Here is a 70,088-nt window from a genome sequence, read left to right as displayed (position 1 = left end):
GTGTGAGTGAGAGAGAGAGAGAGAAAGAGAAAGCAGCATGTAAACAATAATAAATGTGTGTGTGTGCGTGTGTGTGTGTGTGTGTTTGCGTGTGTGTGTGTGTGTGTGTGTGTGTGTGTGTGTGTGTGTGTGTGTGTGTGTGTGTGTAGGGGGGGGGGGGGCATTAACATAGATCACACTAACACAATGGACACTATTTTACAGTGTCCTGTCATTCATCAAAATAAAAATAAAAATGGATCAGTGATTTTTGGAAATTGCTCCTGAACAGTAGTTCCAGTTATATTACTGCATCAGACCATCAGGAGCTTCCAGGTGAGTAGAGCTAAAACAAAGACAATACTCATCTGACTGTAAAGTACAGTAGTCATGAGTGTGCCGCAGTGGAACCAGTGTTACTAGTGAGGGCTTTCCCTCGATCATCAGGTGGGGATCCATATTCAGCCCCGACCGCCTACAGGAGAGTTTACTCTGGGATTTAATCACTTAGCTGCTCACTCATGCTGATCAAAACAACAGTCAGCTGATCAGATCCGCAGTTTGCAAAGCAAGAAAATGTTAATGGAATGTTTGTGGTTCCTACAAAGGAGAAGTGCACGATTATGTCAAGAGAGACCTCTAGAGATGTATGCTTGGACTATGACATCACTGTGCTGCTGATCTAACCTAAACAGGCCAAAGCAGACACTTTGACTATATATATATATATATATATATATATATATATATATATATATATATATATATATATATATATATATATATATATAAACATAGGTTTATATGGGCATTCATAAAAACATCATATCAGTGCTGTAATGTACATTTTTCTGTGTCTGTGGACTGCATTTAAATGTGAAAAAAAGCATTGTAACTTGAGGGTTGAGAAATAAAAGAGGGTGTCACAGTAATTGCATTTATGTAGTTTTCAGGAACCAGTCATGCAAAGCTGCTGTAAAGCGGGAACTTATTGAGAAACATGCTGAGGTTGCATTATTCACGGCTGTGGTTTAATCGAACTCTTTTGAAATTCCAAAAGACCTATTATTAGTTTTTAAAGGGGAACACCACCTACATGATGAATTCCAATATGTTATTTTCGTGGCCTAGGAAAGATGAATCGAAATCTGGGAACATTAGCTCCTCTCTCTCAAAGCCAGAAAGCAGAGAAATAGTGCTGCAATCAATTGCAAGTCGGAAGTTGGTACTTCCAAGTCTGCATTCCTGACTTCCAACCTAAACGCATCCGAGTGCATTTGCTTGGGACATTATGGACCCGTAGGAAACTGATTCTCGTATGGCAAGTCTCTGAGCTTCACAAAGATCTTCAGAGGACCTACACCAGGAAGCACAGCGCCATTAGCGAAGAGATTATAGTATAAAATATATCTGAGACATCTCAAGGATCCGTGGGAACGGCAGAGGAGACGGGAGGAGTAGTGCAAAGAAGCACAAATAAACTGAGTGTAACTTAAAATGGTGGCTTCAACAGTGTTAGAGCAAAAGTAAAGTTGGTGTGATTATATTGAGAAACTCAAGTCTACTTCAATGTTTTATTGCACTTTACTGTGTCTGTTTTTGAATTTGTATTTCCGGGTACAATGAATTGCAGCGTAAGCCTCAAACTTGTGATGTTGTCAAGTATGAAGTGTGGAGCTGCTACATAGACAATGAATGAAAGATGGATCACGTGGATACATATAATGGGTTTTTATTAATCACACTATTACTTGTATTCTGTTGTAAGATTCTCATTTAGTTTCAATATGGCCCTAAATTCATGCAGGAAAATATTGTCCCTCTAAATAAGTCAATAAGATATATTATATAGTTTTGTCTGTACATTTTTCATATGACTCCTAAAGTCAATGTCATTGTGTTATTTTTTTATTCGTTTCCAGTTATTATTGCAATGACTGACAACCATCCATAAAATAATAAATATATTAATGAATGAATGTATGAAGTAATAATGTGTCATACTGTCAATCGCATATATTTATATATACAGTATTATTTTATTATATAACATGTTTTATGACTATATTCGTTTTGTTCTTGCAGGTTTACAATGCCAAGTTCATCATTATATTCATTTTGTCAATCAATGTAAAGAGATGAATTGAGTAGACTCATGCAGTTCAGTACTTGGAGTATACTGCAGCTGATATTGTACAATATTAAAAGAATATTTTCCATTAGCCTGATCTAAATCTGCACCTGCCCTGACTCTCCGTAAAACTCCTCCATTTATTAAAGATTCCATGTTCATCGTCTGTGTGAACTTTCTGTTCATGTCTCTAACTTTCCACTTACAGCTGAGAACGGCAGAATCACTCTTTAAGTTTCCTTTTCTGCGGTACGATTTATCTGCTTAACCCTCCATTTTATTTTGATGAGTTTGCTGTCATCTCCTCACAGAGCTTGGATTGGCTCTGGAAGCTTTGACGCGGCAGGTCGGCCCACCGAGACGTTGTTTGTTATAATGATATACACATACATTTGACTTCCTCCATCGCGCTTAGTTTTTGTAAAACGTGATGTATAACCTTATGATGTGCACACTGCTCCAGTGGTTACAAGACCGTGAGGACTGACAAGAGAGAAAAGACAGTGGGAAAACATGTGGGGTATATCTTTCTGTGGGGGAGTGACAGAGCGATATGGAGAAGTCAGCCTGAAACAGACAACATGAGAATGCTAGCACTGAGCATTACAAACATGACGTAAAGCGAGCAGAAGGTCAGATGCTCCTCCAGGGCAAAAACCCATGTCTTCTGTTCCCTAACGAAACTAACCACACGTGGTCAAACACAAGCACACACCAGGCACAACCACACGCACACACACACACACACACACACACACACACACATGTAAGCCCTCAAATGTTTCCAGATTTGCTTAACAAAGCTAAATCTCGCCCGAAACCAGCAGCAGTTGTTTGTCACGACATACTTTCGTGTTATATTGCTAAATATAATGCTGGGGGTCTGTGTTTGTGAGTGTATTTCACCCGTTTTGTTGGGTAATAAATCTGCTGATGAAGATATAGGGAGTCCTCTCTGCTTTTCCACCTGTCATAAGAGGAAGTGAGTCAACCTGCTCTGATTCCCAAGGTGTAGCTTGGTGAGTGTGTGTGTGTACACAACGCAACCGCTCGCGGTGTTACGGGAAGAGTGCCTGTCATAGATTAAAGAGCAAGAGAACCACACAGGGCTATTAAAGAGCAAGAGAACCACACAGGGCTATTAAAGAGCAAGAGAACCACACAGGGCTATTAAAGAGCAAGAGAACCACACAGGCCTATTAAAGAGCAAGAGAACCACACAGGGCTATTAAAGAGCAAGAGAACCACACAGGGCTATTAAAGAGCAAGAGAACCACACAGGGCTATTAAAAGAGCAAGAGAACCACACAGGGCTATTAAAGAGCAAGACTAGCACACAGGTCTGGTAGCAGAAGAGGTAGATGCGTCAAATAAAGCAAGATTTTTGTTCAGAAGGCCGATGTTTGTTCCACTTGCAAAACTAAAAATAACCTCAACTATGATTTATGGACTGTTGTTTTGATGCATGGAGTTTGACACGTTGGGCATCGCCATCTTTTTTCTTTGCAACCAGCGAAAGAAAGGGACCATATTAGGACTAAGGAGGAGTGAGTAGAGGCGGCGTATATGGCTCTGGTAGTGTTATCAACCTGTCAATCACATGGTACCCGCCCTAAAGCATACCATGTTTCTGTTCTATTTTACTCTAAATGGGACCATAATTTACAAAATGAACATCAACAAGACTTAAAATTAGACCATGAATTCATAACCTAAAGCAACCAATTGCTATGATTAGAAATCAATACATTTATGCACACACATGCATGAATACACAGTTTTCATACTGATAGTTAGGATACTATGAGGTCAGGATTACGTATGGACCTTTCAGTCAAAACAAAAAAAACACCATCATCATCCCCTGGACTTTTTTCTAAAGGAAGTCACTGTCACTGTTTTCACTTCTTCACAATTAGAAAAGTACGACTACTCTCTCACACTCCCACTCACTCCCACACACACACACACACACACACACTCTCTCTCTCTCTCTCTCTCTCTCTCTCTCTCTCTCTCTCTCTCTCTCTCTCTCTCTCTCTCTCTCTGGCAATTGCTTTTGCTGCCCCCTACCGCAAATAGTTAAAATATAAAAGATTCCCATTCACTTCTTTTTTTGTTGTGCACTGCTCGAGTAAATATAGGAACTTGCAGTTATGCAATTATAAAACTATTATGTCTCGTGTTTCTACGGAAGCGCATTGCATTGCATTCACTGGATAAAAAAAAAGACCCCTTTTCTCGTAATTACGACATCCTGATCTCGTAAATACGAGAAAAGATAAAGAAAAAGGAAGCGTCTGTAAAGCCTCTCTCAGTGGCGATGATGGCGCTATCGCAGTTAATCTGCTATTATTCCCTTCTCGGTTTGAGACACGAGAAAATACTGAAGTTTCTGAAAAATGAGGATGGTATTACATCTAGTATGTCAACACTGCGCTGGCGTCTCATTGGGCTTATCCAGGCGGAAAGCCCAGTCTGACGTGCTGGATGTCGCTCTGCTTCTGCAGGAGCGGTTGAACCAACACGGGATGCTTCATGGATACACATTCATGCTTTTGAGATGCATCCAATCTGGTTTGGTAGTGACTCAAAGAACTGTGCGGCACCTTAACAAGCTCAGATCCTCAAGGAGTACAATGTGTATCAATGTGTTTTGACGCTTCGGCAATATTGTTGTTGCAACGTTCATGCCAATAAAGCTAATTGAATTGAAATTGAGTACAACTGAGGCAGCGGGACCGTCGAAGAAGACGCCTGTCTTGTCGCATCCGGTCAATGTTTTCCTCTGCAACGCCTCGCTTTCGAAGAAAATCCCGTAAACCATTGTCATGCGACGTCTGCTCGGCCATTTCCTAGGTATAACTCCCCTCCAGGAAATACACGAGGCCTTAGTTCTTTGCTACTGATGGATTTATTCTTCTCTTGTAGAGCCAACATCCTCAATCCACCTTCCATCATCCACCTTCCATCATCCACCTTCCATCATCCACCGTCGAACTCGCTGGCTGCACACAACCAGAGGGAAATTAAGTCCAAATTGGCAAACAAAAATACTTAAAAAATACTTGCATTCTTTAGCATAGTACTGAAAACCGTTTACCGCTCGCTACATGTCTTCAGGAGCGTGTAACAAAGAAATGCGTCCCAGCACAACATAAACAGAAAAGATAGTTCCTACGTGTAAACAAAATCAATATTCAAGTAACAGGTAGAAAAACAAAAAATAAGATTATAAAATAACATAAATAATATTTATGGCAGTTAAACTCCCACCAAATCACATATTTTGGGATTTCATCTTCCAAAAATAACTATTACATTTATTCTGCTTCAAGCAGTAAAACTGTCTTGTGTACAGGCCTGTCAAGATAAACTGGCTTTGAGGTGCGTTTTCCCTGTTTATCTAAGGTCGAGTCACTAATTAACAGTTTTAACTTTCTGACTCTTCCATCAGTGCTAGGGTACACCTGTGTTACTCTTGCTAATCTCCATTGGTTTCGTGGAGAACCATCCTCTTGTAGGATGACAATGTCATTAATCTTAGCATTTCTCCTATCCTTTTGCCATCTCTGTCTTTGCTGAAGATTAAGAAGGTACTCCTTCTTCCACCGTGTCCAGAATTCATTCGCCAAAAACTGTACCTGGCGCCATCTCTTGCGTAGGTAGAGATCCTGACTAACAAACTGACCAGGAGGGGGAGTCATTATCTTGGACTTCATCATGAGGATATGGTTGGGCGTGAGAGGTTCAAGACTTGTTGGATCATTTAAGTGCTCTGTTGTCAGAGGTCTGCTATTTACAATAACCATCACTTCATACAGAAAGGTCCTAAGTGATGAACTGTCAAGTCTTTTAGCAGATTGGTCAAGGATTGCTGTTAGAACGCTTCTGATGGTCCTAATTTGTCTCTCCCATACACCTCCCATGTGACTTGATGATGGAAAGTTCATGACAAACTCACATCCAAGTTCCTTTACCTGTTCATGATCCAGGTCCTTCATTGCATTCATGAACTCTCCTTTTGCTCCAACAAAGTTGGTACCTTGATCACATCTCAACTGTCTTACATTGCCACGTATTGCGATGAATGCACGCAGTGCATTGATGAAAGCGTCTGTAGTGAGATCATCAAGCATTTCAATGTGTATGGCTCTCGAACACATACAAGTGAAAAGAAGACCATATCTTTTCAGTTCCTTTCTTGCTTCCTTCACATAAAATGGTCCAAAGCAGTCTATACCACAATATGCGAATGGAGGAGTCATTTCCAGTCTTTCTTCTGGCAAGTCTGCCATCTTTGGTTCCTGTGTGTTCCTTCTATATTTTCTGCATGTTGTGCATTTGTAAATGTGCGAGGCAACTGCGCTACTGCATCCTGTAATCCATATTCCATTGGATCGCAATTCATTAACAGTTATTCCTCTGCCTTGATGATGCACCTTCTCATGGTAGTGCTTTATGAGTAATGAAGACACATGACTTGCCTTAGGTACAATGGCTGGATGCTTGACATGTGAATGAAGGGCAGATCTTGTCAAACGTCCTCCCACCCTGAGCACATTGTACTCATCGACAAAGGGACTTAGTTTGTGTAGCTTGTTTGTTTTGTCTTTGGGTTTTAATTCCTTGCATTGCTTTATACTTTTGATTTCACTGCTGAATGCTTCCGTTTGAACCAATTTGATGATGAAAAGCTCTGCTTCCTGCCTTTCCTCAACACTTGTGGCTTCACTTGTTTTAGGTTTGAGACCCTTGATTTGCTTAGCATGGCGCTTAAGACAAGCAATAGCTTTGACAGCTCTTTTCCAGTCAGAAAAACTTGTCAAGCGGTCTAACAATGTTCTTTCCTCTTTCGCTTTGGTGTTGAGCACCTGGGCCTTCCGAAGTTCTGGATCATTCTCAATGACCTCACTCACTTCGACATCTTCTACAGGCAGCTCTCTTTTCCACAGAAATTCTGGCCCATTAAACCAAGTTGAAGCTACAACCTGATCGGCCTTTAGTCCTCTCGAAGCATGATCCGCAGGATTATCTTCAGAACGTACAAATCGCCATTGCTTTGGATCTGTAATGGACTTGATTCTTTGGATTCTGTTAGCCACAAAGATGTGGAACCGTCTTGCGTCATTGTTTATGTATCCAAGGACAACTTTCGAGTCTGTCCAGAAGTATTCTTGAAGACCATATATTTCGAGTTCATTTCTGAGCACAACACTTGTCCTTGCTGCTACCACTGCTGCTGCTAACTCAAGCCGTGGTATTGTGGTCACTTTGGTGGGGGCAACACGTGCCTTCCCCATGACTAACGAACAATGGACATCTCCATTAGTGTTGATTGTTCTGAGATAACTACACTCCCCATAGCCTGTGACACTGGCGTCTGAGAAGTGGTGAAGCTCATACTGTTTGACATCCATGAAGTTTGCTGGAATATAGCACCTTCTGATTCTTACATTAGACAAGTTCTGTAGATCTTGTAGCCACGATTCCCACTGTGTCTTGAGCTCCTCTGAGAGTGGCTCATCCCAACCGGCCTTGTCACGACACAGTTGTTGCAATATCTGCTTTCCCCGGAGAATGAAAGGGGCTACGAACCCCAGTGGGTCGTAGATGGAAGCTACTGTTGATAGCACTCCTCTTCTGGTCAATGGGTGTTCCTTGACTGTAACTCTGAACTGAAAGTCATCAGAGGACACGCACCATTGAACTCCGAGAGCTCTTTCCATGAGCGGCTCTCCCAAAGCCATATCAAGGTCTTTGACACTTTCAGCACACTCTTCTATTGGTATTGATTTCAATACATGCTTGCTGTTGGAGATGAACTTATGTAGTCTTAGTTTGCCTGTGCTGCAGAGATCTCTTGCTTCCTTGACAAGTTGAATTGCCTCAGCATCAGATGTTACACTCACTAGTCCATCGTCAACATAAAAATTCCTTTGGATGAATTTAACAGCGTTTTGGTTAAATTGATCCTGACCTTTAACGGCTAGATGTTTAAGACCAAAATTGGCACAGCCAGGTGAGGAGGCTGCCCCAAACAGATGGACTTTCATCCGGAAAGTTGATGGCGGAGACATCAGGTCACCATTCTCCCACCATAGGAACCTTAGGTAATCTTGGTCTTCTGGCTTTACGTGAAACTGATGGAACATTCGCTCCACATCACACATAATAGCAATCGGGCCCTTGCGAAACCTACAGAGAACACCCACCAAGGTATTTGTGAGCTCTGGCCCAGTAAGAAGGTGGTCGTTCAATGACGTGTCTTGAAATCTTGCTGAGCAATCAAAGACGACGCGTATCTTCCCAGGCTTTTGAGGGTGGTATACCCCGTGGTGGGGAATATACCAGGCTGGTTGATTGTTGAGTTCTTCTTCGGGAACCTTCTCTGCATCACCACGGTCAATGATATCTTTCATGAAGTTCATGTAGTCTGAGCAGTATTTTTGGTCTCTCTTGAGCTTTCGTTCCAAGCCGCTTAGACGCTGAACAGCACATGACTTGTTACTGGGTAGATTTGGTCTGTCTTTTTTGAAAGGTAAGGGCATTTCATAATGACCATCTTGTTTGTGTTTGATTTCATCTCTTAGCTTAGTCAAGAAATGGAGATCTTCCTGAGAGATGGTTGTATCTTCTTCAACTCTTTCAGTGAAATCAGATTCTAGCACCTTGATTATGTCACCTGGATTCATCATTTCCGTAATCTGAGTCTTGCAAACATAGTGAACTTCACCCTTAAGCTTGATAGTTGGTTTTGTTTCAGGTGTCACTTTCCTTACAATAATGCGGTGACTTACTCCAATTGCATCACTGTAGTGCTCTTGTGGGTTACCATAACTTACTATACTCCAACCTAGATCTGTTTTCTGAGCAAAGGGTTGGTTTTCTTCTCCACATACAACTTCTCTGGGCATTAGCGCTTGTGGGCAATTGTACCCGATTAGCAAGCCAATTTCACATTCCTTTAGCGGCGCAATGTCTTTCGCAAGATGCTCCAAATGAGGCCATGCTTTAGCAGTCTCTGAAGTTGGAATATGTGTCCGATTTGCGGGAATAAATTCACGAGTGTACATTGTTGGCACTGTGACATTCTTAGAGGAGAATATCCCTCTTATTTGTAGGTCTTTGAGTCTCCTACAAGGTACAATTGTCCTCTTTGACGACATTGTAGATAGTTTCAGCTTTACTTGTTCCGTTTTTGTATCTAGAATGTTTGCCACTTCCTCAAGAATGAATGAGGAATCACTTTGTGAATCTAGCAGAGCATAGACAAGAACTTCCCTACTTGAATCACTTTGTGTTGACACATAGACAGGTACTATCATTGAAGTCTGTGTAGTATTGCCATCTTGCACAACTCTGTTAGATGTGGTTTCCTTAATAACGTCTTGTGTTGACTGTAGCTTTCTTTCCTTGCCATAACGTAGGTCTTTAGATGGTTCTCTTTTTGGTTCTTGTTCTTGGTTTGAGCGATCTTCGTGTAGGCATGTGGGATGACGTTTTGAGCAGGTGTCACAGACCATCCGGCTACTGCAGCTCTTGGATTGATGACCAGGACTTAAACATCCGAAGCACAGCCTCTCACTCTGAATAAACTTGACTCGATCAGCGACTGTCCTTTCAATGAATTTGAAGCACTTGTGTAAACCGTGTCCTAATTTCTTACATAACACACATGTGACTGTGTTTCTTTCACTGGTGTTAGTTGTAAAGATCTTGGCACCTACAGTTTGGTTCTTGTATGCCACCGTGGTTTGGATCTTTAGCTTTGCTTTATCGGGTTCACTTTGCCGTAATGCATTGTAGGATGTTATTGGGTTGCACGCAATACTAGCTTCCATTGATAGGAATGTCACGAAATAGTTAAAGCTTGGGAACCTTCTGTGTTCGAGTTGATATTGTGTGGCCCTTCGGTTCCATCTGGTACTTAACCAGTCTGGTAGTTTGGCAGCTAGTTTTTGATTCTCAATATCATCATTAAGAACCTTTAGACTCTCATTGTGAGCAATAGCGCATTCACAACTACGTAAAAAGTCCACAAATTTTCTTAAGTCTGCACTCTCCTTAGGAGCTAATTTTGGCCAGGCATGTAATTTGTCTCGGAAGGCTTTGGCAATCACAAAAGGCTCACCATAACGTTCCTGTAGGAGATCCCATGCTGCATGATAAGAATCTTCTGAATCGATCAGAAAATAACCTTCTACTGCTTCTTTAGCTGCTCCTCCCACATATTTCTGAAGGAAGAAGATTTTCTCTGCAGTTGGAATATTTTTTCTCTCAATCAGTGTTTGAAAGGAAGTCTTCCAATTGTTAAACTTCAGTGGATCCCCACTAAAGATTGTAGGCTCTGGGATGGGAAGCCTATTTGCTGATATAGCCTCAGCCAGGACTTTCACAAGCTCTCCTGTGTCGTTTTGAAGCACACTTCTTGAAGTCACATCTCTTAGTGGTTGTGGGTGCTGATACACAGGGTTCACTTGATCAATTGCTTGCTCGAGCAGAGGCTGCTCAGACTCACGTGGAATAAGCCTTTGGTCTGGATAAAACTCATTTTCATCATAGACCTGAAGCCTTGCTTTGGCTGCATTCAGTCTTTTTATCTCTTCTAAACGTTCAAGCTCTCTTTTCAAGTCTTCTACAGACTTCTTTCTTGCAGCATTCTCTTCTTGCTGTTTCTTTAAGAGCAAAGCTTCTTGTCTCTCCTTTTCTATCCTACGTTCAGTCTCTTCTCTTTCACCTTGAAGACGGCGAGTTAATGCAGCTACTACTTGGTCTGCAACTATCTGCTTGTCTTCAACTTCAAGTCTTTGCAATTTCTTTTGGTGGCACTCTTGTTCAGCCATAATTTTCAAAACAGCTTTGGTCGCTGCATACTCGGCAGCGGCGTCTTGTCTTTTAACGGAGGATAGATTAGAGCGAATGGAAGTAGTCTTAGAACACTTAGAGTCCGGAGATGAAACACTGGAAATCGTAGATGCGAATACAGAGCTTGCATCCGGCCAAATCAGTTCTTCGTTTGTTCCTTGAATTTGAGACTGCGCGTTGTCTACGACAATCTTTGTGACTGATGTACATTTGTCCAGCTTGCGGCGCATCTCGTGAGCTGGGCTGTCAATCCTTCGATATTCTTCATAAACATTATGCAGTTCAGATAACTCTCTTTGAATAGTGCTGATGTGTTCTTCTAGGATATTACTGGGATCTTGTTTTGTGACGGATTTCTTAGCCACCTTAATTAGCGCTTTCCAGCGTTCATAAATGCTGTCAAAACGGAGTACTAGCTCCTTTGTTTTTTCCTTCTGAAATTCTTTTCCTTTTTCCGTTAAAGTACGGACTCTTTCACTTCGTCGAGGCGGTTCAGACTGTACTGCTTCTTGTACAACGTTAGACTTATCTGTCTGCTGTGTGTCTGCTACTTGTTCTACTAGTGCTCCTTCAAACTGACTGTCTTTACTTGTTTGAGACATCTTAAATTATTTGAAAGTAACCTGTACACAATCCAGTTGTCTTAAATAAACTCTGCAGTTTACAACAAACATTTTACAAGAAATACTCAAGAGAATAGGTTATGCCAAGTTAGATTACTGTCTTTTAAATGAACCCTTCAGAATAAAGATAGGTATCATAAAGATTTCGAAATGTTGCAGAACTACTCCAAGTAGCAGCTTTCTTAAATGCATACAAACAAAACAAACTATTAACTTCAATATATAAATTACCTCTTTTCAATGAATAATCAATATCACAAAAAAATCACATTAATGACTCTTAATATCTTGTTAAATACTGTTATGTTACTTGGCTACACACAGCCCTTTATATTTTTTCAGTCCTTGTGTCACCTTTCAGAACACAAACTTAAGTGTCTGACTTACGGACGTCTTCATGAAAAAATGGTTGGATGTGTGTGAGTCCTTCAACGTTGAACAGTGGCTTATCTGTGAGTCCGTCTTGACGAGCTGTCTTGCAAAGCACATCAGGAAACGGTCACGCAGGTCCGAGTTCGACTATAACTCCCCTCCAGGAAATACACGAGGCCTTAGTTCTTTGCTACTGATGGATTTATTCTTCTCTTGTAGAGCCAACATCCTCAATCCACCTTCCATCATCCACCTTCCATCATCCACCTTCCATCATCCACCGTCGAACTCGCTGGCTGCACACAACCAGAGGGAAATTAAGTCCAAATTGGCAAACAAAAATACTTAAAAAATACTTGCATTCTTTAGCATAGTACTGAAAACCGTTTACCGCTCGCTACATGTCTTCAGGAGCGTGTAACAAAGAAATGCGTCCCAGCACAACATAAACAGAAAAGATAGTTCCTACGTGTAAACAAAATCAATATTCAAGTAACAGGTAGAAAAACAAAAAATAAGATTATAAAATAACATAAATAATATTTATGGCAGTTAAACTAGGTTTCGATTACAACAACTCCATCATGCATGTCAGTCATGTCAGCTTTTCTGTCGCCACAGTCAAGAGATCACATGGCAAAAAGTAACAAAGCCACACTCGTAAATAAACATTAAGGACTCGTAATTACGAGAAAAGGGGTCTATTTTTTTATCCAGTGAATGCAATGCGCTTCCACACGTTTCTCACGTTGTTAGTGGAAACTTGTGGGCCTCACTGTGACTCCCAAACAACCACTCCTCTACCCAAAGAAAAGAAAAGAACTATTTTTGGGACAGGGTCATAGGACAAAGTGAGTTTTCTGACTTAATTCTCTTCGTCCCATGTAGGACATTGTCCAGTGTTGACAACATGTAGACCCTCACCCAAAGTTCATCTCATAAGTCAGACGGCAACACCACACACACAGACACACAGACACAGACACACACACACACACACACACACACACACACACACACACACATACACACACACACACACAGAATATCTGCTGTTTCTTGTCCTTTGCTTTTTATTAAGCATTTATTAATGAATTGCCCATTTGAGCGATGACCAAATAGAAAGCAGAAATTCCTTGTTGGATATGTGCCATGATGCTTAAATATCAAGGAAGGAAATGAAAATAGTCACTACGATTTACAGATATGAGGAAAAATAAGCAGCTATATAAATAACACCCTGGCTATACTGTCTAATCCTTGCATTACTGTTGAATTGTTTAGTTTTACTGTAGTTTTCCAGGTGAAAGGTAGATCATGAAGAAATATATCCCATATTAAAGCATGTGGGTAAACCTTCGTCACCGTGACTGATGCGTTTGATGCACTTCCTCTCAAGGTAATGGAAACGATTGCCTCATCCTCAATTAAGTACCTTATGGGCGCAAAGAAGAGGAAGAGAGAGAGAGCGAGAGAGAGAGAGAGAGAGAGAGAGAGAGAGAGAGAGAGAGAGAGAGAGAGAGAGAGAGAGAGAGAGAGAGAGAAGAGAGAGAGAGAGAGAGAGAGAGAGAGAGAGCGTCTGTCTGTTGCACAACCAGTTTGGAGTTTTTTCCGCTCCACCGTGGGACATATCTTCAAGGTGACGGGTGCCCTGCAACGAGTCAGGGCGAGCCCTGCAGACTCTGTGATGAAATTCAAAATGCGTAAAAAAGACACTTTACTTTGACTTCGGGGCGGCGCGTGGCGTGGAGGGGCACTTCAGATACTTTGTCAACTTGTGGACTTACACCTATACTTCCAGTCGCTCCGCAGCTCTGCACATGAGTAGTTCAAGGGCGCTCCCAAGTTTCTGATGCCAACAAGTTCTTCACTCCGAGCTTCCGTCCGCAGCCACTCGTCATGTTGGATACATTTGCGATGCAGAGCGCCGGCGTGTGCGTGTCCAGCGCGGAGCTCCAGCTCAAACTGACGGACAACAAGAGCAGCCTGTCCGCGGCAGGGATGGGGATGGAGAGCGACACGGAGAAGAAACTCATAGAGATAACGGGTCCGGCTCTATCCAAAAGAAAACTTCTGGTCGGCTTAGACCTCCTCTGCCTTTGCCTGGGTAAATATCAGAATGTACATCAGCATACTGTTTCACTTGGGACCTACTTTGTTCAAGTGGACCAAGAGGGAACTCAATGTGACCAAAGCACCTGTACAGTTGAATTCATCCCAACTTACCAGTAAGTTAACAGTTGTTTGGTGTGAGGTGCTGATAGACTCTGTGGTCAATGAGGCTGGTGTTGGTATTGGATTGCAATTTTTCTGTTATTTTTTTCCACTCATACGTCAATTGAGAATAGTAAGTTAACAGTCGGTATGATTTAAAGTGTCTTTTACCCATGTATGCATTTTTAAAGATGAAACAAATAGCTTTTAGATCATTTTTTTAAGCAAAAGGGCTGAGTATTCATTGCACCAGCTTCTCAATGGCAAGGATTTGCTTCTCCATTGTCTCTTGTACGGTGAATATCACTAGACTCGTGTTGTGTTGCTCAGACAAAACAAACATCTGATGTGATCCTCATGGGCGTTTTCACCATTTGCGTACATTTTATTCTTCAACTCTAAAGTAATCATTGGCTGCATATTTGTTCACACAGCCATTTCATTTCACTTTGAAACTACAAGTGAACTCCCTTGAACATTTGCATTAATTCCTATAGAGTCTCTGCGTGAACTGTTGCTCGTTGAGTTCTGTTCCGCTTTGTTTCCGTCCCTTTTTATTTAGTCAACAAAGACGGCGACCACAGTCAGGTGTGACGACCAGGCGCGTGGTCGAGCCGCAGATTAACACCGAGTTTATGCGTAGAAAGAAGGAAAGAAAGTTTCTCGAGTTGTGTCTCCATCTACCCCTGCTCTCTTGTTTCCACTCATGCGCGCTCACTGCCAGCTGCTCTGTGCATTGCCCAGGGAATTCTGCAGTTTCCATGACAACCTCCAGTTCTCAGGGTAGAGCCAGGCCAGGGGGAATTGTGTTTGGTATAAATAAATACATGCACGATCCACTGCGTGTGCGCGTGCGTGCGTGTGCGTGCGTGTGTGTGTGTGTGTGCGTGTGTGTGTGTGTGTGTGTGTGTGTGTGTGTAATTGTTGCTCCCTACCGTGGTCCCTATATATGACTAGAGGAGGTTATATAATGTTGGCTAATTGGAAAAAGCTGGACGGAGAGATAGTCTGTATTAACAACAGATTTGACATATGAAGTCTCTCTCTCTCTCTCTCTCTCTCTCTCTCTCTCTCTCTCTCTCTCTCTCTCTCTCTCTCTCTCTCTCTTTCTCTTTCTGTCTCTCTCTCTCTCTCTCTCTCTCTCTCTCTCTCTCTCTACTGTATGTGTGCAGGCATGCAGTACAGAGATACAGAGAGAGAGAGAGAGAGAGAGAGAGAGAGAGAGAGAAGGGGGGGGGTAAACACTCAAGAGACAAACAGACAGTGTGAGGCTGGTTCTGGCTCTGGTCTGCTGCGGCATTTGCTCTTTGTTTTGTAGGGAAGAGAACTGTCACAAACAACCCCCTTTCTCTTCTCATCAATAGAAATACACACACATGCACGCACGCAGGCACGCACGCACGCACGCACGCACACACACACGCACAATTCAAAGCATTGTTTCCAGAAAATAAGTCAAGGTTCCCACCCTTATTTTTCTGTAAAACTATTCCTCTTTGGACCTTCCCTCAGTCTCCTCATCTCATGTTCCCAGTTTTATTATAGCAATGAATTTGAGTTACCTCCTTCTTTTGAGGGCGTCATGTGTGCACCGGTGCTTGGCATCCAACTTTAATGCTTTTGTCGTCTCAAAAACACATTTTTTCTTTATTTAATCAGATTATTTAAATGTTTTTTGTTGGTTTGAGGCTATATTTTACTTCTGCGAAGTCCTGGCCTTGCTGCTTTTTATATTATTAACATTGCAAATTGAATAAGTTTGGCTTCATTTGTTCAGAGTTTACAGCCAAGTTATCAGCCATGTGAGGCTCTACTTTGGCAGAGTACCGCTTTGAACTAAATGCTAACAATGCTGATAATAACAGCGTTAACATTAATGTCAGCTATTGTCACATCTTAGTTTAGCATGTTAGAATGCTCACATGTCCGAGTTAGCATTAGATACAACATGAAGTTGAGGTTGATTGATTAGTTTAAAAGGCTCTTTTGGGGGAAATTAAAGCGTTAACCTCTACAGGCAATTTAAAACGACACCCAGCCCTTCTCTGCACGCATATATAGATGACACAGAATTTCACATGGCTAAGAGCTGGAAAGACATGCATGCATGTTTGGTTCTTCTGAACTAAAATTGCATTTTTTTTCATCCTCTAGTTTTGCTCCTCTTTTCTCCTCCCACGCATCATCTCCACTTTCCCATCACAAAGAGAAATGTCTACACTCCCACTGGTGATCCTTGGGCTATCAAATTATCTCCCTTCTCTTCCCGTGCAGCTTCCATCCCCTTCTTTGCATGTGAGCTGAAGGCAGTGAGTCCCTACAGGAGGGGCTTTATATGCGGGGACCCCAGCATCACCTATCCTTATCTGCATCGAGAGGCCATACCGGATGAATTACTCATCGCCGGCGGCATCATCATCACCGGCCTCACTGTGAGTACTCATCATAATGATCGTCCCTGTCGTGCCGGTCGAGTCCGTTGTTCATTTTCCGCGACGTTAGGATGTAATATGACAGTTCTGACTGTGCTTCCACCTCCAGATCGCCCTCGGGGAGTGTTACCGAGTTCATTTCAGAGGCGTCAGCTCCAAGGCCTTCGTGAGGAACTTGTATGTGTCCTCTCTGTACAAGGAGCTGGGCTGCTTCCTGTTCGGCTGTTGTGTCGGCCAATCACTGACCAACATGGCCAAGCTGAGTGTCGGGCGGCTGCGACCGCACTTCCTGTCTGTGTGCGGTGTCACCTATGCATCGCTTAACTGCACACCTGGAACCTACGTCGCAACAGTGACATGCCGCCAGCGCGACCACCGGTTGGAAGAGGAGGCCAGGTGTGTGTGTGTGTGTGTGTTAATGTACAAAGTGTAGTATGCTTTTGTTCTGTATTATTCTAAATACTTCTCCATTTGTTTAGGAAGTCCTTCTTCTCTGGTCACGCTTCCTTTGCGATGTACACGTTGCTCTATTTAGCAGTGAGTATTATTTTCTTAATCTGTCACATTTTTTTCCTACACACAAACACACACACACTGGCAAACACAAATCAACATCTTAAGTTTCCAATTACCATCTCTCTATAAAATGCAGGAAGAGAATAAATGAAACAGGGAGCCATCATCCGCCCTGTTAGCAGCTGAAAGCGAGGGAATGAAAGAGGAGAGCGAGAAAGAGAGAGAAGTAAAAGAGGAGGGAGAGAAAGAGAGGGACTAATAGGAGAAATGGGACAAACAGAGACAGCTTTGTTCTGCTGTGGGAGGAGTGTGACCTTGCCTCACCGCCTCACTGCTCTCCTCCATTGTGTGTGTGTGTGTGTGAGAGTGTGTGTGTGTGTCTGTGTGCAAGCTCCTTTATTTATATGTGTTTATGGTAGTGTGTCCCTGGGCAAGTGCCTGATGTACATGTGTGCATTCAGCATAATAATGTGTGTGCCATCTTGGGTATGTGTGTGTGGGGGCAGTCTTGGCTTGCTTGTTAAAAAGGGTAAGAAGGGAAAACAAGGCACATCCAAGACCATGATCACCATAACTTTAAATCTTGGAAGCACTGAATTGTGTTCAGTATTGGACACATTGCGTCTTCTCAATCTGGAGGGAAATTAGCCAGTATTTAAATAATGACCGGACCAACTGTAATACATTTGTGTTTGACAGTGTTTATCTAAGACTCAATGACAAGGATCACCAGCCTCATGTTCACTGTGTGGCAACTTGGCAAGTACGTTGGTGGCAGTTTAAATAAGTGCACATTGTCTCGTAATAGTTTAAGCTTGACTAAAACAACACTAAACCCAAATAATAAAGGCTTTCAGGACCAAATAACATTTTCTTAAATGTACGCGACCTGATCATTAATAGTCAGTTCAAATGAATGACGAGAACTTACCGAAATCTATCGCACTAATTTGCTTCCAGGCCTCCGTAGGTCCAGCAAAGGTCATCACAATGAGAGAGAAAAAAAGCTTCAACTCAAGGCGCTAAGGGCGCTCCTGCAAAAACGTGAGACATTGAGTCAGGAATGTATAAATAGCTGCCTCAGGCTGCTTAAACGTGCCCCATCTGATCAGAGGTATCACCTACATTACCCGTCTCGGGCTCTGTCTTGGAGAGGGGCCTTAACCTAAAATCAAAGTATTAGGCTTCGTATTCAATCAAGTTCCCACAAATTGCATCCATCCTATACTTACTAATGAACACATTCAAAGAGCACAGAGAAGGGAGTAAGGCACCCGGCTGTACTGATTAAAATAATCCAACCGAGGCAAACATGTTGAATTAATATTGGCACAGAGCGCATCAACTGACACATTTGAAGCAGGCAGATGGACCCAAATGCAGGACACACAAACTAAACAATAAACTGTTTATTTTCCAACAAGGAAACAAAGTAGAAACACTGGAAAACCAGCTGGAGTGGGTATGTAGCAGGAATAAGGAGGGAAACACGATGATTGGGTAACAAGATGACGAGGACTGGCAACACAAAGGCAGAGCTGATGAGGCTCGACTCTAAACAAGGGAAGACATGCTGAGCAGCACAGGAAACTCAAAATAGAATTTAAAAAGTGCACAACATATCAACTCTGGTAAAATATACATATTTGTACTTAATACAATAATTAGGAATACAGTAAAAGGCCAATCTCTAATATGAGAGTGTTTGAGGTAAATGCCAGTATAGTAATAAAGTATGACATTAGGATTTCAGCTTTTTCATAAATGTTAAATAACCCACTCATGAATAACGTAAACTGCAGAACCGTAGTCATTATTTACAGTAACAGACGTTGACCGTATTGTTCCGTACACTAACATTGATTTTTGCCATGTAGTTTTACCTTCAGGCGCGGTTGACATGGCGTGGTGCTCGGCTGCTCAGGCCGGCTCTGCAGTTCTTCCTGGTTCTGCTGGCGGTCTACACGGGTCTGACCCGCATCTCAGACCACAGGCACCACTCGTCCGACGTGCTAACCGGCTACATACAGGGAGCCCTCACTGCTTACTGGGTGGTCAGTATAACCGTGCGTGCTTGAGTTTATGCATGTCCAGATGTCATCGTCTGTTAAAATCTTAAGGTGTGGCTTGTGTGTTTGTGTTGTGTGTTCCTCAGGCCTTTCACATCTCATCCATGTTTAAAAGTTCGAGTTCAGATCTGTCCCCAACCGAAACCCTGGACAGCACCTTGTCGCCGCACCACACTGTCTGCTAAACCTCTCCTCCGCCAACGCCTTTGTGTCTCAACGTCCACCTGCTGCCTGCAGACAACCTTGGATAGACAAGAAATATGAAGAATGTGAGACAATTTCCTGTGAAGTCAAACCACATACCTCACATGGATAGTGTGAGGGAGAGAGAGTAGAGAGAGTGAACTACTGTATGTGGCTCAAAGGAGAGGGGAGGGTGCTGAAACCGATACTGGCCGCTCGGCTGGAGCCTGTTCTGTTGTCCACGTGAGCGACCTTAGCTTCACATGCGAGACGGCACCACAACCACTCTATACGTTACCTGTAAATATATATATATACAGATTTGTACATTTCAAATGATACTGTAAAAGCACTTTTTATTTTAGCATTATTAACACTTTGTAATAATTCACGACATAGGATGTAATATATTTTATACAAACATATAATATAAGTTGTAATGTAGCAGTTTTGTGTGTGTGTTTTTTTTACATAAACCCAGTGAATGTAATGATAAAGCACAAATAGCGGGAAAGCAATTCAATTTCCTAATGTGTTGTATCATTTAGATGTGGTAGCATGTGTCTGTCCTTCTGTTTGCATTCAGTGTGTTGTATCATTATTGAACGATACACACGTATTGTTCAATAATGAGAGGAATGACTAGGAAGATATCTACACAATATATATAATCATGTTTAGTTAGCTCTCAGACTTTTCTATAATGCTAGACTACGTTGCAAGACTACTTACCACTCCAAGAGCACACATATCATTCAATAAAAAATCTGATTTTTTTTAATAATCATCGTCTCTTTGAAGCTACTACAATGAATTCATATTTTGTGTTGATGTTGGACAAACTGTTTCTGAGCACCAGAGTCCATTTAGAAATGTTCCATTGAGTCATTTTTCCTGGATCTCGTGCTCCTGTGCCTCGCTTCCCTTCAGCAGGAGCGGCGATACGGGTCTCCAGCAGTACGGTGTGTTGGCTCCCAGGACTGGCGGAGCAGTGAGGCGATGCTCTGCTCCTGGGCGGAGGAGGAGACTCTGTTGCTAGGCGCTAAGCTGTCCTCCTCTGACACCCGGATGTAGACTGTGGGTGTAAGACAGCCAATGACTGCCTATTTCATCTCCTCCCTTTCTATTAGCGCTATCATGCAATATCTATTCGGCCGTGGTACCGACCGCCGCTGCTTCCTGGCGTCTTCCAACACAATGATGATAATAGTGAATGGATTAAAGACATGTTTTTAAAAGCCAGAGCGGTAGCATTATCATACTAGTGTAGGAGTTCAGCCAGACCTTTGTTCTTAGTTCTGACTATGCAAGACGAATCATTGCATAATGATTTAAAAGATGATTACTCCATCATACAGTTCATTTAGTTGCGTAATTGAGCATTTTTTAGGCAAAGCAAGACACTTATTTGACCTATTTGTGAATAGACCGCATTTATTCTGTTGAGTGTTTCTGGCCATCTGACGAATATATTATTTGATTCCCTTCATGCTCTGCTTTTTGTCTCCACCATCCAAGATGTTTGTTGTTAAGAAAAGTAGAGTCCAGAAAACTGCAAATCCACTCCGTATAATGTAGTACATGTATGTATTGGGATTCATGCTCTACGGAGTTGAGGCGGATAACAGTCGTTATACAGTAGCGTCAACTCATCCGAAATAAAATACCCCTTTTCTCCGTCAGCATTGGTGGAAGAAGAACTCAGATCAAACACCGCCATTTAAATATATTATGTCTTGCATTTGAAATTGTGCTTAAAAATGTAAGCCTGAGTATCAAAAGTAAAAGTAGACCCCCGTCAGAGTTTCATTATTATAGACAGTAGTATTGGTTTATTAGTACTGAGGCATGAGAACCATCTTAATTGTAGCCAGGTGAGTCATAGACAATTTAACACTTTATATACTGATGGGTTGTTTTAATCTGTAACAATGCTTCATATTGAAATCATCATATTTTTAGTATATAGAGTCTCGATCTACAAAGTAACTAACTGTAGCTTTCAGTGTGAAGAGTAGAATATATCATGGAAGTATACAAGTAACGTACAAGTACTTATAGTACTGAGTAGATTTACTTCGTTACATAAACCACAGCTTGTAAAAGCAATTATTTTCATCCGTCTGACCCAGACTGTCTCTTCATTTTATCCATCAACAATGACTGCAGATCTGCATTCCTCCCTCGAGTGAAACACCATTCTCTCTGTACATCCACACAAAGAGAGAGACGGTAACATTTATTTCACATGTTTACTTGAACTTCAATAGCAATACAAGACAATCAGAACACTGGAGGTCGATATTTACAAGGATCTCAGCGGGTTGCAGAAAAGTTCTGAGGTTTCATCTGATCTCTGGCTCTGGAGTCAATAGTTCTGTTGCTATGACAGGCTCCATGGCAACGAGTTCCATCACCAACAGTTTGTGGCAGGTGGAGGGAGGGGTGGTGGTGTTTGGGCGGAGGATTCAGGGGGGTCTTGATGTGAAATGGGATTGGTCAAGAGTTCAAAATCAGTAGGAGGGGATGTGTGTAAGAGCCCCCCCCCCCAGTTGATATTGATAAAATGCTTCACTGTGATACATTAATTATACAAGAGTGATGTATATACACACATTCACACTCATCCTTACACACACGCATGCTCATCAAGCTATTCACACACACACTCACGCTCACACACACGCGCACACGCACACACACACACACTTCAGCACTTTCCTCCTACAGTATGTAGCCTGGTAAAGCCACTATAAAGTCATGCACATGTTCTTTGAAAGGATTTTTTGGCAACACACAAGTGCTTCTTTGACACACTGTTTGCTTGCTACAGGGAAGGGCAACACCCAGCCGACAAACTAATAAAAAACTTAAGACGATGGGCCAATAAGGTTGAGCACCAATGAGACGGGAAGACACAGAAGGGTTTCAGGAAGGAGAGAGCAAAGAGAGGAAGTGGAGGAGGAAGAATTATAAATGGATCACAGTCATAGAAAAGTAACAAAACATGAAAAGGGGGAAGTCTCGTGGTGATCGGGAGATAGAAGCAGGGAGGAGCCATCAGTGTCATCATCATTACCTTCATTAACCCTCATCATTATCCTCTTTGCCATCATAATCATCATCTTTTCCATCAGATTGGTCTTCGTTATTTGTTTCCACCACCGTCTTCCTCCTCGTCCCTGGTTTCTATGCCCCGATCACCACCGCCCTAGTCACAGGCTCGTCACCCGCTGCATCTGTCCGTCGTCTCCCTCCGAGGTGGGCTCTGCTGTGTACACTGCCTCTCCATTGGACGCCAGCGGCGGCGGCGGCGGCTGGTAGAAGGTCTGCAGATGATTGGGCCGCGGGCCGAGCGGGGGTCGCCCCAGGCTGTATGGCAGTTCCAGGGCGGGCCGCTGGGTCTGGCCCATGGGGCTGTTGACCTCTTCTGGACCTTCGGGGCTGCTGTCCGGGTAAGAGAGGGTCGGAGGCGAGGTGCGGGTATAGAAGCGAGGAGGGGAGCTGCTTCGGCTGTACACCTGGGGGGAGTGGCGCGAGTAGAGATTGTTTGGAGGCGAGTTACTATCTCGAGGAGCGAAGATGTTCGTCGGGGGTGAGCTTCGGGGGAAGATGCCGAGCGGAGGCGAGCGGCGGTCTCCGGGGTAGAGCGGGGAGGGGTTTGAATCCCGGGCGTAGATAGGTGAGGAGTCAGGGTCCAGGTCAAGATCAGGGGTCAATGGCAGCGCGAAGCTGTCAGAATCCTCTCGTTCGCCGTGATACCGAAGAGACCCTCTATCTTTCCCTCTTTTCCTCCCGTCGAGGCCGCCATCTTTGCTCTCGAACAGGAAAGCCTCGTCCCTGTCTATATCCATCCCTCCTCGCCACACATCCAGCGCTCTATCCTTCTGCTTCTCATTTTCTCGCTCGATCCCTGCCCTCCATCCATCTCTGTCCTTTAAAAACAAGGATTCATCTTTCTCTCTGTCCATCCCACCTCTCCATCCGTCAATCTCAAAATCTTTCTTCTGCGTTATAAAAGTCTCTTCCTGGTCCGCCTCCCCCCGCCACACCTCCATCCTTCCACTTCGCTTCTCCAGCAGATGAGATTCCTCCCTCCCTCTCTCCATTCCAGCTCTCCATTCGTCCATCTCTTCATCTCTCGTCTGAGAGGTAAAGGACTCGTCCCTCCCTCTCTCGTTTCCTCCCCTCCATTCGTCCATCATCTCATCTCTTTTTAAGAGAAACGTCTCGTCCTTGTCTCTGTCTTGGACACTTCTCCATGCCTCCACACCTGCATCCCTCTGTTTCATCAGCAGGGGCTCTTCCAGAGCCTTGTACAGGGAGTCCGACTCCTGTGGGGGAGGAGGAGGAGGAGGCGGGAGGGGCCTGTCCCGGTAACGCTCCCTGTCTCTCTCCCTGTCCCTCTCTCGGTCTCTGTCGGTCCCTAGGCTGGGCTCCACTGTGCCGCGGTGGCGTGACAGGGTGCCCGGTGTGCGGCTGAGGGTGGAGTAGGGCCGTGCCTGAACGTCAGGGGGGCGCGCCTGCTGCCTGTCCTGGAGCCCGCGGCGGCTCAGAGTGCTTTGCAAGGACCTGTCCCCGTCTTTCAGCAGCTCACGGGACTCAGAGTCTCCAGAAACCCGCGAGTGTGACCAGCCGTCATGCAAGCGCGGCGCCGTGGCGTGATCTTGTCCACGTGTTGTGGAATGTGCCTCAGCGTCCTGTGTGTGGTGCCGCGTGTGCGCCCAGGCCTCTTGTGCGGTGTGGTGTGCGTTTGGCTGCATGGTGGCAGCCCAGCCCTCTTGGGGTGGCTGCGCGTGTCGAGTCAAAGTGGCAGTGTGTGTGAGGGCGGCCCTGTCGTGGTGCTGAGGCCGCGCCAGGCTTCCGTAGCGCTCAGGAGGAACCGGCATGGCAACTGAGGGCCTCAGGTTGCTCTGCACCAGCTCGGAGATGATCATCTTCTCCAGCGCCGCCGCATCGGACAGGTTACGACGCATTCCAGCACCGCTGCCCAGATCTGTGGCCCCGTGGGGGGTGAGGAGGGCCGGGGAGATGTCATCACCTCCTATACCGACTCCTCCCTCCCGCAGGAGGTCAGTGCTGCCCACCACTCCAGCTCGGGACCCGGGTGTGGTTCCCAGACCGTGCAGGGTGAAGGTGTTGGGGGTGTAGCCTCCATTGAGACACACACTGTCCAACCCACAGGACTCCTGGCTCTGGGACACGCCCCCTTCTGTTGGAAGAAACAGGAAGGTGAAAATTAGCGAACAGGGAAACCATAAAAGGTTCACATGAAGAGATTCAGGTGAATGAATGGATACATGGATGAGAGAGTTCAGGGTTCATGTGCGTAGTGAGGAAGTGGCTTTCCCAGGAAAATGTTAATATTGAAAACATTCTTTGATGAAATGTTCAGTTATGCCGCCACATGAGAGAGATGCATGTTATGTCCTTATGGTCAATAATTACTGTGTGCAAATGCTGCACAGGTGGTCTATGAACTGAACAAGGAAGTGGCGCTCAATGATTCGAGTGAGCACAATAAAGGAGAGCTCATACTCTTTCTGAAGGTTCCTACTGGTCCACGTTTAGACAGAGAGACAGAGAGGGGAAGAAAACATTTAAAAGACAAACAACTCAAGGTCAAAAACTAGAAACAGAACACCACATGGGTATAAACCAAAAGCTTTTCATTCAAAACATTCAGAATGTACAGGAAGAGAAAAATGTTCAACTGAAGAGAGGGAAATTCAGGAAGTAGAAGCAATATTATCTCATCACAGATATAAATGTATGCTAACAAATAATTCAGGTAAAGAAATGTGACAAATAATGTTTACGCTAATTTAGAAACAGTATTATCACTGTTTGTTTGTAAGTGAGCAATTGCAAGTTGCAAATTGCAAGAAAAAATGTCAAAATTGCCAAAACTTGAAGGAGTGGCCGTAGCTGGGCAATCATGCGTTTTGCGAGGTACTGGGAGGTACACATAAGTAAAAGGACAGTGAAAGATACCAACATAAAGAGGGAGAGTTGAAAACATAAGCTCGTCCCAGAACGTTGTGATGAAATGTACCTGTGGAGGTGAAGGGCTGGTTGTAGCCCTGAGCCAGCATTGTGTCGTAAGGAGAGGCTCCAGCGTGAGTCTGCAACACTGGATTAGTCAGGAAGTGATTCCCCAAAGCAGCTGAGGAGAGATGGAGATACATAAATAAAACTGCACAACAGAAGAGGCAGCACTGACATTTAATAGAGTAAAAATCTTTACCTCGGTTCAGAGTAGGCGTGTTGTTCACGTCTGCAGCGATGAAAGAAGATTCAGTCTGTCTGCGAACGGTGTCATTCCACATCCTCCTGATACGACTCTGGAATATCAATATTTCACACAAGGTCAAACTGACTCAGACACAGTGAGAGAAAGAGAGACAAAGAGCCAGAGACTTAGAGGAGTGTATTGTAATGTACCTGTCTGTTCGCGGTGGCTCTCCGACTCTGGCTGCTGGTGTAGCGGCTGTTGGACCGCAGGGCGGCACCCTTCACCGAGTCCGGAGAGCTGGAAGAGGAAGTTACGCAGCACTGGGAGAGGCGCAGGCATCGGCCGTAGTCCTTCTGACCCTACATGCAACATTTCGACATGCAACATATCTGGTTAGTCACAAATGACGAGGTCCTACTGTTACTTAAAGACAGATGGACACAGAGACAGACCTTCCTGGCGAGGGTGCAGTGCAGTATGGTGATGAGGAGGCCCTGGGCGGTGTTGAGGGAGGAGAAGAGGTACGCCAGGAGGAGAGACGGAGCGCACAGGAACATCAGGCCCGAGGACCAGGTGACGCTCTGCAGGAAGAGCAGCGTCAGGGAGCCCACCGCCCACGCCCTGGAAATCACATGTGAATTTTCACTCTGACAAGAACAAGACTTCACTCACCTAAATCTGTTGGTAAGTTGATTTTTCCAGTTGCCGAGTTGGAAAGCTACAGTTGCAAACTTTAATACAAATTACTTTCTGTCATATTTACTCAAACTGTCACTTTAACCTGCAGTAATACAGATAATCTGTGGAAAAAATCTGGTTCCTCCTCGCAGGGCCCCTAATGGCATTCGCACCTCGCCCGAAGAAAAGCAATCAATCAGAGCCGGGGAGTCAGTAATGCAGCAGTCGATCACTGCTCGTGAACTGCGTTCAAACTGTCAAACCAGGCAGTGAGAAAGTATGAGAGCTAATAGTCTGGAAACACAAATATTATCTCTTTTTACATACTTATCCAGACCAGCAAATGACTTAAATCAAACTCCATACTGCTGTCAACACCGCTGGAGTGCATTTCCTTTCTGATCTTGGAAAAGCTGTGAATGTTTGACTCAACATGCGAGAGCTTTAATAAAACACAACTGTTTTATTTTCTTTACATTGGTTCCCTTTCTCAGATGAAAATGTTATAGATCCTTCAAACATAACAGACTGAGTCCAGCTCAAGAAACATTCATTTCCATTTAAAATACAATGCTGTACTTCTAGTTTAATCAGGTTAAATAATTAATAATCTACTAATGATATGAATAATAATATTACAAATAAACATGCAACAGGACGGGAAGAAATGTGCATTCAACTTTACTGTTACGATGTAATGTTATTATGATTGTTGTTATTTTGATTCACTTAATTGTTTTTCATAATGTGATTGGAGCCACTGAAACACAACATCTTCACGTAACACAACAGATCCGCACGAGACACTGCGCTTACCTCAGGTTGTCATGGCGACTGGAGTCTGGCTTCAGAGCAGCAGTGCTGTGCATCTTATGTAAAGTCATCACCAGCACAACCAGGTTCAACTGAGAGCAAAGACGGCGTAATATGTAGTTATTATTAATGACTCAACATGATGTTATCACACGCTGATGATTAAAAATATATAAAAATGTTTGTGTCCGATTGAGAGTATGAAATATCTGTTCTCACCGTAATGACGACACCGACCGGTCCAAGGAAACTCCAGATGAAGTAATTGTCTGTTCGCAGCCAACATCTACAGACACACACACACACACAGACACACACAAATATATCACAGTCAATAATAATCTCCTAAATAGCAAGGTCAGTTAAGGATACAAAAATATACTCCTCCCACCCCCTTCTCCAATACACACACACACACACACACACACACACACACACACACACACACACACACACACACACACACGCACACACACTAGTCAACATACGCAGTTTTGGAGCCGTAGCCTCTGAAGTCTATGGCTGCAGAGACGGCCACCACCAGCCCAGGAATGGAGTAGCCACACAGGTAGAAATACTTCCTCCTGGAGTTACGGCCCTCGAACACTTCCCGCTGCAGCAGGTACAGCTCGACCGCCTCCAGACACAACCAGCAAAACACTGAGAGCAGCGAGAAGTGTAGCAGGCCAGCAATGATGGAGCACACGACCTGCAAATTCAGATAGGAAAGATGGAATATTTCACAAAATGCGACCCTCGACCACCTGCGTTGAAATACATCAGTCATGAATGAGCACTCACCGTATATTGCGTCTTGTTGGCACCAACAAGGAAGAGCAGCTCTGTGATGAGCAGGTTGGCCCACAGGTTGCAGTGGATGGTGCTGTGGTCCGTGTGCCAGGGCGCCCCCTGGCAGCACAGGGTGGTAAGGCAGGTGGCCAAACACACCAGCGCGACAGAGATGCCAACCCAGGAAACCACGTAGACAAGAAGCTCCTCTACACCGACCCCAAACTGAAGCAGAAAGGGAAGAAAGCGCCGGTGATGAGTACAGGAACAGGTGCAGATGCGGGATTGTGAGCGGATATGGATGTATTTAGTGTTGCGTCCTTGTGTGCCTCTGGTTGTGTGTCCCAGTGTGTTACATAACATCTATTCAAATGAATAAAATCACACCCAACAAAGAGGACATCTTGCAGAGAAGCACTTAATTCAATTTCATGGCAGGACAAAATAGCCTGCGGCATTTATCACTCTCTCTCTTCCTCTTTTACAGCTACAACCCACAATTAGCATCCCCCTCTGCGCTTGACTTTAAAACAACATTTTGAACAGCAGAGTGGGGGTGTAGTCCAACTGTGCTTCAGCGAATGGGTGGACAAAAGTGGAGTCAGGAAGCTTTTGTCGGGCGAGGACGGAGCTGGATGCATGAAGTTACAAGTTCTGCACCTGGCAAACTTAAATGAGGCAGTAGCGGCAGTAATATTGCGTAACACGGTTCACTCATACATCTAAACAAATGCTACATGCTACATTTTGCGCCAGTGACATTGTGCCTCTGTTCTGTGCGAGAAAAGCGCTTCAGGAGAAACACACACACTCAAATAATGCAGCAGGTTTGTGCTGCATGCTACTTACAGCCGGTTGCTGATATGTCATGAGCACGGCATAGCTGGACAGGTGGTTGCAGGCGCAGGTAGTGTGTGTGTTGTTAGTGTGTAACAGACGGCAGCCCTGCGTGGACCACCGGCCGCTCCCAGAAACCCCTGTTCCGTTCCAGAAAGAGCAGTTGGGGCCAAAGTGGTTGTCCAGCTGTGGAGTCAAACGCACACTAAGTCATATTCAGGAGCATACAGCACACATGATACTTAGTGACCATGAGGGGATTTGCTCGTTCTAACGATAGAGGTCAAGAGGTTTTCAAACAGACCTGCAGGTGTCTGAGAGTGAAGATCACCGGCTCGGAGAGATACACTCTGTTGGATCCTCTGTGCACGGAGGCAGAGATGACATGGGAGTTGACCACCAGACTCCTGCGTCTGGCCTCCGATCCCTGGCCCAGCCCCAATCCGAGTCGCAGCGTGGAGTTCTGGGTAGTCAGGAAGGAGCCGAGGTTCTTATAGAGCGAGAGGACCAGCTTCACCTGGCCTGCAGAGGAAAGGTGGACATAGTGAAGAGAACATTTGAGACAATTTTGATCTGTGAACAAAAACTATATTACTTCCACAAGCCAATACTTGTCCCATGGTTTACCAACCCAGGCGGCCTACTTTATAATACCCAGCTGTACCCAACATGTTGATTAGTGTTGGTGTGTGTCACAAACCATTGTTGCTGTACTGTTGCAGAGCCAGTGCTGATATCTGCAAGATGCTGTCGCTGTCGTAGGAGTGAGGGAACGTCAGATCCTGTATGTCTGCCTCTGTATTTAGCACATACACCTCCAGATCTGTGACCACAGGAACAGACATACACACAGGCTCAGATGAACTGGTAATTTCCACACGTGTCGAGCAAAAGAAAGAAAAGAGAGGGACCACATACCAACATTTGGTGCCCTGTCACTGAAGCGGCCTTCATACAGATTGTTTGCCAATAGAAATGCTCCTTTCTCCACTGCGTCTAATAGCAGCGATGCCGAGCGGGACTGATCAACACTGCTCATGTCCGCCCAGGACACCAGAGCCTCAGGACCCAGCAGGTTGTCCACTGTCTGAACGACCGCCTGACAGAGAAAAAGAGAAAGAAGTGTTTTATTCTTACTCTTTTTATTATCTACCTGTCTGCTTGTCTGTCTCTCTTACCTGAACATAAGCTCTGCATGTGCGTTCCCTCTTCTGCAGCTAAAAAAAAAAGAATTTCCAAAAATCTGTTAAAATCATCATCGCTGACATTTCTGCTCTCATTTCCAGAAAAGGTCAAGATCACCTCCGGACTGACAACAGGAACAATGTACCTTGTTGTAATTGCGCGCTGCTGACTCTTTATTGGCTGGTCTCAAGGCCTGGAGCTGGGAGTCCAGGATGTCCAATAGCTGTTCAATTAACTTGACCGACATGCTGACATCACCAGCGTAGATTCGTCCCCGGGTCAAGTTGACCAACTCCCCAGCGATGTTGGCCGCGTTCTCTCCGCTCTTAATCTGGAGAGAGGCGGGAGTGTTTGTAATGTCAAATATTTTGACATTTAAGAGAGAGCTGCTTGTTGACTGGCTTCAGGGGATTTGCACAGTGTGTGTTTGTGTGTGGGAGTGTGTGTATGTGTGTGTGTGTGTGTGTGTTTGTGTGGCTAACCTTCTGTGCAATTTGGCTGACCCAGGGAGAGGTGCAGTTGGAAAGGTCAGGCCCTCTGGAGCTCCAACCCACCGGAGACTGGATGCACTGATAGGAAGCGATACCTGCAGAGGCAGACGGGGCGACACACACTGTCAGAAAGAGAAAGGACGGCTTGTGTTTTAAAGGACTTGAGGTGGTTCGACACTTGCAAATGTTTTCCCATGAATCTTCTACCTTTGCATGCAGCTCAAAAACGCTTGCATTTGTTTTCATTTTTACATTTTTCTCGAAGCAGATAATGCAGTGCAGCAAAAATACAAAACAATATGGATTTGATCAATAATTAATGAAAGACCACACAGTCAATAAAACCTGAGTATATGTTTGTGAAATAAACAATAAATCAGGAGGAACTATTCCTAAAAATGTGGACTGTAAATGCGTATTATCTGTTGAAGTCAAGAATTGGATACTAATGTTTTTGTTTCATGCAGAATGACTTCATAATTAAGACAACATATACGAACCATTAAGGTGTCATTTTTGTGACAGATGCGTGGAACCAAAAACTAAAAAAAGCATGGGATCTTTTTGCTTTCTAAGTAAATTTTTAGAAAGTTCCAGCAAGAAACAACACAAGCGTTCATTTGGAGTTGTGTTTTAAGTCTAGTTGATGCATTTAGGTTAATTATTTACTCTCCTTCTGTCTCTATTGGGTTAACTTCTGTCAAAAACACACGGGTTGTTGGCTAATTAGCTGTAGGTTGTTTGACTGTCACCAGTGAATTGCTTTGAAACTGAACTTAATGTACTGTAAATTTTTTATTATGAGCTAAAAGAGACTAAAAGCTCAGTAAAGCATAAAAAATTAATAAAGCACAGAACTAGAGTCTCTTACACCAAGTTCAGTTGCAAACATTTCGTATCAGATCATTCCCCGGTGAATCCATCACCTCTGTGCTAAAACCAATGTCCAAACCATCCAACGTGATTAGAATGAGGCAGAAGCCCCACCGGCTTATCTACATAATCTGAATAACAGCTTTGGCTCAGAGGGAGCGCTGCGTGCATGAAGACAGCTGCACACGGAGAGAGGAAGAGTTGACGAATCCAGCTTCTCTTGACAATATGAACTCTTTCTTCTTCTCCCTCTAATATGAGGGCAAGTTCAAAGAGGGGACATCCGACTACATTTCAAAGGGAAACAAGATACAGACACACACATGCAGCTCCCCCCCCCCCCCCCCCACACACACACACACAGAGCAGCATGCGGATTGGCATGCTCACATCTGTACACACACACACACACACACACACACACACACACACGCCACACCTACCCAGTGACCCTTTCGGGCAGGGTCTCTCCACTGTCTCTCCCTTCAGCGTGGGCGGCCACTGCACCCCTCGCGCCACTCGGCCCTCACATCCGCCCACCTGACCGGGGCCCCCAGGAGCCAAGGGGACACGCAGAGGAGGACGTGGGGTCAAAGGGACCATGGCTGTGATCGGCCGCTGGTCAAAGGGTCCTCGGTTTATGACGCCAATCGGGTGAGAGGCCGACGGCCGCACTGGGGTCAACGAGACAGTGGCCGTGTAGGAACGGACGGTCGTCATCAGAGACGAGAGAGGACCTGGCGGGATGGAAACACAGCTGTTTCTCTGGTTTCAACGCGCAGCAGAATGCCCAGATGCATAAGTGCACTTGTTCCACAGACCTTTAGTGGGCGGTGGCGGTGTAAACTGTAGCGGGTATCTCAGCACATAGTAGTTGTTCCACACATACAGCTGGTTGTCTCTGGGGTTGTAGTCTATGGAGGAGATATACTGGTATGGGTTGGGGAATGGTATTTGAACGGGCAGCTCCTGTCCACGGCTGGTGTCGTAGGCATAAACCACCATGTCGCTGCCGACTCGACCCTCGGCCTGCCCCTCATCGTCCTGGAAGACGGAGCGCACGGCGTAGAGCACCCCGCAGGCCATGAAGGCATTGCTTGCCCCGCGCTTGTCGAAGCCGGTGGCCCACGTACCTTCAAAGCGCAGGGTGTACGGGTTCACCTGCAAATGGGAAAAAAAAGACATGGGAAGATGATATAACTCAGTCATAAAACCCTTTATACTTTTCTCTTTTCGGTCATCGATCTGTTTTCCTTCTTCCTGCTGTACCTGGCTGACGACGATGCGTCCATTATTGGCTTCAGTCGAGTAGATCACCCAGAGGCCGTTCTCGTCCACCGCCAGATCAATGTCTGACTTCCCTCCCCAGCGGTAAGGCGAGGTGTCGTGGTAGTTGGCATTGACCACCACCGCCTCGCCGCTCTTGATGCGTGTCCGCAGGTCATATTTGACCAGATTGCGTGTTCGCTCCTTGTTGTAAAACACAGCGCCGTCATACACCACAAAGCCTGTGCCGTCCACGCGGCTCGGCAACCTAGGAGAGAATGATGGAAATATGAAATGTACATGGAAGTTATTTAGAAAAGAGAGTTTATTTCATCCTACAGGTTCTACACGAGCACATTTAAGGCCAGAGTGAGAATGGCAGACTCCACCCTTATTTTTGTAGTGTTAACACATTTAATAGCAGAATAAATACCAAACACAAAAAGAATAAAACATTGGGTTCGATGATATAAATCTAAGGGTTGTAACTTGAACTCAGCTTGTTTTTTTATTTAGCTATTCATACGTTCAGTTAATATGTTCAGTTACTAGATGTTTAACATTTGAAAACAAGGTTTTAGGGACTTTAAACTCTCATTTAGAGAGTCAGTGTTGCATTGTGATGTTCCATTTTTAACTGATTGAACTTAAAGTCCATCCATCCAATGCATCCATCTAGTGTACATCGATACATTACTCACTTATATGTGGTGGTGACCCTGTTCTGGCGGTAATCGTCCCAGGAGGCGTACTCATACAGCACTTCAGTCCTATATGGCGTCCACGGCATAACGTACAGCCTGTCACCGGCCTGCAGCGGGTCCTTACACCACGCCCCCGACTGATGCTCCGCTTCCAGAAGAGAGGAGGCCGGCTGGATGCTGAGCAGTGAGCCCGGGCACACGAAAACTGGAAGACGGAAGTGAGGAGGGGGAGATAGCAGGATGTCAGAAAGAAGAGGAAGAAGAAGAAGAGCGGGGAAGGAAGTGAGGAGCAGAAAAGTGTGGAAAGATAGTGGAGATGGGAAGAAAATGGATTGACGCATGAAAAATGGATCGAATTAGATGCAGTTGATGCAGCAAGAAGAAAAAAGAATGAAGAGAAAAAGAGAGAAGGATTTAAAACACCTGTGCTGATCTTAAGAGGCAAGCAACAGAAGAGACGTAAATGTGTTGAAATTCACACACTGTTAGCCTGTGTGTGTATGTGTGTTTGTGGTGAGTAAAACAACAGGGACACTGCAATGAAAGGTGTGTGTGAGTGTGTTTATGTGCTTTGTGTGTGTGTGTGTGTGTGTGTGTGCGTGTGTGTGTGTGCGTAAGTGTGGGTGTGGGTTAGTGCAAAAAGAGTGAAAAAGGGTGTGAGGTAGAATCAGGGACGCAGAAGGCGGAGCTAAATTTTGCCTTGAAGTGAATGAGAGGGCAGGTTAGTTTACGCCGAGCACAACGATTGGTCCACCCACATGTCAATAACTGTATGAACACACATATGTACACTGTACAGTCTCACACTGGCATGCAAATAGGCATGCACACACACTCACACACGGAAGCAGTGCTTGGTAAGCACACATCCATAAGGATATACAATCACACACATTTGGTCTTATTTTTCCTATGAAGATAAATAAGGGGCTCTTCCTATAAGGGAAGAAAAGGGAAAATAAGCATGAAGAGGATGATCAGACAAGTAGGAAGGAATGATTGCAAGAAAGAAAGAAAGAAAGAAAGGTGCTTGTTTGTGAAAAGGAAATAGCAAGAAAGAGAGAAAAGGTAAGAAGATTATGTTTATGTTTGTTTGAGCAGTTGTGTTTATGTTTGTGTGTGCACAGAGAGACTGAGGGAGAGAAATAAGAGACAGAGAGATCGACCAGGAGCAAGAGAGGAAGAAGAGGGGGAGAAACTGGAGAGAGAAAGAGAGAGAGAAAAGTGGAGGGACTATGTGCAGAACCTGGATAAAATTGGATAAAAGGACGGGTTTCAACCACAATAGATGAGTAAAATGAGGGTGACAAAATAACCAAGTAGGAAATGAAAAAAGGGGGGCAACATCCAGCATGACTACGAAACAACGTCCTAGGGTAGGAGGAAGAGAGAGATGGCAGGAGAGAGGAAGAGGAGGAGAGAAAAGAGTGGGGGTTGGGGGTAAGAGATCAAGATGCTACAATGTTTTGTTTTTACCTTTTTGGTCCACTTCTACTCAAGCATAGGAAAAAAAGAGGGAGAGAAAGAAAGAGAAGTCAGAGGGTGAAAGAAGGGAAGTAAAGTAAAGAAAGAAAGAAAGCAAGAGAGAAAGAAAGAAAGAAAAAAAAAAGATAAAGAAAGAAAGAATTGCACAGATAAAGACTTTGGAAGTCATTCTCACTACAAACTTTATAGTTCACGTAAAAGAAAGAAGAAGCACAAAAGAGACCCTGCATACCCCTCCCTCCTCCTTTACGCCCCCTTCCTCCCCCTCTCCCTCCCCCCACCTCCCCCGATCTCTCCTTCCCTCAATCAGGCTCCTGTGGAGAAAAGAGAGCAACTCCCGTGGCGTGAATCTGAAAAAGAAAACACACACGCATGCACGCGTAACTGCATACATGCACTCTCACGTACACACACACACACACACACACACACCCACAGGCACACACACATACAGAAGACATACAGTATGCAAATGTCCTACAGTTTCCCTCTCTGTACTTTCTCCATCCACCTTTCATTATGTATTTCACACACACAAACACTCACACACTCACTCACTCCCTGAGAAAAAAAAAAACTTCTATCCATCAATGTCTCAGGGATACAGTTGACATCAGAGGTTATAAGAACAAAAAAAACATAAGCCTACAATATAGCCAGACCCATATAGATTTACATCTCTGTGTTTCGCGTGCACATGCACATATTTGCGTGTAACCATGTTTGTGTGTGTGTACGTGTGTGTTTATGTACGTGTTTATAAATATGGATACTTACTGTAAGGGACGCACTCATACTGGATCTCCAGGTACTTGTATGTTCCAGGACAGGGGTCAGGGAACACGTCGACCCCTGCGACCACCACACACTGAGTCCTGTTGTTACACCTGGAGGACAGCAGATGGATGGATGGATAAGTGAAAAAGGGATGATAGGAAGAGAAAACAATGAAAGGACGGAGAGTGATTAACAGACAGGAAAGGGGAAGCAAAGGACACTCCATTTGTCTACTCTCCCTCTCCCTCTGACTGAATATTGATCAGTTCTTCTAGGAAAACACTGCTGAGTACACAGCTAATGGTGCAGTCAGGCACTCAGACTCAGCTGGAGAGATTACTGCACTTGCACGTACACATGACTCCCAACAGAAGTATTGGCTTCGTCTAACGTTTCCTCTGACATGAATCCACAGGTCTATTGCATGGCAGTGCACACTACGGTATGTAAGAAACAGTAGATGCTCTCATTGATTGGTTTAACTGCTTCCAAAATGTTTGCACATACTCAAACATAAAACAACAAGTATGTCATGACAATGTGCGCCCTCGCTGAATGGTTTAAGCTCTTCCACAAACACAGACAGCGTGGTGCGCAACTCAGCACATACACACCTCTGGGCCATGATCTTAAGTGCATCCGGGAGGTAACACTGTGTGTTCTCCATCTGGAAGGGGTCTGCGTCACAAATCTTGTCATCGGTGCGTCCATAGTTGGCTGTCTCCACCATCACCACGTCGCTTCCTGGGCAGCGGAGCTCTATGGGGTAGCCCTCGCATGCCAGCTCCCGGCGCAGCAGCCCGAACGGCATGGCGGCCCGGGACATGGCTGTTCAGGAGGGGTGGAGGTGGAGGAGACGGGGGGGATAGGATGAGGCAGAGGGTAAAAGGTGGAGGTAGTAAGAAAAGCAGAGAAATCCTTTTCATTCATCAATAACGTTTTAAGAACAATTAGCATTTAATCTGTCTTCCAATTCAGTAATGATTGGAGAATCCAGTGAAGGGAAATCATCTTAACAGACTTTTTATATTGTGCTATGAATAGATTATAAACGATGAACGTAGTGACATCACCCACAGGTTTCTGAGATCAAAGTGGGTGGCCCGGGCGTCGCCATATTGATTTCTTTTTAAGTAGAAGTGACAATATTTGGAAAAGAGGATAGTGCTGAGGAAGAGCTGGAGTTTCACACCAGAGAGATCACAGATTAAACACGTTTTGTCTCTGATTTGTTTTCTGATTCATTATTTAATGTAACTGTATTCTTAGGTGAATTGTATTTTCATGATCTGTTATTTCTCTCAATCATTTTCATGATGGATTATGGATTATGAAGGATTCTGTCAAAAACACTTTTTACACAATGTATCAATGTTTCCATTCAGTCACGTGAGGCTGATCATTCCTCATCAAAACGTCTGTTTCATGAGGAATGCCATTTCAATTTCCCCCGAAACATTGAGCCTAATAAATAATTCCAGCGTTCAAGAGAAACCATAATCTTATTATGAGTTATTTTATAAAAATGATCACATCCTAACTTGTCGTCCCTTGTGTTGGTCTGTTATAATTGTGTGGTTTAATAGGCTGGGTTGAGATAACCCTGATAACATGCTCTCAGTTACTTTCTCTTGCAAAGATAAGAGATAAACCTTTTCACAGGCTGAGTGCTGTATTGACATCTATAGATGAGTTCCCTTAAAATACAGTTCCAGGGATTTAATCAGCCATGAGCAGGTATGATGATACACCCTCACTAATTACCCAATTACAACAAATGTAATTTAAACACCCTGATTATCTCGATCCAAACATGCTAATACCTGTACAAAATGGAAGCAATCCATAACATTATTATATTTCTGCGCTGTTAACGTGTCTGATATAATTTAATCTTTAAAAAGCAGACATGTGTGAGAGCTTACACTCCCAGATGCAAGCGGAGCGCGATTATTGAAATAGATCCCACTGCAGCGCCGCTGTGACACCTGCTTGTGATGTGATGAGGGAACTACATCACAATGTCGTGTGTTTCAAGTCAATGGGGCGGATAAAGTCACGACTATAAGATGCTAGGTATAAAAAAAAGAATTGAAGAGAAAAAGATTGTAATATTTAATTGTATTCTCCTTGAAGACTGGATCTTACTTTGTCACACTCTCTGTGTGTAAACTCACCTGACTGACATATTAATCTGTGTAAAGCAGGGTTATTGGGGAAAGTCACATTACCATATCCTTAATCCGGTTGTTCACATCATCTCGAGTATCATGTTATGCACATAAAGGTGTTTTCTGCGTCAGGATTAAACCCACAGTTAAATCAGTGTGCTGCCGGTGGACTGTAACTGTCCATGGTGCTGAATGACTGATCGCATATTAAGGAGCAGGCGGCTCCTGAAGCAACAGGCTGCACACTTCAGACGTTTTGACAAGCTTTTGTTTGGGCATGTCACAAAAGGACTTTGCCTTGCTTTAGCGGCAGTGAGTTCCAATTTCCTTAACGACTTTCCTCAATTTGCAAAACAATGACTTATGAAGGAGTCATGCAAATCTACGTAGAAATGGTATCATCCATTGCTTTCTGTTCATTTTTTCCCCCTGATTAATCCTGCTGATTGCTGTGTCACAATCAACACCTCAACATGATACTACCTCAGAGCTGTAATGCTTACCTTGGCCGGAGGGCGCGACGTAAGCCAGAGTGAGAACACACACCCCCAAAAACCACAGTGACACAGCCATGCTGGGCAGGAAGAGTTAGGACGTCACACCACCAGCCGCGTTAGGAGAGCCTGGGGAGGGAGAAGTGTAAGAGTGAAGAAGTACACCCTCTCCTTGTGTGTGTGTGTGTGTGTGTGTGTGTGTGTGTTGGAATGACCTATAACAGACACTGAGAGTGAAAGAGTGCATGTGAGAAAACACAGCGGGATGGCAAGTGGACAGACAGTCAGAGAGGAGAGAGAGGAATAGATAACAATTGTGCATTTGGTGCAGCGAAAAGTCCCTCAATCTGTTGTTACCATGGTGATAGCACAGTGCAGTCTGAGAGAGAGAGAGAGAGAGAAAGAGAGAGAGAGAGAGAAAGAGAGAGAGAGAGGGATGTGCTGGATGTGTAACTGCGTGTTTGTGAGTGAAAGCACACGCGTGTGTACGTGTTTTAAATCTGTAATTAGCTAGGCGCAACAGTGGCCACTGACCCATAAAAGAGTCTTAATCTTTCCATCCTCACACACACACACACACACACACACACACACACACACACACACACACACACACACACACACACAGGCAGAGGGCTGGGCTCAGCTTAGGCTACTTTTCAGTAATCCTAAATAAATGATGTCGTGGAGACGATCTCCTCCCCAGCAAGAGTAACGAGGTAAACAGCTGACTGAGGGCGCAGGTGATCCGAGGGTGATGCTGCGCTGTGGAGTTTAACAAGGGAACATACGGGACGCAGGAGGACGAGACACAAGAGAACAACAGTAATGTGACTCCCTAATATAGTCTGAACTCTTGGCCCTGGACAGAAGGGAGGATGGAGGCTGAACGTCGTCTTGCACGGCATTACTTTTTTCCCCCACTGCTTAGCTTTCCAATCTGCTCCTGCAATGTGTGCATAGTATCCAGCATGATGGTCTCCTGTGTGTGTGTGTGTGTGTGTGTATGTGTGTGTGTGTGTGTGCTCGGGTGCAAGAGCGTATGTGTGTATAAAGATACATATGTGTGCTTGCGAGGGTTTGTTTGTTACTTGCTTTTCTCTCCGTCTTCTTGTTAGGTAATGATGGCAGACAGATTTAGGTCACTCCTCAACAAATGTCCAACATGCATTCAGAGACGTGTGCTTGTACAGGGCACACACACGCACGCACAGACACGCACGCGCGCGCACACACACACACACACACACACACACACACAAACAGACTCTCTCTCACACACACACACACACTTATAAGAAAGAGAAAAGAGACCTCTGCCTTCTTTAAGTCCACTGAACCAACTAGACTGTAATAAAGGCCTTGGGACCACTGTGATACACACATATACACAAACACACACACACACACTAAACACAGTACATAAAAGACACACCAGAATGAGAACCTTTACGTTTTTTCATCACACACTCACACTGATACACGCACACACACACACACATGCACACACACACACACACACACACACACACACACACACACGCATACCAACGCACACACAACACAGCTCATCTCATCCAAAACCCTTATGGCAGCATGTTCTTTTGCTCACATAGCCCCATAGCCCCTCTCTCTCTCTCTCTCTCTCTCTCTCTCTCTCTCTCTCTCTCTGTCTCTCTCTCTCTCTCTCTCTCTCTCTCTCTCTCTCTCTCTCTCTCTCTCTCTCTCTCTCTCTCTCTCGCACACACGCACACACACGCACACACTCTTAAGTGTTGATGCAGAGTAAGTGGAGCACAGACACTGATGGGCCTTGACAAAGCCACACACCCAGTCCCCTGTTCGTAGCACCATGCTTCCCGCCTGCAACCAAAATCCAGCCCCGGGCCACCGACCGGCCTACTTGGAGGAGCAGCCTTCTCTAAGTGAGAGTGAGTGTGAGTAGTACACACACACCCAACCATGTGCACATACAGTAGACACAGAGAAACTGCATTTATCTGCATATATCTAACAGTGTTAATAGTAAATTAGTAGCAGCAGAAAATGAATTTTAATGATCAAATTAACCCCTTCACTAACAGTGGTTTTACCCTTACAATTGTTAAAACCACCATTCAGCTTTTTCCAACTCTCTGTGAAGTGAAACATTCATTTATTGTTATGGCTGCTCCATTAAATCAAATGGGAATATGATTGTGTTCATTATTTTACACAAATTCACCCAAAGTTCAGCCAAAAATATTTGGTATTTTTGGAAATTCTGGGAGTTGTGATCAAATTTAAAATTAGGTCAAGTGGGTTTCAACAGTGTTTGGCTTTATGGGTTTAAGTCATTGGAGAGGAAAACATTACAAATATTTACAGGTTACAGCTCCTGAAATGTGAGCAATCTGCGTTTGGGAATATGTAGTAGGACTGTAGTAGAGAATTTCACTATCTATGTTGATAACATTAAACGTTTAATCCATAAAGTATTCTCTAGCTCGAACATATGTTTTGTTCTGCCACTCAAATCCTGTGGGTTTCAGAAGGTAAGCATTATATATACGAAGTCCAAACTGATTGACGCGCTGCTGTGAGGATAAAATGTTACCTGAAAGCCATTAAAGTCAGCCTGTTGGAAATCATTCAAACTGATGTGAAATCACGGCGTGGCCAAAGATCACACTGTTGGAGGCGGAGGCCATAAAATCAACAGAGACGGCGAAAGAGGGACTAGCCTCCCCCTCCTTCGGTCAGAAAGCTATCAGCGCCTCGGGGCAGATCACTACGAAGCACAAAGTGACAAAACAGCCTTGTAGTCTTATGTTCCTAATGGAAGAACGAGTGTGTGAAGGTGTGTGTGTGTGTGTGTGTGTGTGTGTGTGTGTGTGTGTGTGTGTGAGCAATCAAGAGGTGAGGCAGAGACAGAGAGATTAGACTTCTGACAGCAAAGCGAAAGTAAAAGCTTTAATGGCTGAAATACTTTTTTAATAACAACAGTGTCGAGAATTTTCTTGTCGCCGTCGATAACATTTAAGGCTTGTGAGAGGATTTTTAAACGCGCTACAGTGCCCTCTGTGACGGCGAGCCTGTTTCAGACCATTGACCTCTAGAGCTCCCAGAGGGCTGAGGCCTACTCACCGCAGTCAGAGCCACTTACAGGGTTTTAGAGCCTGTATGTTTGTCTGGTCGATGCACGGCTCTGGGGAATGGAGGTGTCGCCCTCTGTCAATCATTCGCTTGTTGCAGGCGAGAAACCAAGCGACGCTCAGAGCCAAGTTCGGAGCGATACGACCTAGACTACGTGTCGGACACCCCTGAGAGCGTCGGGTTCGGGGAACGGGAGTAAACGCCTTGCAGATATGCAGATTGTGTTTTAAAAGTCATTTTCAAAGTCATCCACTGTTTGTTTTTTTCATAATGTTAGACATGAGTTTTAACATTTAGTCATCCGCTAACATACAAACTACTACATATCTGTAATGCTAACACTTATAAAGATAGATATGACGTTTCCATTATGGAAGGCCAAGGAGGGAAAATCCGTGGCTCCTCATAGTACTTTACATGCGTGTTACATCCTTTTAGCGTGAGAAGTAAGTTCCTTTCACCAAAATAATTGAGTCTCTTCTAAAGACTGCTGCAAGGTTGATTAAACATTGATACGTTTTCTCACATGTGTATCAAGATCGTATCTCTGCCCTCGGCTGCATCATGCCTTAGTGCACCATAAGCACTTTCTGGAAGAATGAGGATTTCTGGAGCATTTGGTCATCGATCAGTTTTGTTTTTACCTCATCGCTGTTCAGTGTGACACAGAATCGTTGAGGTATGAAGCTGTCGAGGAGAAGATCACCTCACAGACGGAGAGAACAGCCCACAAGACCTCGGGGTGATCTCAGGGGACACGTTCGGTGTCGGTCTTAGAACAATACTTGTACGTTGAAAGAGCTATTCGTCGCTGTAATCGTCCCTCCTCTCCTTATCCTCTGTGAAGCACTCCCTTCTTTGCAGTGGCGGTCCATGGTGTTGGCCTATAGGCCAGCTGTGATCGCAGCGCCCCCCCCCCCCCCCCGCCCCACCTCCAGTTTCGACTGCGCGTGTCTCACAAGCAGGGTGAGATGCGCTTGCCAGTAGTGTTACACAGTGTTACACAGAGTCCACAGTCCTCCAGCTAGAGATTTTTCTTCTTCTCTGTAAATTAAAGTGTCCTTCTTCTACACGTTAAAAGGAGCGCACCCAAGTTGACTAGGTGCGTACAGCGCCACCTAAAGTACTGCAGTGTGTGGTGCAGGGTCTATTGTCTGGGAGTAGGACAGAACCAGAGCGCGGCTAGCAGGCGTCGCCGTCAAAGAGCGTTAAGGAGCGCGCGTCAAGCCGGCCAGCGACCGGGCTACAGAAACAGAAAGCAAGGCAGCAGGAGACAGGAGCTGCTCAATGACAACATAAGCTAATAGGGTAAAATAATTATAATACATGCAGTGTATTTGTGAAAAACAATTACATTAATATATATATATATAACTTTTAATTAATAAATGTTTTTTAAATGAATTTTTAAATTATAAAATAGCTATAACTTTGTGATTCTGTTAAGGCCAGCAGAGAAGGCCTCGCCGGCCCTGACGGCCGGCCACTGCTTCTTTGTAAGTGACGGGAAATTTAATTCACATTCCTAAGCAAATATGAAGCAGTCTGTGTAAAAGTCCTCCATGTCAGAGGTGATCAAACCTTAACTTGGTAATGTGAACTGAATAAAGACCTATATGTTGTGTGGCGGAGAGGGGGGAAGTCGCATGTTAAGGACGTGTGAGCGTTCGTGTCATTAAGGCGGTTGTATAATTACAGAGTTGATCATGTGAGGATTAAAATGCTGTGCAATGTAACAGCATAGCTGTTAAAGCGTGGTGTAATTATGGAGGACTTATGCTGAGGCGTCTATGTTTGTCAGGCACTTTTATGAAATGAATAACAGGGCTTTAAAAGAAAATCAGATTTTACAGCTGTAACTACAACTTAGCTGTTAATTAAAACTGTAACAATTAGTGATTCGACAGCAAAAAAAAGCAACTCATTAATAATAAAATTATACTTTTTTTGGCTTTAAGCAAAAACGGCCAACATTTGCTAGTTTCAATCTCTTAGCTTCTTAACTGTGCAGATGTTATACTTTTCTTTGTTGCACAGGACATTGAAATGAATATATTTGGGTTTTGGCATGTTGGCGGGACCAAACAAGACAGCTGAAGATGTCACCATTGGCAGTGAGAGTCTTTAACGGACATTTTCTAGACAAAACGAATAATCAATTAAATGATTTTGTAACCAGGCAGAAGGCAATTTACATGTTCCACACAACCACACGAGTGTGAAAGTATGATGGGAAACCAGTAAGACGATATGGGCCAAGAAAGATGCAGCAATTAAGTAATGTGTTTTTCAAAGCTTTGCCTTAAAATTACCATACTGGCTTTACATTTCTCATCTTTAAATAGAAGTTAAGCAAAGACGGATCTTTTCATGTCCAGTATGAACAGCAACAGCGCTGCAAGAGATGTTGCTCCACGAAGTGTAATACGCTATTGTGAGCAACCGCAAATCAAAGAGCAGAACTGCTTTGTGGAAATATTGGATTAACTGAAAACCGATAATCCTGGCTGCTTATTTTTTATCCTTAAACATGAGGATTTTAGAGAAAAGACATTATATTAAATGATAAATTAATATATGGAATTCCAATTACATATCCTGTGACGTGGTATGGATTTTATCCAGGTCAGCTCTATACAGGAGGAACAATCACATCCACTAATACCTCTTTTCACGTACATATGGGCATGTTAGTGTTGTGATACTGTCAGACACATTTTTTGAAAAACTGTGATTCATCCCTTTAAAATGACACACTGTGTTGGTGTGAATAATTCCCGACACACTGCTGATAGTTTTCACAATAAAACAGCAGGGAGATGCTGCAGTAAAGGTCACAATGTAGATCCTGGAAAATGTAAATTCCAATATGTGAAGTGACCGGGAACCAAAAGTCTTGGGGTGGGTGAAATATTCATAATGGGTCGCTAACGTTGAACACAGAACACATCTACAGTTGCACTAATGCGCGTTCAGGTTGATGCTGCCCGAGTGCGTGTCGCCATTGAGAGTTTGAGCATGAAGCGAGCGTACACAGCGTGTGAGCTTTTCCAGCTCTTACAGCATTTGAAGAGACTGCATCATCTTCGCGGAGGGATAACAAGAGAAACCTTCATGTTTCTGACAGAGGCTGACATTCGGAAAAAGAACAGACTTCTATTCGGAGCAACCTTGAGCGTCGTCTGTTGGACTGCATGTCCCCGTCCTGCCTCTTTGCACTGAACATGATTTGTGTGTCATCATAACCTCTTCCTATAATATGAGCGCGTTCGACATGTCACTACGACAAAGTCCTGGACAAAAGAACAGGGTTGTGATCTTGAAGCGTGACTAAAAGTCAGGGCAACAAAAACTGCCCCTGCTTTCCGCGGAATCACTGACGGAGGTGTGACGGAGCAGAGCCGAGTGCATCCAGCAGCTTTTTGTTATCAGGACGGCGGAACAGGCTTCAGCCGGTCAATTTGTCTTTAGCCATAGGACCATTCATACCGTGAGATGAATCACGCCGGAGAGCATCCCATAGCGTTTACAAGATGGAGGCCTCCCCATGAATATGTGAGGTGTTGTTAAACCTCCTTTGTTTGTCATTGCATCATGTATATGGTGTACCTCTAGGATGGAGAGCCAATTAGAGCTCCGATACTGGAAAAATATATAAAAGGAATCTCTCAAGTGTTGAGGGTTTGGTTTGCAGAAATCACCTTGCAGTTTGTTTGTTTTTTGTAATCAGCACTTGGGTAACAGTGTGTTTTGCACACGGATTGCTGGGTTATATTATGCAATTTATTTATCAATTTTGTTTTCAAGAAATTCGCCCTGCCACAATGTGTCAATATCATGAATTATTTTTTCTTCCTTATAATGGCACCGTGATGGAAATCACATCATATACACCTCCTGGACAATATATGTAAACAAATAGTGTTGTACATGTAAACATGTTAAAAAACGGTATGCTTATTTGTGCTTTTAGAGCTATTTACACACCCAATTTTGAGACAAAAATTAAATATAGACATGATGGTCATTGCTGTTCATTTTCAGTTTGATAAGCTCTGTAATGTTGAAACCAATCACACGGAAACACAACTCTAGCCGACAGCAGAATTACAGCAATTAGTCGATTGACGGAAAATCAATTTGCAGCTTTTTTTGATGAGCAATTACACATTTCAATAATCTTTAAAGCAAAAATGCCAAAAGATTCCCTCGCTGCATCTTAAACGGGAGGCTGCTTTCCATTGTAATATGTTTAGTTTTTTTTTCTGTCACATGTAATGAAGGTTTTTGATTGAACAAAACAAGCAACTTAATGTCACTTTGAGCTCCAAAGAACACGTTTCCCTGATTTATTTTGCATAGACAAAACATTCATTGTCATTTAATCACCCAATTATTTTTCCAATTGATCTATAATGAAATATTAATTGCAATATTGTAACAAGTGAAATCCCAGCTGACGTCTAATCTCATATCACAATATTAATTTCACTGATAGCCTTGAACGGGCCTGCAAACACGCTCACAGCACAGACAGGAGACTCAGTGTGTCGGACTGAAGCAAAGAGACACGATAGGAACCTGGGTGAAGTGGTCTGAACAGAAAAGAGACAAATATGCTGCGTTTTACAAGTCAAATACATCCAAATTGTGTGCGTGTGCATGTGTGCGTGTCTGAGTGGTTTAAGCAAATCAATTTTCTTTTGTTCTCCTCAGTGGTTGATGTAAATCATCCCTACATAGAAACAAACCTCTGTTTTCTCTTTCCCATCTAACATGCACGGCGCAGGCACAGACACACACACACACACACACACACAGACACACACACACACACACACACACACAACTGAGTCACCTTATTCATATAAATCAATGCAAATCAATCATTCTTTTCACAAACGATAGACACACACTCAAGGTTATAAATGTATCAGACATTCCTCCTGACAGAAGAGCACGAGTCCTGTCGGCCACTGAGCCGTTTCTTTCTCCTCTCATCCCTCGGTCCCTCTTTCCCTCCCGCAACCTTCCACCTCTTTTATTTGTCTCCTCTTCCTCCTCTGCATCTCTCTCCGTTCTTCCTCCCTCCTGGCCTGGCCTCCTCCACTGACCCAGTCCTCTCATCCCCTCGCTGAAATATTGATAATGGACTCTCGCTCGGCCCGTGCTCTCCTCTTCTCCCTCTCTTTCCTCCTCATGTTCCCATCTGAGGTGAATCAGCAAACCAAACCAGCGAACATTTATATCAAACCTGAGTGTGTGTGTGTGTGTGTGTGTGTGCATGTTTACACCGCTTTCCACTGCAGCACAGCAGACACCGCAAGGAAGGAGTGTGATGTGTGTGAGTGTAATGAGCAAAAGTCAGCCCACTTTAGACAGACCATGGTGGCCAGCATGAGACACCCTGAGTCATTAGGCCACTTTCTCTCTGCACTCCTCTGAGGCCCAAAGGAGGCAAATCACGTGCCCATGAATATTTCACAGCACATGCCTCACACTCCTATACTATACTGACCCAGCTATAATGGAAGGGAGCAGTTTAGGCCCCGCATCAGATCACTGTCCCTCAGCGATGAAATGGTCCTTGACAGCAGCAGCAGTATAGGAGCAGGGCACCTCTGCTGTCTTATCATGCATTGGACATGTATGTGCGCGTGTGTGAAAGAGCGAGAGAGCGAGAGAGAGGGGGAGAGAGAGAGAGAGAGAGAGAGAGAGAGAGAGAGAGAGAGAGAGAGAGAGAGAGAGTGAAGAGGGGCGGGGTGCATCCTCATAGCCTATATCCATATCTTACCGTCAATCCTCCGGTTTCCCTCCTCCTCCTCCTCCTCCTCCTCGCTCACTGCGTCTTCCGCATTCCGTCTCTCCGCGCCCTCGTGCACCCACTGTACTCTCCTCCCTTTATCCCGCTCCGCTCTGCCCGATGCATGAAAAAAAAAAAAAAAAAATCTAATATTCAGTCGGGAAACGTTGGTGGGCGATACCCGCTGGACTATACAGCAGTCATTAGCCCGATGTGTCCGACAACAACTGGGCGTCCTCCTCCTGCGATCAGTGTCCTGTGCGGGGCTCTGCTCTGCTGGACCTCACACCCTCCCTCCGTCCTGTCGAGGCTCGATGTCTTCCCCGCTGTGCTGTGTGACTGTGCGTCACGTTGGTATCATAATTCCCACGGGTTTCATGGCCAGAGACGGTGCGGGCTGTGGGCCTTACAGCTCCGATTGGCGAGGGGAGGCGAATATACGGTCACACGCGAGAGAACAATAATTAGGCGCAAATTAACGCACAGACCCGAGATGCTCCGTCTCCCTCCGTCGAGTTTTAGCGATCATCAAGCCCGGGCGTCGTTTGTCAGTGCTGATCATTTGCGTCCGATATTACATCCTTGCATTTAATGGGAAATAACGTCGACGTGATGACAGCCGCTTTGCATATCCTTGAAGAATCGTGATGAGGCGCAGCAGCACATCAGGACGGATGTTGGGGGATAGATCAGGTTATCAAAAACATAAATTAAAAAAAGAGAGACAGGAATCGTGTTAGAAAATGTCGCCGTGGTAAAACATCATTTCAAAACGACAACAGCTGGATAAACCAGGAGAGATCAGGTTTTCCGCTCCTAGCATCGCCTTGCATCCGTCCTTCTCTCGTCTTCTTCTTCTTCTTCTTCTCTCCCTCTCCCTCTCCCTCTCCCTCTCTCTCTCTCTCTCTCTCTCTCTCTCTCTCTCTCTCTCTCTCTCTCTCTCTCTCTTCTATCCACTGGTCCGCTTGTTGCGCGTTCTGCTCTCGAGAGCGCGCAACGTGAGTGTGTGCGTGTGTCTATGTGTGCGTGTGTGTGTGTGTACGTGTGCAGATACAGGGAGAGGCGGGGACACTATATATTACCAAGGTTTGTCTGAGTGAGCAACAATAAGCTGCTGTGTGGGCAAAAGGAGAGGAATAATATAGAATGAACATGCGGCTCATGTTTTTTTAGGCCCCGGTGTCTTTATACAGGCCTGAGCTCGGATTTAGGTTTAGTGTACGTTGCTCCTACGACAAGAACACGCAGAAAGGGGAGCTATTGTGTGCAGTCCGTGCACATCCAACAAGCGCGCGGACATTTGGTCCATTACACTAAAGGGAGAGCTTTGCTGTGCTTTGAGCAGCTCTGCCTCTGACAGAAAATGTTTGTCAGTCTGTCTATAACGCTGGGTGCTTTTAAATGAATCATCATGTCACCGCCATTTATCGAGCACGTCAAACCTAGCAATCAACCCGTCACACCTTGGTGACAACTGGTGACATTCTGGTCTCATCATCTGTCTCTGCAGAATCATGTCTACCCAAGCATGTTCTGCTCCCACTGCCATTACTGTCATTGCTCCCACAATGCAACAACAACAAAAAATCAAATAAAAGCACTCTGGCTTTTTTTGCATTTGCATTTTCGGAGTAATGACAGCATATAGAGTGAGTACTCAGGGTAGAGGATGAAAGACAACCTGATTATGTTTGTGCATATTATTTGGTTTCAAACCATAACCCCCCCTGTTGATTCAGTTCCTGCCCTCCTGTGTTTCCCAGCCTCCTTGATTGTCCACACCTGGCCTCAATTACTCACCTGCCCCTGATTAGGTCAGCTGACCTGCCCATTTATATTCTCCCTGGTTTTGCCTGTTCTTCAGCCAGATTGTCTCACTGCGTGTCCGTCGCTGTTTCTATACCAGTACTCTTCCAAGGACGATAACCTCCTGTCTTCCTCTAGTCCACAGCCCTTGACTAAAAGCCTCGGTTGTGCAGTTTACATACGCACAGAAGTGTGCGAAGACTAAACACAGTCCTTATGAAAAGAGGATGAGTCATGTCAAAGAAAATCACTGATTATGTAGAAAAGCCAGTTTCTCCATAATTTGCCTTGACTGCCTTTGAATAGCCCTGATTGCTTCTTGTGTCGCCTGCAAAGTGCAGCTAGACTTCATAAACACTCAAAGCACAACAGTCACCAACAAAATTATTTTAATGGCGCTGAATAATTCATTGATTTTTAGATTATACATGACGTGTTTTGATTGGATGGCACAAATGATCACGTACAAGTTCATTGCATTACAGAGCTGTGTCGTTGAAAATGGGGAAATGGTTGGAATAATCTCCTGGGTGTAATAAAACAAGCCATTATGGTACTTCTTGGCTCAGACATGACCTTGGCTTGACTCTATACTTGGCAGCTTTCAAAGACATTAAAAACAACCAATTCTAAGCTGAGGTTAGCAGTATTTAGTGCTCAATTTTGAGAGATTTACATTACTTTTTATTGGTTGTTGGCATATCACACCATTTATGAGAGATACGTCTGCAGCAAGATCGCAGCCGTTGCTTGGCTCTGATATCGAAAAGCACAGAAACTTCAGTTTGATGTGTGTGAGAAATGACATTGGCAGCATCTTCAATCAACCTAATCATGGCAACTTTTGATAAAAATAATCCTCTTCTTGGTTTCTATCACCATGGTGACCCTCCTCCATCCACCTCAGCATCTTTCCCTCCACCTCCACCTCCACCCCACCCTCTGCGCTTCTCCTTCTTCTTTTTCTTCTTCTCGTCTTCCACCTTGTACTTGAGCCTCCTCACAGGATCAGTGAAGCTGCGCATGGACTTCCCCTCAAAGTCCTCGCTGTTCATGAAGTTCCTGTCGATGATCTCTGCCGCCTCCTGCCAGCTGCGGTAGCAGTTCGTGCCGAGGCACCGTATCTCCTCTACTGCATTAGGGATGAGGATGGAGCAGTCGGGGCGCAGCACCACCACTGTGGGAAGCTCCTGCACATTAAACATGGCCTCCAGCTCCCTGTGGACACACACACACACATTGGCATACAGCTAATTGATTTATACAGCGAGGTATATTTACATTCAAATCATCCACCAGCAGGTTGTGCACACGTCTAACATGGCCAAACCCACACACCTCCTGTAGGGGTCCTCATAGGTCAGGAACAGACACTTCTTGGGCAGCTCTTTAAGGAAGCTATCTTGCTGTTCCTCTGACTGGTCCAAACTGACGGGTGAAGGAAAACGGAAGATCACGTTGCTGGGAGATGCAGGCATAGACTGAACAACCTATCCAAATGGGTGTTTGAAGGACATGCGGTTCTCACAAACAAGGCACAAGTCATATCCTTATGCTTTGCAAGAGATACAATGGGAACAGTATGTGTACAAGATTGTTAAGAACTTGGGCAAAGTAATGTTTGGATTTTTTTTGGGGGTAGAGGTAGTCTGACTGAATATCTGACTCAATATATTTTGGGTTTTGGGGTTTGTAAAAACATGTGGTCCATTCACGACAAGTTTAAACAACCCCTATAATGTGTGTGTCTGTGTTGTACCTAATGTACAGGAGAACCAGCTGGGCAGCCCGATCCACATAAAATTCATCTGTCAGTCGTTCAAAGAAGTCGGTGAGCGTGGGAGCAAACTGCTGGCAGCTCTCACATGCGGCAGAGGCAAAGAAGAGCATGAGGATGCGGTTCTGCAGGCGCACGACGATCTCTCGTTCTGTGTCCAGCTCGTCCTGGTCCTTGTTGTTTTTCACCAGGACTTGGTCAACAAACAGGTCCACCATGATGATGTGGTACAGGAAGGAGGACGGAGGCTTAAGAAGCACGGGGAGTGATGAACAAACAATGGATACACAGAAAAATCCTAAAGAAAACACCAGCAACGTAGTATAAAGTTGAATGAAAGGGTCAAAAACAAATGCGGGTTTTTACATGCACGCTCATCTGTGAGAAAGCATAGACTAACAACCAAAACACACAAGATAACTGTTTTAAAAAGTTAGCATACTGTATGATTAGATGAATCTGAATAAATTAGCTGGTATGTTTCCACTCGATCAGAATTACAAACCTCCCATTAATCATATGCTCCATCTTGCTTGCTGTTAAATCGGATAATCCCCACAGTGGCTTACCTCTCACAAATATTATCTCCCCTTGAGGCCGCAAATCCAGAAAGAAAACAGCTTTCAAAATATAGGTTCTTCTTGTCTTTTCAAACTCAGTCGTACTTGAATCAGTTCCCAGCCTGTCACTTTCTATCACGTCCCCTCATTGACTGAGTCTCCTTCACCTTGACGTCTGGAGCTGCTCACTCCCTCTTCCTTTGTGTCTCTGCGCTCCACATCCCCTCCTCTGTCTGGGAGGGAGGGATTGAAAGACAAGGTGACAGAGGGACAAGAGACATGAAGTGCTCTGTGCGTGCTTGTGTGTGTGTGTGTGTGTGAAGGCAGGCGACTGAGCATAGAAATTACAGAGACTTCCTTGAAAAAATAGAAAGACCTTAATGAAGTGAGCCACAGTGAGACCTTTATTATTCAGTAACTAATAGAGGAGCAGAACCACAGGGAATATCTGGTTGGTGTGTTTGGTGATAGTTTGATTCATTCTGCAGGGAAGAGCCCGATATGGCCATGAAGCTACAGCTGAGACACACACACACACACACACACACACACACACACACACACACACACACACACACACACAACTATGAGTCACCATAATAATAACATTCAGTGCAAATTAACACATAGTTTGTGTTAGAAGAATATTTACTTTATTTTATTGCTTTTCTTTTGATACTTTACAACTCATATTTAACAACATATATACATATACATTTAAATGAACAAAATAAAGATAGTCCTTTAGAGACACAACATAATTAACATGGCAAACATAATGCTATAAATAACAGCCACATGGTGCTTCACAAAATATTGATTTCAATTTTAAACACCAGCAGGCGCCAGCGCCTACATTTATTTTAAAGCTGCAATTAATACAAAATGTTTGGCCATTTGGGGGCAGAAGGACACACATCCAGCAGACGCAGAGCTTTTTAAGCCAGATTTATATGGGCTTACGTGTACATGTAATGCTTCTAATGGCAAACTGATCACACTTAGTTACTGTGGCTTGTCATTACTTGACAAAGTAATATAAGACTGGATCAGAGTTTGGAGAAAAAAGTATAACTGGAAGCATAACTGTGCCGTTCTGCACAGTTATGCTTCCACATGCCAATACCTACGGCATCACAACAGAGGAGCTCTTTTCCGTGTGCATTCATTTAAGTTCTGCCCCAAATGCAATTGCAGGCAGACTGTTTTTCAAAGAGCCTGTAAAAGACGTTGGAGTATCAGTAACAAAGGATTAAGTATTTAAGAGGCTGGATTTGAAGACTCAAGACAACAAACATAAGACTCTTCCTTCAATATGTATTTATATATGTGTGTTTTTTCTTTGATCCCTTCTCTTGTTCATCTCCTCCACCATGTTCCTTTATCTCCCTCCTTTCTCTTTCTATCCCACGTTGCATCTTTCGCCTCCTCCTCGTCCTCCTTCTCCTCCTCCTCACTTCTGTCTCTGCCCTTCCCCCATAACTTCCACCATTGCTTCTTCCTCTTGTCGTCCTCCGTCTTGTACTTGAGTCTCCTCACGGGTTCAGTGACAGTTCGCACATTTAGGTTGTCGAACTCCTCATTGAGCATGAAGCTTCTCTCGATGAGCTCCGCGGATTCCTGCCAGTCTCTGAAACAGTCACATCCAAAACGACAGATGTCCTGCACTGCATTTGGAGAGAGGACGGAGCCGTCAGGACGAAGGACCACAACTGTTGGTACGTCCTGCACCTTGAACTTGGCCTGCAGGTCTCTGACAAGCAGAAAAACACACATGTATCATAATTAACATCACATGTCCTTATTTCACTTCAAAAACACACTCAAACAGGTTCAACATACGAAGAAAAAAACAACCCAGACTCTCCTCTTCTCTTCACCTACTTCCTGTATGGATCATCAAAGGCCAAAAACAAAACCCTTTTGTGCAGCTCTTTGAGGAATCTTCCCTGCTGGGCCTCCGACTGGTCCAAGCTGGAGAGAGGAGATGGATATGGAAATGTTATGAATGATAAAACATTGTGACTCCATGCAATCCCTTGTGTGCATCAAGGCGATAAAGGGAAAATAAAAGTAGAGACCTGATGTAGACGAGTGCGAGCAGTTTGGGGTATTCAATGTATGCGGGATCTTTCAGCCTCTTAAAAAAGTCATTCAGAACAGGCAGGAAGTCCTGGCACTTGCCGCACTCCGCAGATGCAAAGAACAGCATCAAGATGCGGTTTTCGAGGATCCCGATGATCTCTCGTTCTGTGTTGAGTTCATCCTGGTCCCAGTTGTTCTCCACCAGAACTCGGTTTAGGAACAGGTCCACCATGACAGGAAGAGTGAAGGCCCTACGGGGAGAAAAGGTGGTGGAATACAGATGCATATGTTTGTGCTCCGATATAAATGTGTTGTCTTTATCATGCCTCAGTTCATTGACGGCACCCAGAGGACTAAACTGCTGGATATCTTTAAGAGGTCATCTGAGACTTTATGAGCAGCCTCAGGAATTTAACTCTAGTGTTTCCCACAATGCGAGAAGGAGAAATAACACTTTTGGAAAAAGTATGGATTTTTGTCTTCAAATTGTGGATACACACATTGCGGCTGCATTGCATTATGCCGCATATGTTGATTTTTGTTTCAAAACATAGATATTCAATATTTATGACTACATGAGACAAAAATCGAAGTTCAGAAAAAACATCTGTTACTTATTTAAAGTTTTGGCATACAATAAATCTGCTTAATCTGTACTGTGTGGGTGTGGTTGGATGAGATTTGATAGACTGTGGCAGCACAAGTAAAGAAAACTCCATAAATATTATGATTTTTATTCAAATGTTGCATAACACAAACGGCTCTGGCAGATTCTCACGTAGGAGTCCATCACTTGTTCAACTCTTACTGGCCGCAACAAAGACATGTTTATACTGTATTGCTTATATTTCTTTTATGTTCATTCATAACAAGTACAAATATGTTTTGGGCACATGCAGAAGAAGCTCTTCAGAGGTATTAAAGACAAAAGTAGCTTTTATTATCATCACAATTAGCAACTGATTCATATACATGAACATGAAAACACATGAATGTTTCTGTGCAGAGAGACTTGTAATTGACAAGTGACTGATAACACATTTAGTTGTTTAACCATTTTCTTTGAATGGAGAGAAAACCTCTATTCAATTCAGCAGCATCTTGTCTTAAATGGTCTGGAAGTGGACAGTTATTATGGTGACAATATTTCTACAAAGGGACAAGGTAGACAACAGATTTTCAGATATAAACTGAAATCTGGGCATTTGCCCCTTTGATCCGCAGACTATTACGGTTTGACATGTTTTAATTGTCTTTTGTTTTCATTAATAAAGTACTCCTCTACTGAGTGGATCACAATCAAATGCGTTGTTTGATTTGTGGAGTTTTCTGTTGCAATATGGAGAAAAAAAAACACTGAACCAAACGGAAAGAAAGGCAGAGGAATGCAACCACCTATTTTAAAAAGGTTTAATATAACTACCTATGAGTTTCCCTTGAAAAGGACAGTGTGTAGCATTTGTGGCATCTAGCGGTGTGGTTGTTTGCAATTAACAACCAGCTGAATAGCCCTCTGCTCATTCCTCCCTTTCCAATAGCCATGGTAACGCTATTCGTCATGCTCAGAGGCCATCCTTATTATATTCACACTATTTTAAGAGCAACGGAAGTCAGACGTTATTTGGTGAAAGCAAAGTTTTGCTCTCTGCAGCTCAAGTTCTCCTTCACAAATGTGACAGAGAACGACGGCGGCCCTCAGGTATACTTTAATTACATTCAACTGGTGCAATATAAATACATTTAAGTACCTTTTTACATACTTTTTATTCCGTCTGTGTATATAGTATTGCTATTGTATTACTATTTGTATTACTGTTTATTTATATTACTTGTATTTTATTTACTATGTGGCAATTTCCCCACTGCAAGACGAATAAAGGATTATCTTAATGTAAAAGCCTACAATATGGTGATATGAATGTATGAATGTATGTTTAATAAGGTGCTCCATGTGGATATGACCGGCTCATTATAAGGTAATGACAACACCACAATTCTTAGTTTCAGGTGATTACACACTGAAGAAAACAGTGTTATGAATATCATATTATATTTCTGCTGAAAGATCTAGAGCTACACACTGGCCCTTTAAGGGATGCTGCTCATTGACAGACTGAAGGACATCCAGTCTATAAGCTGCAATAGTCATTGAAGACAAAAGTAATCTATAAAACAACAGCCCAGACAGGATGAATCAGCCCTCTCTGTGATGGTGTTTTCCAAAAGCAGACTTATGGCTCAGAACAAAAAAACACATAAGAAATAAATTTCATATATAGAAATAAAGTTCAGGCCTAACATCTCTGAGATGTGCTTTATCTGTTTCGGCCAGCCTGTATTTCACTGTGGCAGCAGTCGCTGCAGGCTATGAATTGACAGCGATAACCTCACAAATTAGATTTGGCTCTCCGGCTCTGAGCTGTGCCAGATCTATTTGAGACTACGACTCTGGACGGAAACTTCCAAGGCTGATGTCGGAGAAATATGTTTGAAATTGAGCAGCGTTGCATCTTACCTGGAAAAAGGAGGATTTACTGGAAGACTCTGAAAGGTCAGGGCTTAAATCCTACATTTGGAAAAGTTATTTCACATTAATCCTGTATTGAAGCTGAGCCCATCACACCTGATATAAACTAGCAACACTGCTTTGTTTTGTTAGTTGCTAATTTAATAAACCATCAATCTTCATATGAGTGGTGTCAGCAGCATGTACCACAAGTAATTTACCTCACCTTGAAACGCCTCGACTCCTTCAAGAAAGAAATACGTCCAGTTCCTCCTCACTTCAAGCCATTTTCTATTTCTTTGATTTGCTTTCTTCCTTTAAATCCCGTGAAGTTTGCTCTGTTTTGTGCACCTTTCACTGCCTCTTCACCCCTCTCTCTTTACCCGGCACTCTGGTCTACAGAGGGAGATTACAGATAGCTGGAGGTGTGGCAGTCCTGTAATTCAGGGGCAAAGGCTGCTCCTGTGTGTGTGTGTGTGTGTGTGTGTGTGTGTGTGTGTGTGTGTGTGTGGGCCCTTAAAACTCCAGCTCAACAGTAGCAATCTTATTACTTAAAGAGAAAAAGGGAGGGTGGATAGGAAGGATGAAGTAAAAGACAAATTGGATTGCAAGAAGTAGGACTGACATGCAGGTTAAATGGTAGAAAGAAAGAGAGACAGGAGACAAAGAAAAAGGACAGATATGTTATTATGTTAGCATCACTCCTAACCGCTGCTAGTTGTAATCTCACTAATTACGGATGTCACTCATTTACCCCCTCGGAGGATTTACTGATTCTTTTGCATCCTGTCATCAAGATGATTTGACAGCCAGGAAGCGGAGCTTCAAGGAAATTAACTGAGAAGGTCGATAGCTTGAGTTGAGCCTGGTTTAACTCAACCCCCAGCAGGTCCTACTGTAGAAAAGCGGCTATTGATCTGCAGGGGCACAAGCAGAAAATACCTGAGTTAATCTCAGAGAGAGGTGAGGTAAATATAGAGGAGTAGCGAGAGAGTGAAATAATAGGATTAGTCTGAGTCACAGACGTGTGCCAGTGCACTACATACACAGAGACACACACATGCAAGCACACACATACACACACACACACACACACACACACACACACAAGCATAATGAACCTAAAGATGCTGTTGACATGGGAGAAAACGGACACAACACATGCTAAAGCTTCTCGGCCATGACATTTAGCGGCATTTCCTCATCAGCATCAGTCCACCACTTCTGGCGTGATTGTTGTCTTAACAGACATCGAATGGATAGTTTAAGACATTCAAAACTTTGGTTTTTGATTAAATATCGACAAATATGGCGCCCATCAGTCCCTACAGTTTTTTGTGTTTATATAGAGTAATAATATTGCTAATTTGCAGAGCTAAATATAACCAGTGAAACATTGCATGTTAGCATTCTGAATTAGCATTTAGCTTAAAGCAAAGCAGTGCCTATGAACAGCATCACAGAGACAAAAGTGTAATTTCTCGAGCAACATCTTTTTCTAGTTTTGTGACAAAACATTTGTGTTGGATGCTTCAGGTGTTAACAATAGGAGATTATCTGTGTAAATACAGTGCAGGAGGAGTCATGGCAGCCTGCTGCCGCCCAAACTGACCATTATGTGCTGGTAGGGCGGGCTAACACCAGCAGACAACGGTCAAAAGAAAAGTCTCTATGGGCCGTGGGACCTTCAGATGGTGTCCATGCAGGCTCAACGCTGCTGAACCCACAACGTGTGCACTGTCAGGTATAGCACACGCTAAATTCAGTTAAGACATCACAAAAACATTACAACCAATCATTTTAAAAGTTTTTATTAATTTCTTGGTTAAAAATAAAACAATAAAGAACTAAAGATGGAAAGTTAGAAAAAATCTATATTCATTAGTTTTTTCTGATCAACAAACAAAATGCAACAAAAAGCTGCACGTTTGGGTTCAAACTGCATCTTGAACTGAGAGGAAAACTGAAACACTAAATCAATATATAGCTGTTTTAAAAGTGTAAAAAGGTTTCACGTGAAATAAAAGAAAACACAGATACATTCATGGGTGAAACATATGTAAAGTTATTAAAGTAACAACCATATAAAACGTACTTAAATATCACAATTCTAGTGAAGAGCATATGCAAGAAGAAGAAGAAAAAGAAGAAGAAGAAGAAGAAGAAGAAGAAGAAGAAGAAGAAGAAGAAGAAGAAGAAGAAGAAGAAGAAGAAAAAGAAGAAGAAGAAGAAGAAGAAGAAGAAGAAGAAGAAGAAGAAGAAGAAGAAGAAGAAGAAGAAGAAGAAGAAGAAGAAGAAGAAGTTTTCTACTCTCATCTCAGCCAGTCGACATATACAAAATACTGGTGACTCGGGTTGCAGGTGGACATGGCTTTTTTTTAAATTAAGGGTCAAATGCCAAACAGGTTGGGAACCACTGAAGTAAAACACTCGAGAGAAAGCCTTCACATGTAATCAGGAGACGTGAAGTTGTCCTTAGAGAAGTGTTAGAGTTCGGCTAAATACTGCATCTTTTTCCAATTCATAATTGCATATGTCATTTTCTCTGGAGGACTTTATATATAATGTGCTTTGGTATACATCTGGGCAAAATATTATTTAAAACATGGGACTACTATTGGACCAGGCTGTGGTCAAGGGATGAGCAATGAATGCAATAAATAAAACAAAAGCTGATCGCTCCCTCGTCAAGACTCAACTCCACATCTTCAACTCATCTCTGAAGGGAAAGATCAAAACGATGGACAGAGAAATGTAGAAGGAAAAGCGTTAGTCACCAACCCTGTGTCCATCTACTCTTCTTCTCATGTGTTCTGTTATATTCTCTCCATCTTTTCCATCCGCCCCTCCATCGCAGCTTTGTTCTATCTCCCTCGTCCTCATCTCGGTTCGCCAGAGTTCTTTCTGTCTCTCTTCCTCACCTCTTCTCTCCTTCATCACAGCTCGTCCCGAGTGCTCCAGTTCTCCAGTTCAGACTGCAGTACGTCAGAGTTCTGGGCCTCGAAGCTCAGCTCCCCTTGCTCCTGAGTTTTCCTCGACTTGGCTCGGTCCCAGTCGGTTTTGACGGTCTCGTTGTCCCAGACCACCGATGTTTCCGTGTCACTGATGTAGCCCTGGTCTCCGGTGTAATGGGTCGGGTACACCAGAAGCGGCTCGGCAGAAAACGCACGCAGGTCCCGACTCTCAAAGTGGTCCATGTACTCTGAACTGATGAGTGAGAGGACGTGATTAGACTAACAAGAGCGCTAGAGGACAGAATCAAAAAGACAAGATGACAGGGAAAGATAGAAGATGAAGGGACAGATGGGTTGTACTTACACTGGATGTTTGTCGAACATGACAGGGAGGAACTCATCGACAGGAAGCAACTTTTTCAGCGGTTCGGCCCCGAGGAGCTTCTGGGCTCCACGTAAAGACAGGAGGTAGCCGAGTGTCCAGTAGGAGTAGTCCGCCTCCACTAGATTGTGGATGTTTGGTACAGACTTCTCTTGGTGGTCCACCTGCATCCGCTTCCGCCCAATGTAACTGTGTTTTGAGGTGAAGAAAAGAGGGGCGATAGATATCATAAGCAATAAAGTAACACTTTGAAAACAGACAAAAATCTAATCATTTGGACAAAATGATGCAGTCAGTTGATGAGCAAAGCACTGCACCATAACTGATGAATTTATCCAAAATCTATGTACAATTAAAACTGAATTAATTTAAACACATTGCAACATATTTAATATTTAGACTTTAAAGTGATTGAATGTTTCAAATAAAAAAACTCTTTATATACTTTACCTGAAAAAAATAACTCTGTCATAGCATACACACTTTGTCGCTATGCAGAAAATAAATAGTACTTTTACTATGCGACAATATCTCCTCCTCATTAGCTAATCTATGACGGTGATCAGTGTAATGTGAAGATGCTGCAGCCTCTCCGTAGTGTGATGCTAAGATGCATAATTCCCACAAGTGCTTTCAGCATGTGATCATGTGTGACAGATGGACAGATTTTGCTGAAGGGGGACGATAATCCTGTCTGTCGACAACATGGTGTTTTACATCACTCACATGAGATCCCAGTCCAGCTTGTGTGTAGTCACCTCCTGCAGCAACGTCTGCAGACGTCGCTTGAAGAACACCTCGAAACGGAGGTCGTCCTCGATGACCAGGGAGGTCTGCAGACCACGATCTGCTATCTGTTACGTGATGGAAAAGTACCAAATGTTTAATCTACCGTGAATACATTTGATTTTCTGACATGTTGTTGAACTAAACTAAGGATATGAAGACATTGAACCAACGACAAGGTTCTTTTTGCAAAACAGAAACCTGCTGAAAAACCTAATTCCACGAAAGGCAGTGCATTTATTTAAACATGCATAAAAAGGAGCGCATTACGCTCACCAAGCTGCCACTTCTCACACAAACTAAGTCACTGTGTTGTTCAGTAGTAAACGTTATCTACCGCGCACAGGTAGACCCGGAGGCCTGAGGCCTGCCCGAGCGTCTCACCTCCTTCCAGATGTTGTAATGAGAGAGGAAACAACCCAGTTCACCCTTAGTGAGGGGCCGACCGTGATAAGGGTCTTTGTAACCCGGCAGCATCTTAATCCTCATTGACTCTATATCCGTCTTGTTCAGAGCTCTGAGGGAAAGAGAAGGAAACACAACGAGGTGAGAGATGGAACCAATAAATCATAGGGATGTGATGAGTGAGAGTGTGTGTGTGTGTGTGTGTGTGTGTGTGTGTGTGTGCGTGTATGTGTGTGTCTGTAATTGGGAAGCAAAGGGACAAACATAACATGAGTCATGCATGTTTTACGAGCTATTTTTCGATTCGTTCTCACCATTTCAAATGAAGATCATAATCAAATATGTAAAACTGTTGCCTACCGACTGGAGAGCCAACACGGGGATTGGAGCTATATTTTATTCACAGACGAGCTAAAACTACGCGGTTCAGAAAATATCTAATTGACATCATGCACCCGCTACTTTTCACCTGGTTGTTTGTCTCCGCTGAGCCTCCCTACTTCAATCTACACCGCATGTTGCAGATGCACAAATCAGGAAGACACAGGCAGTGAGGGAGGAGGAGGAGGAGGAGGAGGAGGAGGAGGAGGAGAAACCTACTTGCCATCCACAGCAGCAACAACCTTACAGCTGAGCTCCTGCTCATACAGAGTTCTTAGCATTCGCTCGCGACGGTCAGATCTCCGCACCAGATTTATCATAAACACCTGGGTGCACAGAAATGCAAAACCTCACACACATGCTTCGGTTACTGCGTGTGTTTGCATGTGTGTATGCGACTTAGTGTGTGTACCTCATCAAAGCCCATCTTGTTAGGCTGCTTGGGAGGTAGAGACAGGAAGCTGGAGGGCTCCAATGGAGGATTTTTCACTTTCAAAAAAGAAAAAAGGGGAGAAGGTTACAAAGAGAATGTGAAATGTGGTGGGACAGGGGTTTACACAATGTGGATCAGGGATATGCAGGAGATTTCCTAAATCCTCCATGGATTTTATACACTCAGATACTGAGTGTAAGTATAAAGATGACAATTTTTTTCAGTATTGGTATTCAAATTGTAGTTTTTCACGGCAATGCACACAGTAATGCTGCACAAAGACGATAGTGCACAGTAGAATACAATGTTCTGACAAAGTGATATTTAACAAAAGGCAGTTTCCGTTACCTTTACGATACTGTGAAATCTATTTTTTGAGTCCTTGAAATGAAAATGTCGGAAGTCCCTGAATGATAGAGCCAAGTCAAACACAATCTCTCGCTGTATTATTTTAATGACACGCTTTAGTGCTCACTGTTTCCTCTCCTGTTGTACTGACTCATCTGAACAGCTTTCCATGCGAAACCAGCAACATCTTCAACAGAAAAAATCTGACTGCAGAAACATTTTAGCAAGAGTCATTGATTAAGTATGTAGTTTCAAGGCAGAGGCGTACGATATATTGTGCCGCTTGCTATGGTAATAGTTCATTTCTCCCTGACTTATAACCTCATAATGTTAAGCCTCTTCTGGAAAAACCTGTCTTCCTTTTTCATGATGGATACAACAAAAAACATTTATTTCACCTCAAAATCAAATGAATGCAAAATCTGCAGAGCAGCACAAAATGGATATTAAAGATAAAAAACAGAAGATCAGAACATTTGCGACCAACAAACCTCCCGAGGACAAAGACATAACCAGGTGGAATCACAACCCAGCCTGCGTCAGTGCTTCACCCCTAAAACTGTGAAACACAAGGACATCCTCCTGCTCTTTGTAAGCGCTCTCGACTCACCCATGATCTCCAGCTGAGTATGCACGAAGCTCTCCACCTCATCCTGCAGGATACCGTAGGAACGCATTGGCACTGGGAAATACCCATAAGTCTCTTTGTTGCACACATACATCTGCACATCTGAGAAGATAAAAGCGAGAGAATGAAAGCACATGCTTCCAGACACGTCAAGAAAGATATTGAGCAGCCCTCTAGATAACAAGCCCATCTCTGCTGCCTTTGTCTCACCTGCCATGCGAGCCGAGTGGGCAAACACGATGACATCATCCAGGGCCCAGCTGTACTCGGGGTGTGGTGGATAAAAAGCCAGCTGACGGGAGGCTTCCTTCTGTAGGTTCACTAGATAGGTGGAGTGGACCATCGGTACGGCGAAACAGCCGAGACGCTCCTGCTTACGGATAGGAATGTAGGCTGGTGTGCGTTTGTAGTAACCCTGTAGTGAGTGCACACAAACACCGCACGGTTACACACGGTGGAGATATTTGACTGAGAAAATTGTCTGCCGAAGGTCTACGAGTGTACGTCTGTGTAACAGTTACAGGAAGAAGACGGATATGAAACAGAATACTTTACTATTAAATTGCAAAAAAGAATATTTGTTTTAATTGTAAAAAACAAAAGAATGAGTGAATGAGACTGGGCACCACAGACAAACAGGAAGAGACAATGACATCAGCCTTCAGGCTGCTTCAGGCCCATTAACTGCCGTTGAAGAAAACGAGAGGCCGACTCTTGGTGAGTTGGTTTATTCAATGCTGGAGGATAGACAACGTCCATATGTCCACTCTGATTTGAAAAGAAGCAAAGATGAGTACTCAAAGGCATCCTGTCTCAACAGATCACAGACGGCACTGTATCCGAGACACGCGTAATGCCTGATACATCCGATGTGCAAGTTTCCTGCATGTTGGCATAAGAGTTACGACAGCAGTGTGTCTGCATATTAAAAAGTTCACGCTGTTGAATAATCTTTATTTAAATATGAGGCATACATTAATAAAATACATGGTTATAGTCATAATATCTAGCAAAGCCTGCAGTGACAAACAGAGAAGGTGGAGGAAATTAAACATAATGAGCTGTGTGGGCTGTGTGTGCATTAGTCATATAATAATCTTTATAAGACCTAAGTACTATTATATCAGGAAACTTTAATGTACCTGTGATACCAATCATTTACTTTAATTTACGAAATATATTTAGCAGAACATTCAGATCCGGGCCAGTAATCTGAGATGAAACATTTGAATACAAGAAGAAAACTTCTCTACTAAGCCTTCAAATTGACTCATCGAAAGTGTGACTTATTAGCACAAATTTGATTTCCTTGTGCATAAGAAAAAATAAGGAAGCGTGAAATTCCCACTAGATCATATTTATGTGTTAAGAAGGTGGCAGGGGCTCCATTATTCAACAGGACTGCATTAAAAGAGATATTTTATTCACCATCAGTAACCCAAAGAGCATAGAGGCGATGAGGATGTCGAGTCATCTTTACAGTCTGTTGGTTCGGTTTGTGTGTTAAGAGTTAAACGTGGGTGGAAACTTCGCCATATGTTGTAAATATGTAAAGAATAAGGACAAAAAGCTGTGTTACACTAACATGCTGTTCATTATTCTAGGCATAGTATTTATATAATAGTCTAAAATAAAGTATCTCATCATGTCCATTTCTAAAGGTTTAATCTGCTTTTTAATGTCATAGTGTTTCTAAATATTCGGGTAGGATTTTTATACCACATATGGAGGTGTGTACCTAAAGCTGTTCCAACAGCATGAAGACTAAACATCTCCAGTACCTGTGAAGTCATGCCGCACCAGAAGTTGGAGTACGCAGCTCTGGACTCCAGCATTGGCGCTACGATGGTCTTGTTCTCACTCATCAGTTTCCACAACGTGTCCGTATTGGTGAGCAGGTTGTCACAGTCGGCCACCTGCAGACGGGGGAAAAGGGCACAGTATCGACACGACTCGCACACAAACGTGAACATGCAAGCACAGACAAAATGTCCCCTGCTGTCACTGAGTGATTGATTGGGCAGCAGCGACACGGCTCCATCACAGAGGACCGTGAACATGATTTGCTGCTTCCTAACCGGTTTTAACCCACGGCCCGGGACTGAAGACAAACCTGGCCGACAGACTGCACTTTTATTTGCAGTAGGACGTTATGCACTATGGTGTGTTTAGACGTCCAGAGATGAACACGTTATTAAAGCCCAAACCAAACATTTAACCCTTGTGTATGACCAATAAATGAAGGCCGCTCCCACTCAGCCTATATTCTCTTCAGTCTTCATATTTTTCTATATACTGTTAACAGTTTAAAGCCGAGTTGATTTTTAAACTGAGATTATAAACTGTACTTTTTGTACTTATTGTCTATTATCTTGAGCACTAACCAGTGTGGCTGATGTATCAGCTGGTATTAGCTTATCCCAGACGCGCAAGTATTAGCCGACATGTCGGGCAATACATAAAAAAAATTGCTCATGAGAATTGGCAAAAATATTTTTTAACCAAAATTTAAGGAATCCGTACAAAATGTTGCAAAAGAAAGAAGACGATATCAGCCAGATGATGAGGTTTCTTGGACTCTAAAATATCCTCTATTCTTCTCTTGTTTTGCTCAGAAAATATATTGGATTCATGTTTTCACATTTTACATCACGGTTAAGGAAAGAAAACGCACTGCTGACTGAGTGACAAGTGTCAAAACACCTGACTGGATTGAAATAAAATTCAAAGTTTATTAGAAAATATAATAATCTTTCTGGGGTTTAAAAGCTTGAGGAAAACCTTTTGACAATCTCTAATTCAGTGCATATGTTATGTGAAAATGATTTTAACATTAGCAACAATACTTTCTTCTACATTACTAGTTAACTCTAAGTGGTAAAAAAAAATAAAATCGAATCATGGATTTAACTGCCTAAAAACAAAATATTTAAACCCCTCTCCTTCCCTTTGGGGCGTTCCCTGCCTCCATCTTCTCCATTTCTTTATTACATCAGCACAGCTCATTATGCAGTATGTTGCATTATTCATTACACAAAGAAGCACTTGCATGTCACATAGATAATCTCTGGGAGATTAGATTTGAAGACTAAGTAGAATTTAGGACATTATAAATAATAATGTGCATTAGTGAGTAGTCATTGAAAATGTCTCTAAAACATGGCATTATTCATTCGTCATATGTTGTCTCTTTAATGCAGTTCCTTTTCTTTCAATGTAAAAGATTAAGCTGTGCTTTCTCTTTCACTTCTTTTACTTTTACCGTGTAGAAGGATGAATATGCACACATCTGACCCAGAGACATCACGAGAGGGCCTCATGAGAGGATGCTTATGAAGCGGTTGAGTGGATGAGGACATACCAGCAGGTAGTCGGCCCAGATCTCACGGGCGGCCTCCAGCGCCGCCTGACGCAGCTTCATTACGTGTTCATATCGGAGATTATTCCAGTGCTTAGGCCCCGTCTCGTCTTCAAAGGCACTGATACATGCACAGACAGACCCATTAAGTAATGCATGTCTCACTCTCATTCACACACACACACACACACACACACACACACACACACACACACACACACACACACACACACAAACAGTACCTTGGTTCATCTTTAGGTCTCCACTCCACATAGTGATAGTCATTCTGCACCTTGACAAGCCAGTCTCTTAGGATGGCCGTGGTGTTGTCTATGTTGTGATCTGTCGCCACCCTGTGGGAGGGAGAGAGAGAGAGAGAGAAAGAGGGGGGGGGGGGGGGGGGAGAGAGAAACGGGGCAGAGAGAGAGAACGGGGCTTTTGTTAGGGCTGCACCGTTCTGATACACTGGAGCGGTATTCATCCCGATTGTGACCTTATCAAGTCTTGGCTGCTCCTCGTAAAAACAGTTTCCTGGACACTGTCGTTAAAATTCAGCCATTCCCCCTTTATTCGGTTGCATCGGACCACTGGCTGCAATCCATGTGCACGATAATGCCTTCCTCATAAATATCTGACAGCAGTTATTATTTCTGTCACTCAAACGGCACTCTCCCAACAGGGGCTCTATTGTTTTCTCGCTCTCTGTTCGTTTATTGCAGTGAGCTAATGCCTCTGAATGAATAATGCTTCCACTTACAGTAAGACGTGATGTGTAGGTATATGCTCGTGTTCCCTGAAAGATCCCAACCAGCTGCACGCATTGAGGGATGCAGGTTTGACTTAAGGTGTGGAAAAACACGTAATGGTTTTTGTATCTCGTTGGTACTAACCAATACTTCCAGTGAAGGTAGTGGAATCTGTGTTTCGAGTGGTACTTCAGAATATGTCTGATCCAAATAAATGTATCCTGATACAGCATTTTTTCTGCTCATTAAAGTGACTAACGGATTATAGATTAAATAACATGAAATTGTTAGCTTTGTGCAATACATTTCCATCTACCTGAAATGTTTACTCATTAAATTGATTAGTAGATTGACTCCATTAATAGATTAAAACAACACAGTTTGTAATTGATAGTGAAGTAATAGTTAGGTAATTAATTTGTCAAATGTGTAGAAACATTGAAATTGAAAAGTCAGTAGATTTAGGTTTTGTACTATATTGTTCAGACAAACCCAGCTATGTGTCCATACCACCTTGGTCTTTGTTTCATTGTAATTGACATGTTTCACTTCCCTCTGATATTTAGCAGACTAGACAATTATTATTAATACAAATAATAAAAATAATAATAATAATAATGTTATTTATATTGCACATTTAAAAACAGAGTTTACAAAGTGTAAATATATTAATGAATATATTAAGAACGTACTCAATAAATGAATCAATAATAATTTGTTTATCGCAGCCCTATTTCAAAACAAGAACTTGACATGTGAAGATAATTGTGTGGACGATCACTATTGGTGCCTTAGAAAACATGCAAAACAATCTGCAATGAGATTATGATTAAAATGATTGACTGTTCATTTATCAGACCTACTACACTCCAATAAGATCATGAAAGTCTCGCACTTAACAATAACACAACCTTAAGGCTGGAATGAATGCATTTTTTAAACTATTTTACGCTCAAATGAGCATACTGAAAAATACACTCATTATTTTAGATGAAAATATAGATTACCTATTCAAGGATAAAACATACTTAAGACAAATCTCAACAAAACCAAATGCCAGATGGTACAATATTGATTAATCATCCATCTATAGTTGTGTCCCTGTGAGGGTCTTGTTGTCATTAGAGCAACACTAATGTCAGACGTGGACAAAGAAGAAGAGCACAGGCCGACAATAGGGGCTGATGAAGAGGAGTGGCGGCATTCGTCTGCTGTCTGTGTTATCACAACAAATCTCAGATCGTGCCAGAGAGGGGGCGGCGACACAGACAAAACCAGAGAGAGGGAAAGAATGTGTAAATATGAGAGAAATGGAGAACTTCCAGCCCTGTCATGTAGTGAGTGACAGGCGGCGTGAGGCAGGTGTTAGTTTCCCATCTGGCTGTGGTGTTTTAACACCTACATGTGACCATCTCACCAATCCATCTTCCTCTTCCTCTTCTTCAGTCTCTACCTTTCCCTCTCTGACTGCTGTGAAGTTTTCAATGAGCAGAAGGTAGCAAATAAAAAAAGGATTTATTCAGTATGTGCCTGCATGCCATCAATAGAACCATGCCCAAAGGAAGAAAGAGGGAGAGAGAGAGAGAGAGAGAAAGAGAGAGAGAGAGAGAGAGAGAGAGAGAGAGAGGGAGAGAGAGAGAGAGAGAGAGAGAGAGAGAGAGAGAGAGAGAGAGAGAGAGAGCTGAGAAAGAGTCAGACAGATACAAATGGAAGATTTATGTATTGATAATATTCATCCTGCATGGCCCTGCAGAAAACACACACACACACACATCATTAGGCAGTCTGTGTGTGTGTGTGTGTGTGTGTGTGTGTGTGTGTGTGTGTGTGTGTGTGTGTGTGTGTGTGTGTGTGTGTGTGTGTGTGCCGCTCGCAGAGTACTCCATCTTTACCTGTCAGGATGATAACTGCAGGTATCGACAGGTGGTCGGCTACCAGCTCGGTTTAAGTCTTTCTTGCATTTTTTTTTTTTAAATCTCTTTATATCTGTTCTTCCACTGAGGCAAGAGATGTGTTGTAGATCAAAGCAACCACGCAGAAAACTGGGCTCAGGCTGCCACATGGGCATAGTTACACGCAGGCACTGAGGCTGTATTTGCTGGCTGTGATACAAGGGGAAAACTCCAACATCCAAAACGGGTTTGTTTAAACAGACACGCAGACACTTGAAACCTTCATTTGAGCACCAACTGAGAAAAAGTAGATTTCAATATTTCCTCTCAGAGGAGGAAGTCTGGATCAAACATTAAATTCATAGGATTGAACGGCGTTTGGTTTTATCCAGTCCCATTAAACACAACTCTGCTTGAGGCTATTGCTCTTACTTGCCTTTTTCGGGTCACTGGGTTTCCAAGGCGTATAATTTAACCTGTCAGGCGTGAATGTTGATTAAAAGATCAACTGTATCTTTAATAACAGTAGATCTAAAAACAGATCTTCTGGCACGGGATCAAAACGCCAAGAGGAAGTGAGCAATGCTGGAGAGAAGTTTCTGGAAGGCTGGGTGATATAACGACCAGCTGCCTGAGGTTAAGGGAGGGAAATCCATTTTCATAGACACCTTTACTGACACGGTTTATTGTACATGGTCTGCACACGAGTTTAATTGTTGTGTGCAACTCATTTTGTTTCAGTCGAGTCTGCAAGACGAAGATGTGGACCGGGAAGAGGGAGGGGGCAGAACATGGGAGGGTGGGGTAGAGGGGAAAACGGTCTGGGACTTAATGGAGCTTTTCCCAGGCGCGAGTCTGCCGGTGCTGGCCGCCCTCCGTGCTCCGCAGCCGGGGCAGAGTCCCCGCAACACCTGGGCACGGTCACGCAACTCTAACTGTTACTAATTTCACCGCTAATTTAATTTGTAAAGTGCGGTGAGGTGCGGCGCTCGTGCGTTTCCCTGCATCTTGGTAATAATGACACAGCGGCCCCACCTGGCCAACACTCACAAGCGCACGCGCAAAGGCTGGCAGAGTTTTTCCGCTATAATGTGCGCAAAAGGACTTGACGTGTCTCCGCTGCTGCCTTGTATGGGCTCACGTTCACGTTCACTCACACTTTGTCGTACTTTACTGCCAGTTATATTTACTTTAAAAACAATGTCAGAGTTTTGGCCGTCGACGGCACTCACCACAGCGCAATGCGGTCCTTCGGGTAGTGGAGTCGCTCGATGGCTCCGAGGAATAGCGGCAGAGAGTGCGCCGAGTTGCGGCAGACCAGCGCGACGACAACCCGGGGAGCGAGGAGCGGAGACTCGGGGCTCCAGCGCTCCTCGGGGAAATACCCCCGGCTCGAGCCCGGCAGGAGGACGAACAGCAGGGCGGGCAGCAGACAGGTGACCCGGGGCATGGCCGGGGAGAGAAACTCGCTGGAGACGCGGCGGACTGAGAAGGACACGGAGGATGTGGGGAAACTGAGGGTCCCGCTGTTGTGTTGTGCCGACAGCGGCTACATGGCGGAGGAGCTGACTGAATTAAAGGGCACGTCTGGACCGGTTGAAGGGGAACTTGGTGCTCTCAAAGTAAAGGCATTAATGCACATTACTGTGCCTCGTTCAGATTGTTGAAGTTAACCATATCATCAGTGCCTGCCAGTTTAATTGTATTTCATATTAATAACTTTGTGCATCCTTTGAGGCCAAGGAGACCGTCTGTGCTGTCCTCCCCTTTAAGAACTGATCCAGATGTAGGACAGATAGAAAGCAACATGGGCGTGTCCATGTGTTCAATATCCTGCAGACTTGTTTCATCAGCCCACCTCAGGCTTCTCGGATTGTTTCATATGCGGCCTTTAGAGGCTTGAAATACATACAGGTAT

General features: G+C 43.8%; 5 protein-coding genes across 7 annotated transcripts; 1 reads left to right on the top strand and 4 right to left on the bottom strand.

Annotated features, from left to right (window-relative positions):
* Positions 1–13,599: 13,599 nt before the first annotated feature.
* Positions 13,600–20,138, top strand: LOC137795138 (phospholipid phosphatase 3-like). The gene is made up of 6 exons (XM_068592444.1): positions 13,600–14,080; positions 16,462–16,619; positions 16,729–17,015; positions 17,099–17,156; positions 19,013–19,189; positions 19,291–20,138. The coding sequence occupies exons 1-6, from the start codon at positions 13,873–13,875 to the stop codon at positions 19,387–19,389; spliced, it is 987 nt and encodes a 328-aa protein (XP_068448545.1). The 5' UTR covers positions 13,600–13,872; the 3' UTR covers positions 19,390–20,138.
* Positions 20,139–21,214: 1,076 nt separating this feature from the next.
* Positions 21,215–47,986, bottom strand: LOC137795046 (adhesion G protein-coupled receptor L1-like). Of its 3 annotated transcripts, XM_068592261.1 has the most exons (26): positions 47,115–47,986; positions 38,195–38,314; positions 36,135–36,348; positions 35,521–35,630; positions 34,735–34,749; positions 33,256–33,463; positions 32,558–32,822; positions 32,110–32,449; positions 31,732–32,025; positions 30,407–30,510; positions 30,070–30,255; positions 29,918–29,956; positions 29,658–29,838; positions 29,440–29,562; positions 29,044–29,261; positions 28,752–28,925; positions 27,915–28,127; positions 27,602–27,822; positions 27,333–27,399; positions 27,117–27,205; positions 26,075–26,243; positions 25,832–25,981; positions 25,635–25,731; positions 25,443–25,553; positions 24,926–24,943; positions 21,215–24,599 (listed from the first exon to the last, which is right to left on the bottom strand). In XM_068592261.1, exons 2-26 carry the CDS (start codon positions 38,262–38,264, stop codon positions 22,603–22,605), a joined length of 5,673 nt encoding a protein of 1,890 aa, XP_068448362.1. In that variant the 5' UTR covers positions 38,265–38,314; positions 47,115–47,986; the 3' UTR covers positions 21,215–22,602. The 3 variants fall into 3 exon arrangements, with proteins under 3 accessions (XP_068448362.1, XP_068448363.1, XP_068448364.1); XM_068592262.1 differs by lacking the exon at positions 34,735–34,749; XM_068592263.1 differs by lacking the exons at positions 24,926–24,943; positions 34,735–34,749.
* A 1,818-nt stretch (positions 47,987–49,804) lies between these two features.
* LOC137795239 (nucleoredoxin-like protein 1) lies at positions 49,805–51,296 on the bottom strand. The gene is made up of 4 exons (XM_068592595.1): positions 51,276–51,296; positions 50,689–50,954; positions 50,268–50,357; positions 49,805–50,147 (listed from the first exon to the last, which is right to left on the bottom strand). Exons 2-4 carry the CDS (start codon positions 50,922–50,924, stop codon positions 49,805–49,807), a joined length of 669 nt encoding a protein of 222 aa, XP_068448696.1. The 5' UTR covers positions 50,925–50,954; positions 51,276–51,296.
* A 1,329-nt stretch (positions 51,297–52,625) lies between these two features.
* LOC137795253 (nucleoredoxin-like protein 1) lies at positions 52,626–53,583 on the bottom strand. Its single transcript, XM_068592617.1, has 3 exons — positions 53,348–53,583; positions 53,151–53,240; positions 52,626–53,019 (listed from the first exon to the last, which is right to left on the bottom strand). The coding sequence occupies exons 1-3, from the start codon at positions 53,581–53,583 to the stop codon at positions 52,626–52,628; spliced, it is 720 nt and encodes a 239-aa protein (XP_068448718.1).
* Positions 53,584–57,686: 4,103 nt separating this feature from the next.
* Positions 57,687–69,719, bottom strand: LOC137795102 (procollagen galactosyltransferase 1-like). The gene is made up of 12 exons (XM_068592385.1): positions 69,403–69,719; positions 65,775–65,885; positions 65,536–65,653; positions 63,956–64,090; positions 62,385–62,589; positions 62,157–62,276; positions 61,178–61,254; positions 60,985–61,091; positions 60,364–60,496; positions 59,920–60,047; positions 59,176–59,382; positions 57,687–59,064 (listed from the first exon to the last, which is right to left on the bottom strand). Exons 1-12 carry the CDS (start codon positions 69,618–69,620, stop codon positions 58,794–58,796), a joined length of 1,830 nt encoding a protein of 609 aa, XP_068448486.1. The 5' UTR covers positions 69,621–69,719; the 3' UTR covers positions 57,687–58,793.
* Positions 69,720–70,088: the final 369 nt, after the last annotated feature.

This window comes from Clinocottus analis, unplaced genomic scaffold (genome assembly GCF_023055335.1).
Source record: "Clinocottus analis isolate CAN_PGR_092001 unplaced genomic scaffold, fCliAna1.0.p SCAF_27, whole genome shotgun sequence".
In the NCBI taxonomy this organism is placed as follows: Eukaryota; Metazoa; Chordata; class Actinopteri; order Perciformes; family Cottidae; genus Clinocottus; species Clinocottus analis.
The sequence above is the reverse complement of the archived record's forward strand: the minus strand, read 5'-3'. Positions and strand labels throughout refer to the sequence as shown.

Excerpts from the sequence above, each read along its gene's own strand:
- LOC137795138 (XM_068592444.1), top strand. The coding sequence starts at position 13,873 with ATGTTGGATACATTTGCGATGCAGAGCGCCGGCGTGTGCGTGTCCAGC. Across the intron at positions 17,157-19,012 it reads ACACGTTGCTCTATTTAGCA|TTTTACCTTCAGGCGCGGTT; the intron begins GTGAGTATTATT and ends TTTGCCATGTAG. Across the intron at positions 19,190-19,290 it reads CCCTCACTGCTTACTGGGTG|GCCTTTCACATCTCATCCAT; the intron begins GTCAGTATAACC and ends TGTGTTCCTCAG.
- LOC137795046 (XM_068592261.1), bottom strand. The coding sequence starts at position 38,264 with ATGGCTGTGTCACTGTGGTTTTTGGGGGTGTGTGTTCTCACTCTGGCT. Across the intron at positions 35,631-36,134 it reads CTTAAGATCATGGCCCAGAG|GTGTAACAACAGGACTCAGT; the intron begins GTGTGTATGTGC and ends GCTGTCCTCCAG. Across the intron at positions 29,563-29,657 it reads TGACAGGGCACCAAATGTTG|ATCTGGAGGTGTATGTGCTA; the intron begins GTATGTGGTCCC and ends CTGTGGTCACAG.
- LOC137795239 (XM_068592595.1), bottom strand. The coding sequence starts at position 50,924 with ATGGTGGACCTGTTTGTTGACCAAGTCCTGGTGAAAAACAACAAGGAC. Across the intron at positions 50,358-50,688 it reads CTGGTTCTCCTGTACATTAG|TTTGGACCAGTCAGAGGAAC; the intron begins GTACAACACAGA and ends TTCACCCGTCAG. Across the intron at positions 50,148-50,267 it reads TATGAGGACCCCTACAGGAG|GGAGCTGGAGGCCATGTTTA; the intron begins GTGTGTGGGTTT and ends GTGTGTCCACAG.
- LOC137795253 (XM_068592617.1), bottom strand. The coding sequence starts at position 53,583 with ATGGTGGACCTGTTCCTAAACCGAGTTCTGGTGGAGAACAACTGGGAC. Across the intron at positions 53,241-53,347 it reads CTCGCACTCGTCTACATCAG|CTTGGACCAGTCGGAGGCCC; the intron begins GTCTCTACTTTT and ends TCCTCTCTCCAG. Across the intron at positions 53,020-53,150 it reads TTTGATGATCCATACAGGAA|AGACCTGCAGGCCAAGTTCA; the intron begins GTAGGTGAAGAG and ends TCTGCTTGTCAG.
- LOC137795102 (XM_068592385.1), bottom strand. The coding sequence starts at position 69,620 with ATGCCCCGGGTCACCTGTCTGCTGCCCGCCCTGCTGTTCGTCCTCCTG. Across the intron at positions 64,091-65,535 it reads TCTGGGCCGACTACCTGCTG|GTGGCCGACTGTGACAACCT; the intron begins GTATGTCCTCAT and ends CCCCGTCTGCAG. Across the intron at positions 61,092-61,177 it reads ACAAGATGGGCTTTGATGAG|GTGTTTATGATAAATCTGGT; the intron begins GTACACACACTA and ends CTGTGCACCCAG.